Here is a 72,089-nt window from a genome sequence, read left to right on the forward strand (position 1 = left end):
CATCAGTTTAAAGAACAATAGATGGCTATCTATCTATTACTGTAACTGCTGGATATTTTTCTTACTACTTAAATATTGCCCAGCATAATTTTGCATACCTAAAAAGAAATTCAGAAGAAGCTATAGCAATTTAACATGATAAATGGAGATAGTCAAATAACTCTGCAGTGGTATCATATCACTCTGACAGACCTAACTTCATTTTGAGTTTACTCAATCTAATTTCACTTAAATTTTAAAATGTTTGATTTATACATCAGGATGTTTTGATTACATGCATACATAAATTTCATAAAGGATTCATAATGTTTCCAAAAGATTTCAGAAGTTCAATAAGTTTTGAAATTCCCATCATCTTCTGACAAAGGTGCATAAGCCCTTGTCTGTTTTTTTAAAACATTTTTATTGAGATATAAGTTACACATTATAAATTCACCAAATTAAATGGTTTTAATGTATGCAAAGAGTTGTGTAAACATCACCACAATCTAAGGTTAAAACATTTTCATCACCCATCAAAAATCCTTTGTCAATTAGCGTTCACTCTGCATTTCCCTCGGGCTCTGCCAGCTCTAGGCATCCTGGTCTACATTCTGATATCATAGAGTTTCATATTCTGGACTTTAATAAAAAGGAACCATACAACATGTGATCTCTGGTGATTGTCTCCTTTCATTTAGCATAAAGTTTTCAAGGTTTACCCCTGTTATACCGTGTGTAAGTACTTCACTCCTTTCAATTGCTGGATAATATTCTATTGTGTGGACACAAAATAGATGCCCTTTTGGGTTATTTCTACCTTTTGACTAATATGAATAACTCTGCTATGGACATTCATGTACAAGTTTTTGTGTGAATGTATGCTTTCATTTTTCTTGGATATATATCAAGAAAAATTGCTGGGTCATGATAAAGTTAAGCATGGTATCTCTATATTTTTCTTTTTTCAGAATTTTCAAACTATTTTCCAAAGTGGCAACACCATTTTACATTTCTTTTTTTTTAATTTATATATGTTTTATTGATTTTTTACAGAGAGGAAGAGAGAGGAGATAGAGAGTTAGAAACATCGATGAGAGAAACATTGATCAGCTGCCTCTTGCACACCTCCTACTGGGGATGTGCCCACAACCAAGGTACATGCCCCTGGCCGGAATCGAACCTGGGACCTTTCAGTCTGCAGGCCGACGCTCTATCCACTGAGCCAAACCAGTTAGGGCCCATTTTACATTTCTACTAGCAATGTGTGAGGGCTCCAGTTTTCCCACATTCTTCTCAACACTCATTATTTTTCTTCTTCTCCTTGGCTATAGCCATCCTAGTGGGTATGGAGTGGTGTCTCATCCTGGTTTTCATTTGCATCTCCCAAATGGATAATGATGTTGAGCATGTTTCATGTGCTTACTGGCCACATGAATAGCATCTTTGGAGAAACGTCTTTTTAAATTATTTTAAAATAGGATTAAAATAACTACTTTAAATTGGATTATTTTTCTTTTTCTAATTGAGTTGTAGGAATCCTAAACAGAAACTTGGGATGAGAGGAGGCCAACCAGAGACTATTCTGAGCTTGATGCTTCCTGAAGACTCCCAGATGAATCTCAGCCATTACAAAATATTTGTCTCTTGGGACCTCCACATTTAGGTACTTTCCTCAGAAAACACCAATATGTCCTTGTTTTCCTGCTTTATCTGTTTCTTGATGTGGTCCTTTTAACAAATATTACTCATACTTAGGCATCAAATGAGTTTTGAACACAGATTTCTAGCACCTTGTCTTTCTTCATAGCACCTCCTCCCCTCAAGTCTCCCTCCCCCAGCACAGTGCAAATGCCCATTATTGGTAGGTGGAGAGAAGTTGATCTGCCATGATAAAGGCCAACTAAAACCTTGGCCATCTGGAAGTAAGCTTTTAAGGGGAGATTATCTGTCAGTGTCCCCTCATGTGACCCAAGTGACTGAGTCTTTATATTTCCACACAAACTCCTTTGTTCATCACTGGATACAGGTAACCTAGGGTGGATGGGTCCTTGTGTAAAGAGGCCACACTCCGCAGCTGAAGCTGACCCTGAAGGAGCTGCAGGCTAGAGGCTCTACCCAGCCGTGGTCAAACTACGGCCCGCGGGCCGTATCCGGCCCGTTTGAAATGAATAAAACTAAAAAAAAGACCGTACCCTTTTATGTAATGATGTTTACTTTGAATTTATATTAGTTCACACAAACACTCCATCCATGCTTTTGTTCCGGCTCTCCAGTCCAGTTTAAGAACCCATTGTGGCCCTCGAGTCAAAAAGTTTGCCCACCCCTGCTCTACACTCACCACCTGCCCCAGCTGGGCAACATATTCATTCCTGAAAGAGAATCAGGTGGCACATCTGGGTGACTGCCACACCTCCCATACTAACCCACAAAATGTATTCTTTCTTACCATGAACAAATTGATGCATACTGAAATTTTACAATTCAGACATTAACTTATATGCAAATGTTCCTGAGAAGTAGCCCTTTAAGCTGGTACCATCTACTGACTTCTTGGTAAAACAACTTCTTTACAGGTTTAAAAGGGATCAGGAATGCATTAAACACAGGAGCCAAACAGCATGGTGCAATGAGGGGCTGAAGGGCACAAACCAATGCCACAATTTTGTGTTGACTGTATTGTCGTTTTACAGATGAGAAGAGCAAGGTCCTGAGAAGTGAAATGCCTAGGCAGGACTCTCCAACTGCTGAAGTCACAACTGAGCCTCCGCCTCTGAATTATCCTTCTTGCCTCTCCTCACCAAACGTTAAGAATTGTAGGGTGACTGCCAAGAGAGACAGAGTATTTCTCTTTAATATGCATGACAGTACTGCACCTGAAAAAAATCCTTTCTTTGGGTTTCACTTATACACAGAACAGAGCTGCAGTGCCAGGGGAGTGAACTCATTGCTATGCCTGCATGGACTGTGAGGAATAATGGTTTACTAGTGTGGGAAAACACAAAACAACCTCTCCAAATCTTAATTCTTAATCGCTCAGGTGGGGATAATGAATCCTGCTTGCTTATTTCCCAGTGTGGCTGTGAAATTTTAAGAAGATCTAGTGAGTGTGCAATATATTTCCATGTAACAATAAGCAGGCACTTATTTTAGAAATTCTTTTAGACCTGGTAATAAATCAAAATATTAAAGAACCAGGACTGCCTGGGCCCTGACCAGCTGCAAGTTTTCTTCTAGCTGCACCATCGGTGTATACTAGGTGAAAACCAGGCTTACCTTTAGGGTTAAGATCACTTCCCACATCCCCACATGTATACCTTCATTGATATATTTGCTGGATGTGCCTTATTGAAGTCCACTGGGTTTAGAAATTACTTTGGACTATTGCATAGCAATGCATTGTGTTTGCCTATTGGATTTATTTTATTATGGGCAATTCCTATCTATTGGGCTCTTAATAAATAATGTTCCTTCTAGCAGTGGTTCTCAACCTTCCTAATGCCGCGACCCTTTAATACAGTTCCTCATGTTGTGGTGACCCCCAACCATAAAATTATTTTCGTTGCTACTCCATAACTGTAATTTTGCTACTGTTATGAATCGTAATGGAAATATCTGATATGCAGGATGTATTTTCATTGTTCGCAACCCACAGGTTGAGAACCGCTGTTAGGATTACCAATCTTATTTTCTTTATTTTATTAAAAATATGTTTTTATTGATTTTTTAGAGAGAGAGGAAAGGAGAGGGATAGAGAGATAGAAACATCATCCATTGGCTGCCTCCTGCACACCCCCTAGGGCAGCGGTTCTCAACCTGTGGGTCGCGACCCCTTTGGGGGTCGAATGACCCTTTCACAGGGGTCGCCTAAGACCATCAGAAAACACATATATAATTACATATTGTTTTTGTGATTCATCACTATGCTTTAATTATGTTCAATTTGTACAATGAAAATACATCCTGCTTATCAGATATTTACATTATAATTCATAACAGTAGCAAAATTACAGTTATGAAGTAGCAACGAAAATAATTTTATAGTTGGGGGTCACCACAACATGAGGAACTGTATTAGAGGGTCGCGGCATTAGGAAGGTTGAGAACCACTGCCCTAGGGGATTGAGTGCCCAACTTGGGCATGTGCCTTAAACCTTAACCTTTTGGTTCCTGGGTCAAAGCTCAAACATTGAGGCACACCAGCCAGGTGCCAATCCTATTTTCCACTAAGCATCTTATATATTTCAGATACCTAAGGTTCTCAAATGATATCTAGCCAATAAACATCTAGAACAACAATAAAAATGTGCTCTAATAAAGGCAACACCATAACAAAAGAACAGCAACAATAGAAACAAAAACAGTAGGTTATATGTGAAGCAGGTGGCAAAGAGAACTGGCACTCGGAAAGCACATGGCCCAGCGATCTCAAGAGAGGGCCTGACTTTTGGCACGGGGTGTTGATCCTTCATTAATTACTGGGGTTAGTGACCTGAGAAAGAATGCACAGTGAGAAAGCTTACTTCAGTTCTGCTTCCTATTCCTGTGCTCAAGCCAGCTGGGGTCCCCCAGGCTAGTTTAAATTCTAGCAAAAATCTCATACCAATGCAAACATTTACATAATACAGGGCATTTATCTTGGCTCCAAAGAAACGTAAGCATCTTTTAAAGTTCACATGACATTAAAAACATGTTTAAACTTGGGATATTGGTCTGTTGGAATTATTCCATACTGATGTATTTGTGGTGATTTAGGATTTATTTATTTATTTCTTATAATAATGGTTCCTCACTCTTAACATCTCATTCATTCTTCCACATTTATTCACTAGGAAGTAAGGTGGGGAGGAGAGGTAACTCAAAGTACAAGTGACTTTATGCATCCCTTAATCATAGTACTGTAGTGCCAAGGGCTAACTTGCTAGAAATGATTATCATGCTGTCCTTCCTGTAAAACAGCGACTCTAATGACCTGCTGAGAGCAGGACCTATGCAATGACTTGCTTTCAAGGGAGAGCTGAATTCTTCCACTCTTTCCTGACCTCTCAATGAGAGCAATGAAGAAACTAACAAGCCTGGGTGTGGCTACAGAGAGAAAGTGCTTTTCTCTGGCCTAATTAACTCAGTGTCCAAACCAAGTGAGTCAAACAGTTTAGAGAAACAATTTCTCTTTCAACTCCCAAGTAGGGTTGATCTGTGTAAAAGACCTATGGGCTTTGTGCCAAATTAGGTAAATTATATGAATAGAGGGCTAGTTACTCACTACTGAAAGATGAAAGGTCTCAAATTGGGGAAGAGACTCAAGTTTAAAAAATGTAATATCCAAACTTTCTGAAATTAATAAAAATTGAGTGAATGTGGTATTGAATGTGTAGATATAATCACTTTAACACTCAGCAAAATCTTATAACTAAAATTTTATTATTCTAAAACACATTCTATGTAATATCTTTCCTCAGAAAGATATATTTTCTTTCTAATGCCTATAGTGCTCTTGTTTTGATAAAAAAAGATGTTTTATTCCTTTTAGACACATGCATTCATCCATTCATTGGACATTTATTAAGCAGGAAATAGCTGGTATGTGAAAATAAATAAGCTATAGCTATTTCCTGTCCTCAAGGAACTTACAATGTAGGCAAGGATGGGTCATTAATTAATTTATCAATATGTCTTAATGGAAGTCTAACAAATGGAGAGTACATTCTCTAGTTTTATGAGGTGTCACAAAGAGCTATGAAGAAGCAGGTTCAATCTTCATTCCCAGCACAGACTAAACACATTTCTTTTCAGAGTGATGACATATTTCCATGATGCATATGTTTTTATGAATGTAACTGATTACTACATAAGGTTCCTTGATGCCTATAAATGTTTAAAAATAGGTATCAGCACCACAATAAAAAGTATAATGTTCCTTTTTAGCTGAGTATATACTATAATTAGTAGAGCATAGAATGGCATGCCATTTAAAAAATATGAAAGTCATGTTTATAGGGATTTAAAACAAAATGTCTTGGTCATTTTAAAGTAATAGAAGTGCTAAAGTACATGCTGAGTAATTTCAGGAGTGCTTTTTTTTTCCAGTAGTTGTCTAATTCAAATGGTTCTTAATTTAAAAATGTGTTTTTGGCCAAGGCATTTGATGTTGAAAAGTGGCTATTCAGCATGCTAGCGACCATAATCACTTTTCATAAGAATTTTTTTATAACTGCATGCATTTAAAAATTTTTATTTACACAAAAACCTAATGGATCTGATACTTCATCAGATCAATAATCAATGTTCTTAAAAGTCACTTAATTCAAATTTATGTAATCTGCATTATGAAAAGATTTCAAATATGTATTTTTACCTTATAAATCCTAGTGATTCCTTCATAACTATTTCCCTCCCCAATGTCATCTTATGCAACATTATGATAAAAATATTTTTAAGAACAGCACTGCTAGAATATCAAAAGATATTATTGCATAAACAAGTACATTGCAAATCACCTACGGCTGTGACAATGCCACTAAAATAAAAATATTTAGTTGATTCTCATTACTTGTAATTTTCCTAATTACCAGGTCTAATGAATCAACCATTGTGTGAAGACAACAAGAAAATTCAAAGAAAATTGTAAAAGAGTTTATAATCAAATATTTTTAGTATCTTAGGTGGTTTTCAAAACAACTTATATGACCCGTTAGTCATCATGCAGATAAAAGGAAATAAAAGACACTATAACAACCTGAAATTTTCTTGGAATCTGTGAGCATATGATTTTACTGTATGCTTCAATATTTAGAGTCAATAGCTACCTATCACAATTTTCTAAAATTGGTACCATTTTAATACTGCTCACACATCAAGAACCTTTGGGGAAAACAAAAAACTCATTAAACCTGTCCCTAAATTTCATGTTTATATTTCCCTAAAGATTATGTAGTGTTTTTTGAGTTTTGAAAGAAGCAAATAAAACTTATTTTCCAGTTGCATCTTTGAGATACATTTTTACTTCTCTGAGCTGTTCACTTAAATATTATTCTTTTTCCTAAAATAAGCTCCAGGGAAACTTTATATAGCCAGCTTCTTTGAGTTTCCCATTTTGGGGAAGGATAAAATTTCCTCTATTCTTCTAGGTTTATTCAGCTAGTCTAGTAATCAAATAGATATAAGTTTATCCTATCACAGAGGTTTCCCCCGCTTCGCTTAATCCCACCTCCTTAAATCTGTCACCAATGAATTTCATGTATAAATACGGATGTAACCCTGCCATTCTCCGGAGCACTATCTCAATTCGTTGAGGTTCTGCTTCCCGGCATATGTCGACAGTTTGGCTCAAATAAACTCACAAAAATTCTTTAAAAAAAAAATAGATATAAGATTGATTAACAAGGGAGAAATGAGCAAGTTTAATCACATACTAGTATGTACATTTGGAACCCCACATATAAGAGAATCAGAGACCACACATACATGAGAGATTCAGAGACAGAAAGGGAAAATGAGGCATATGTGACATTCTGAGCTAAGCATAAGAGGTATCTTGGGACTTCAGAGAGGAGAAAGGTCATTTGCAGGATCATAAGAAAGGCAGATGTTCAGTAACTAGAAGTATGGTCTGCCTTATAGGCAGGTTATGAAAAGTTATTTCTGTGATTACTCTTATTATGAGCAAGGCCCTTAATTTAAATTCTATAAGGGAGAGATAAAAGTTTTTTGTGAGCCGACAAGGTCTCCATTGCCTTCAGCTCAAAATAATTCACATGCCAAAGTGGCACATCTTGGGGAGGCCTCTTCTGAACCCCTTCACCACACACAAAGCATATATATTGGTATTTATCATGGGCTGTAATAAATGCATCCTCTACTATGCCTCCCATCCCCACCTACAGAAAACCCCTAACAGGCAACTGTAAACTTTAAGAAATTTCTGGTTTCTGGCTAGTCTTCTTAAGCATTACATAAACTTGAAGTCTTGATCTGGTTTTTCCTATTTTTTCAAAACCAATCTCCAGTGAATGAATTCTATCACACATATATATATATATATATATATATATATATATATATATATATATGTAATATGCAAATTGACCCTAACAGCACAACAACTGGGAATGACTGGTCACTATGACACACACTGACCACCAGGGGGCAGATGCTCAATGGAGGAGCTGCCCCCTGGTGGTCAGTGCACTCCCACAGGGGGAGCTCTGCTCAGCCACAAGCCAGGCTGATGGCTGCCAGCACAGCTGTGGTGGCAGGAGCCTCTACCGCCTCCTCAGCAGCGCTAAGGATGTCCAATTGCAGCTTAGGTCTGCTCCCTGCTGGCAAGTGGTCATCCCCCGAGGGCTGCCAGGCTGCCAGAGGGATGTCTGACTGCCAGATTGGGCCCGATGCCCGAAGGAGCGGGCCTAAGCCAGGAGGTGGACATCCTCTGAGGGGTCCCAGACTGCAAGAGGGCATAGGCCGGGCTGAGGGACCCCCCACACCCGAGTGCACAAATTTTTGTGCACCGGGCCTCTAGTATATATATAATTGTGATTTTTAATGACTTACTCTCCATCCCAAGACCAAATTTTGTAATTGTTGGTATTTTTGGAAATGTAGTATTATCAGTTCCTTTTCCCTCTCATTTGCTTTCCCCTTTTTTATTCCTTCTAAAGCCCTCTAAATCATGAATGGGTCATGTGGGTGAAAGAAGTCTATTTGGAATACAATCACCCCACAACTGCTTTTAACGTTTTCTGTGTGTTTGCATCTAAATGTGATATGGATTTCAGATATGGTTTTCTATCTGACATTTATTTTCCTTCAGTATAAATGTGCTAAATCTTTATCTAAATTAGGTTATCTTTTTCTGCCCTTTTCAACTTAACACTACAAATTAACTATTATCTTGCTGAGATAAATTCTTTTGCAGATTTTATGTATATAGAGAATATTTCAACTTCATTCAAGAATAAATATTGAGTTATTATGTCCTATAGAGTAATTTATTGATCTTTAAAAATAAAACATCTAATACAGCATCCAAAGGATTTTTATTGTTAATTTTAGAAAGAATGTTTCAAAGTATTTTCTTCATATAAGGGAATATATTATCACTTATGTCAGTAAATAAGGACTCAGTTGGTTCTGAGAGGATAAAAATCTGCTACTTAAGTTATTATTAACTTGAAAATAAAAGTAGGAATACTCTGGCAAAGTACATTGAATTTTGGTAGTTCCTATGACTCTTGTTTTGACTAAACATGGTTTAGGAATTTGTTTCTCTCTTATTTCCATTATAAAATCACTTCTTCTCTAACCCCAAAGTTAAATAATCATCTATTTTGAAATTAATGGAGTCAAAATTAAGGAATTATTATTATTGATTAAATATTTTTATTTTAAAATTATTAATTCTTATTCAAAGGAATAAAAGAGCTATGTACCTTTAAGTTAATAACAATGCAGAAGTATCTATATCTCAACTGCTCCTCAAGAAACAGTAAGGAATTCATGTGAAATTAGCAAGAGTTATAATATATCTCACCTGCAAGGTAAAAGAGAGACAAAGTTGTAATTACATAATGAACCATAGAGAAAATTGTTTTATCATATATAATCAGAAAACTCATAGAACATTAGATTTTTAAAAAGAAACTAAATAAAACTGAAATTTTGCTACTTTTTGCTATTAGAGTCTCTATTCCCTATGTAGAGTGTTTCTTTTGGACTTTATATTAATTCCAATGATCTAAAAATCTTGGCCAAGTTTGAAACCTTAGGTAACAAAAGATCTGAAAGTCTGGTTACAGTTACCCTGACAAGAGTAATTCTTCTACTCCATGTGTGCACATTTTTGGTACTTAACCAAACAAGCTAAAAAAACCACTTGGCCAAGGAGTAGATTTATGGCTTCTTAGGAATCGACCACAGGGGAGCACAGGCCCTCTGTGGTTAGAGGCATCTAAATAACAATAAGGTCCTATAGTCACAAAGCAGGAAACAGACCTGGGCTCTCTTCAATGTTGGGCTACTGGGGTTTGGAAAGGGAAACTTATGTCTCCTGCCAGACACATTATTTAAACATTTATAACCTGGTCACCGTTATCACTTTAAACCACTTTGTGCATGAAGGTTAACATTTGTGTGGCATGTCATATTTTATTATTAGGTGAAAACGTTTTGACCAAGTAAAATATGTATCTTTAGTGGTAATTAAATGCCTGACTAGTTAGAATCTTTACAGAGAACAAAATGAGCTAAGTGCAAAAATAGGTTTCTAATATTGTTTCCAAAATTAAAATTAAATAAATAAATAAAGAAAATTAATGTATCAAGTATTTCCAAATCAGGGAACTCACACCATCTTTAAGGTAAATGTAATGATTTCTTTATAAAACACTGCAAAACAACAGAGATATCCCTCCTGGGTAATGCATCTAATTATCAACATATGGCTCACGTCTTTGCTGTCATTTTTTTCTGTTGTAGCTTACTTCCAGTGAGTAATTTACCCCGGCAGCACATCTACCCTGTATACACCTCTGTTTATTAATCAGTGCAATCTCATTCCCTTCAATTCAGTGAAGGACCCATGAATATGTTTAACTTGGTATTTTATTGGATTAAATCTATTTGAATGGAAACAAAGTAGCAATTAAACCTCTACAAGATCATAATTATACTGTGAATATTCACAAGGTACATTCTTAAGAGTAGTTTTTGAAGTTTTCTTCTAAGTCTATGAAACGTCTCATTGGTTTAAGAAAGATGAGAGATGGTTTAAGGTGTCAGTCTTAGGCAAAAGAAATGAAAATCATGAAGCAAATGCTCATGTTGAAATGTGGACAGAGTAAACTTGTAGCCATTTTGGAGGTACCCTACATTTCTTTCCTTTTGCCATTCTTGGTCATATTAAGTGAGCTTAATCTCCTACTTTAATTGCTATCTCTCTAGTTTGCTGTGCAGCCAGAAAACCCTAGCCTAGGAATTTAAATGTGCTGTTGAAGTAGGATTCAGGCTTTGGCACTAGTTCCAACTTTCACCCAAAGGACATAATGGACATAAATCTAGTTATTTGTAAAGCTTGCCTAGATGATTAATGGATGATAAAGCAATATATACTAATTATGGCATGAGATGTGAATCTTAAAGATAAGCCAAAAAATTATCTGTGAATATAATTTTAGAATTTTTTGAATAGGGCTATTAAAATTGGGAAAATACATTGATATAAGTTGAAGTTCTTTATTTTTTTTTTGGAACCCTTATAGAACATTATTCTTTATAACATTTAGAAATTTCTGTGTGCCATAATGATTATTTTTCTTTTACTAGATTACATCTTCCTTAAAGGCCAAATGCATGTCTAATTTATATTTAATCTCTATGTATCTAGAGTTCTTTATTCAAGGTAGCGATTCAAATATTTGCTTATTGCAGAGCTCATATGGCTTTTGCAAACTAGAAAAAAAAGCTTGCTTTCTCTAGGAAGCTGCCACCCTGCATCAGGGCAGTTGATGGTCAAGTATTGTTTAGTCTAAAAACAGACATGCTCCTTGAAGCATCTACCGCTCTTGTATCCTATTTGAAATTATTCCATTAATTAAGGAACAAGACACTGGTTTTACCATAGGTCCTTGAAAGAAAGTAATATCCTGTGTCAATGCTTCTTAAATTCAGATTCAAGCAATGGACTAAGTCATAAGTGGAAAAAAGTATCATGGGAAGAAAGTTTTAATTTTTAGTATACCCAAAAGTAAATAAATAATGTTGTAATTATTTTTTTTTTCCTTCAAGTGTTTAAAGATGCAATTAGGAGGGTATGCTAAGCCTTTCCTTGTCTGAATGTACAGAAGGCCCTATGCTCTTACTAAACATTGTGTAATTGTCACTGCACTCACACTAACCCTCAAGTCACTCATCATCAGCATCTCAAAGTTATGAAATCTCAGAGCTAATGATCGTGCTAAGTTTTGCCAAGAAATCCAAACTCTGGTCCTCAAGTGTGCACAGGCTAGACCTACTCTAGAGGTCATTATGTGAGGTGAGGCTTCACTCAGAACAAATACAACAAATGCACGTTGTAGAAAGGAGATGATGATTCCTAACTTTGTCATTCTGCTTAAACTGGAAACATACTTTGTCTTGTTGAACAACCGGATGTAGGATATTTAAAATAAATAGTAAGTCAGTATATCTAAATTCTTATAGATAAATGTCTACTCAGAAATTCCAAATAGAATTTAAGCGAAGCGATTTATAACTATTTTGTCAGTGCTCAAATTTAATTTCTTTCTTTATACTCAGTAAACATTATTTACATCCATATATTAATAAATATACATATTTAAATTAATAATCAAGATTTATTGAAACATGATAAATTATATAAAACTGTTATTTAGAAAGGGAACCCTTTCAAAGATCCAACAGGATCATTTGTATGTAAAGTAGAATTTACAATTTTTTTAATTACTCATTTTATCACATATTACTATATGTGTATTCATTTTCTAAATATAAAATCAATGAAATTATTAAATGGAAAACTATCTTCAAAATGCAGGAATGCCATAAGTAGGAAGATGATAGAAACAAACAAGTAGTTTCACTCACTCTACAACATTTCTTAAATTTCAAAAAGGCTTGATCAAAGGCCCAAATTATCTCTAAATCAATAAACAGAAAATACTGTCATAAACCATACAGTGCTTTGGCCAGCAAGAAAGGGATTAGAAATGCAATATAAAGAGACACTGACCACTTTATCCTAGCCCAATCTTTACTCACCCCCCTTCACTTAGGCTTGTACATGCCAGAAAAGCACCAAAAACAACCAATAAATGAAAGGAAACTCAAAGGTCACTTGGGGTCATTATTTTCACATACCTTTGAATAATGAGAGCATCACATGTCAGCCAGAGGAGAACAAAATGTCACATTCTCCAGCTAAAGGTCGGCCTCAGTCAAAGGTCACAGAAGGGAGGTCAGGAAATAACCTAAGAGGTTAGGCTGGGAGCACAAAGAAAGGTCACCAAATGTCAATGAAAGCATGCAGCTGTTTGGAGATGAAACAACTGAGGCACCCTTTTGTGCTGACATGAGCTAGAAAAAATGTCTCTGCTGACATTTTCTTTTCGCTGGCAGTTTTATGGGACATTGACATTAATGTACCCGACCCCAAATTTGCCTTTTTAAAAGCAATAGTTTGGAAGTGAAGCGCAGCAGTTCCCAAAGAGTCACAACTGTGGCATTTTTATTTCAAATGATTAATACAGCCGTGGGCTTCTCACTCCAAGTTCAGGTTTCCTCAGAGCTCTTCCATCGTGACAATGGCAGGGAGCAGGCCTGAGGACAGCTAGCACTCAGTAACCAGAATTCTCATATTTTTAAGAACTGTTATTGTTCTCTTAACTAAAAGGTACTCAGAAGTCCCAGCCTGCTATAGGGCAGGAAGATATAAATGATTTTACATGTTTCTGAGCTTGGCAGTTGGCAGTTTTTGATCTAGTAACAAAATTTATTCAAAGAAAGAAAAAAGGACTGACATTTGCAATTTCAATTTCAAGGAATTTGTGCAAAACACTTGCAGGATACATTTTTATCTATCTGAGTATTAATCCTTTCTTCAAAGTACTAAATTCCACTTTAAATACCAGCTCTCAGACTAACAATGCCCAGAGGTAGGGGGAGCGCTGCCCAGTACGCTCAGACATCAGACTCCACTGGAAAGAGTTCGGGAAAAACAGGCACCTTGAATTAATCAGCTGCTTATCTTATGGTTGAACCTTGCTAGCAGCTTCAGTTTCTGTGGGTGTGTGGGTCTATGGTACACACACCCCACACCTGATAGTGATCCAACATTAGCAGCTGTTTCCAGACAAGGATGGAGCAACAGCCTCGACTGATTCATAAGCACAAGACCATGCTTTAAATGCAAGATGTGCTTTTCCACCCGCAGGGCTTCAACCAGTGGCCCCAATTTATGACTTGGTCAGCTTCACTTTTCCCCCCAAATCTTTTTGAAACAGTTGTGCCACCTTCTTAAAGTCACCTTTGTTCCAATGCTACATGTTCTTAAAAGAAAGATTGCTGTGCATTTATATACTAAAAATAGTAATAATGAAAGTTTGTATGGAAGAAAACACAAAGCTTTTTTCAAAAGAAAAAACTCTTCCTAAAATCTCTATTCTAGAGTATTCTTTTTTTTGCTTGTTCCTCCATAAACCCCCAGGGAAATTGCCAAACAATAATGCTCACCCCAGGATTATTTCAGGACTCACCCAGAGGTAAAACCACCTTCCTACCTAATGGACCCTAGACATATGAAGCCTGTCAGGAGGACATCATAAATCCTGGAGATGGGAAGGGAGGGTGCAGGGAGAGGGGCACGAAGCCTTCGCACTTAGGAGAGTTATTTAACACACCAGGGAAGAGCTTTTAATAAATGAAGTCAGTGACTTGAACATGTCATAGTTGATCTATACAGAGGTTGCTGAACTTTCTTTAAAAAGTCATTTTTATGCTGGGTGCTTTTCTTACGAAATTTTCTACACCTCTAGTGTATGAAATGGATGTGTAAGCAGCTGATTGAGAAATGGCTAAGGTCACAGTTAATAAGGAAAGCAGAAGCTCTAAAAGCAGGCTGTCGTTTTTTTGCCTTACAGTTCAAGAGATGCCATATGATTTGGTCATAACATATTCATGTTTTTGACACAAGGCTTTTTAAAAATCTGCCTTCAAATAACTGATACTTGGGCAGTAATAAATGTGAAAAGTTCCCATTGCTGGAATTACAAAAATGAACTTTCCCCTTCTTATTTTACTCTTGGGCCAGCCTTTTATCTTTAAAGATAGAATGATGGAAGAGCTAGTTTGGAGACAAATAAAACGATAATTACAGCCTCAGAGGAATCAAAGTCTTAGAAATTACAAGCTATAGAAGCTGATGGGAAGTAGAGAAAAGGGTGGAAATGTAGAATTAGGTGCTTCTTTGAGGGGAAAAAAAAGCAACATATTCAGCAAGCATATCAACAAATACCAAATGGCACAGCTGTTTTTCTGGATTCCTAACATTTTAAGTTGTGAGTGTCTCTGGGTTATTTTGTCTCACAAAACAATATTACACTCCCATTAAATAGACAAATGGGTTTGCTGCCCCATAAGGTATTTAATTGAAATTTGGAACACAGTGAGGTTCATCAGATAAACATTTGCCAAGTTTAAGATTAATATCTACTCTAAAGGCTGTTATAGCTTCTCTGAAAAACTAGCCCCTTCATCTTCAGACGTGATCAAGTTTTTCTTTATAGGATACTCTTGTAATTTGAAACAGAACCACATTTGGCAAAGAAACAGTAAAACAAACAGTAAAAACAAAACAAAAACCTGAATGTGGCAAAGAAAAACAGAACTCCCACTTGATTTTAGAAGATTAGAAAAATCTACAGTTATCTAACTTAATGTACATGGTACTCTTTGACAGAAAATAAATTGAAATTCCAGTGCCTGGAACTCATGTACTTGCATACTTACATGAAATTATTCTTTAAATGTCATCATTCCTTGGTGAGAGCTAGGCAAGTGCTTGCTTTCAGGTAGATCTGGCTGGCAGCCTTACATACCACAGAGAGCTGCTGTGCATTTCACTTTATGAAAAGCTTCAGTTTGACTTGAATGCTCTTAAAACATTGCAGGGACAAGATTTGAAATCTTTCTTTGGGCCAAGTTCACCCCATCCTCCTCTTGAAACAACTCTTATCTAAACTTTAGCAACCACACACTGCATCAGAGTGGTGGTGTGGCACAGAGGAGGTGGGAGGTGCAGGCAGGGCCCAGTCTCCTCATGCCCATCATTTCCAAGAGCAGGGGATGAAAAGATAGAAGGAGCCAGGCATGGGGATGTATTTACACTCAGTGGATAAACCTTCACTGTTCACCTATTCAAAGGCAAATTCAGTCCGAGGCACTGAGAATACAAAGTCATGAAGTCATGCTTCCAATTGTCAAGGTGTTTGATAGAGAATAAACCTGCCGGAACGTTCACACCTTTCCTGGCGGTCTCAGTGAACCTCCTGCTATTAGACTTGGCTTTCCTCTTGAGTTGCCATCACCCTGGGGACCAAGGGGACAAGGCATGTATCTCAGTGCAAGCAATTTCCTCTCTCCCTGACTCATTGTTGTCTCCTACATTGAACCTACAGTGTCACACACTGATGGCTTAGGAGATGCATCTAAGATTGCACTGGGGAATTTAAGGATATAATCTCTATGTATTATATGAATAGCATAAGTTTATTTTCAGATTTTCAGTGAACTTAGCAGACTTTTCAGTGCCATTCTCCCTTAGGCACAGTCCTTTAATCTTACAGAATTCTTTTAGTATTGAAAAGGAATTTCTCTCAGCCTGTTCTCACTCTTAGCAACAAGACCTGGCACCACAGAGAACTGCCTGCCCTGTTTTTGCTCCCCTCTTTAGATCTCCTTTCTTGACCTTTATATCACAGCATCTGAACCTACCTGCACCTACCCATTGTCTACTTGTCTGGCTTTTCTGCTGGAGGCTATTTCCAGTCCTCTCTCTAACCTACTGCCTTGACTTTCATGACCTACCTCTGTATTTATAAGGCAATCCTAATAGATTTCCACCATGTTTCCAACAATGAGAATGACATTGATTTTGAAACTCAGCTACACTCTTAGAGAAACTCCATGAATATACTCAATCGCCCAATTTAGGGAAATAAGACTCCTTTGACAGACAGAAAAGGAAATGACCTATTTTAAACCAAAGTACTGAAAATTTTCTACTTATCCTTATTCCAAAGGTGAAAAAGTGAAGAAGAAAAATCAGTCATAAAGAAAAGGAACACTCTCCTTTTGTAACCCTTCCATTAGAGGAATGAACAATACATAGCTAATAATGTTCAATTTATTCATAAGAAGACAAAAGGGTATTTTTTTCTTTGTGACTCCCTTGTGGGAGGCCCTTTGACAAGAGAGAATTTTCTGAAGGTATAAGACACAATTTCTTTACACGAGGTCTGCAAGGGTTCTTTCACCCCATCTAGCATTTTCTCCTGTCCTTTTTATCATTCCCTTCTAAATGAGATGGATGTCTGTGTACATTTTTTTTTTCAAATACAAATATAGAATGGCATATAAGATCCATATTACCTAAGACAAATTGAAAACAATCTTTAAGCAAGGCTGGTCTGCTCCTGGGTCTTAGCTGAGTACAGAATTCACCCTTCATAGGGTTTAAATGAAGGCATTCATGACAGGAGTCTTTACAGAAGTATAGACAAGGTTTTAGGAGCAAATAAGGGCTAGTAACTTGACCAGGGACTAGCAATATTATCACCTCTTAGCCTGAAGGGCAAGGAGAAGAAATATTACCAGAACCTAAAGAGAGCTACCATTTTGGAGGAATACCACAGCTGCCCAGAATGTGATACTAAAGCAGGGGAGGAGCAAGGAAGAAATACCCTGGCTTTTCGCCTTTCCAACATATGAATCTCTTGCTAGTGCATCCTATGGGCCAAAATAAATCAGTAATTTGCAAAAAGAGCTACTGCAGGGGTTAGTATCCTGAGCCACAGAGCAGAGAACAGATGGGTAGAGAATGAATTTGGGGTGAAAATACAGAATAATTAGCACTAAACTTCCTCTTTAAATAGTTAGGGAATAAAGTGAATTCATCATAGGGTCTATAACTAACTTTTATGAAATTAGAGAAAGCTCCTATTTGGAAAGCCAATACTGTCAATTATATTGTGTCCCCTCCAATTCATATATTGAAGTCTGAACTCTCTCTTCCCGCAGTGTGACTGTATCTGGAGATAGGATCTTCAGGAGGTAATTAAGATTAAATGAGGTCATAAAGATGGGCCACCCATACAATAGGACTATAGCTATACAACAGAAGGGTAAGAGGAATGTCTCTCTCTCTCTCCTCCATGTGGGAACACTGTGAGAAGGCATCCATCTGAAAGCAAGGAAGAGAGCCATCACCAGAAATGGAATGAGCCAGCACCTTGACTTTGGACTTCTCGGTCTCCAGAACTGGGAGAAAATAAATGTCTGCTCAGCCTATGGTATTTTATGGCAGCCTGAGCAGACCAATACAGCTGGGCCATGGATAAGGCATATAGTAGAAGAGAACGCAGGCTTTGAGTCATACAGACCGGGACATTAAAAGTGATTCTCACTTACCAATTGTAGATCTTGGGAAATATTCTGAACCTCGGAGTTTTCTGGTTTGAATAATGTGTACACTAATTTCTACATCATTGGGATTTTAATAAAATCACATCTCTTCTTGTATATTTTCCTTCTAATATACTTTTCTTTTTCCTGAAATATACCCATTAGAATATCCTTTAGTGAGGGATTGTTGCTAAAAACTCAGGTTCTTTAAAATATCTCATAATGACTTCATTTCAATTAGTTTCACTGAGTATATAATTATTTGATAGCTATTTTCTTGGCTTTCTGAAGATATTTTTCATCACTTTCTGGTTCCCATTGTAGCTTCTTTCATTCCTTTGTAGGTCTTTTGTTTGTGCTCCTTTGTTTTTGGTGAGCTATAATTTTACTATGTGATTGTCAACCAATGATCTATGGTAGTTAGTGCCAATTCAAGGTCAAGAGAAATGTCCAAATCAGGGTGTGGTGAAGGACACTTTATTCTATGCAAACAGCTCAATGGTGACGCAGCATGCTGTGAAAACAGCACAGCTCTGAGGCGGCCCTGGGCTAAACCCCTCTCCAGCTAGCCAGCCCTGCTCTGCTCCTCACTGGTCTGCTCTGTGCCCGTCTGCTCAGTGCACTGGTCTGGTCTCTGGCCTGTACTGGTTGGCTCCTCTCTGTTCCTGCTGGTGTTTCAGCTCAGCCAGGGAAATACAGTCTTCAGTCTTCGGTGGAAAGGGAACGTGTACTGTCTAAGCCAGAGGGGAACTGCCTTGCAGGGACAGAAGAATTTGCCCCTGGTCCCTGATTGGACTGTCCTCATGCAAATGAGGACTCAAAATTCTCACAGTTTTGTTTTTTTAAAGAGATTTTTAAATTGATTTTTAGAGAGAGAGGAGGGGAGTGGAAGAGAGAGAAACATCAATGTGAAAGCAAAATGTTGATTGGCTGCCTCCTGCACACCCTAAACCTGCAACCAGGGCATGTGACCTGACCAGGAATCAAACCAACAACCATTCCATGCATGGAACGGTGCCCAACCAACTGAACCACACCAGCCAAGGCCAAATCCTTACAATTTGATTGGTCCAAAAGACACTGTCCTGATTGTTCAAAATAGAGCACTCTGGTTGGTCAGAGTTGCTGACCTCCGATTGGATAGGGAAAGCCTCAGTCCTATTGGTTGGAATAGGATTCCAGGAACTCCTCTATAAGGGCTGGTTCAGAGGGCAGAAACAGTGCAGGCAGGCAGTTCTGTGCAGGTTTCTCTGTGAAGTGCAGTTGTGGGAGTGGTCCCTGTGTAGAAATGGCTGCTATGTTCTGTTTTTTAAAAAATATATATATTTTATTGATTTTTTACAGAGAGGAAGGGAGAGGGATAGAGAGTTAGAGACATCCATGAGAGAGAAACATTGATCAGCTGCCTCCTGCACACCCCCTACTGGGGATGTGCCAGCAACCAAGGTACATGCCCTTGACAGGAATAAAACCTGGGACCCTTCAGTCCGCAGGCCAATGCTCTATCCACTGAGCCAAACCGGTTAGGGCTGTTCTGGGTTTTTTAAAAAACAATTTGAGGCCCATTCGTCACCAGGATCCCCTTTGAGTAGGTGTCTTCTTTTTTAGGGTTCACAGTGTCCAGGTGCATGGTTTGATGTTCGTTGCTGTTATGTTCTACATAGGTTTCAACAAGTTTTCCTGAAAATGTGTTCAAGTGTGTCATCAATATTGGAAAAATGAAAACCATTATTACTTTCTACACTGACTTATCTCCATTCTATATATTCTCTTATAAAATTCTGGCCAGACATAAGATAGATGTTCTAACTGTACTCAAATGTTCCTTAGCCTCCATTTTATGTTTTCCAAGTCTTACCTGTGTTGTATTCTGAATCGTTTCTTCTGCTCTATTTTCCAATTGTAAATTCCCCTTTCAGCTGTGTCTAGTATGTTGTTTAAATTTTCCACTAATTTTTAATTTTCATAATTATAGTTTCCACAGTAGAAATTCTTTTTTTTCCCCAAAGAAAATCTGCTTGATCAATTTAATAGCCTCTTATATATGGTGCCTTCCTTATTTAAACATATTAAACATTGTGGATTTTATATTGTAAATTCAATAATTCCGATATCTGAAGTCTTTATGTATCTGATTCTGTTTTTTGTTGTTTATGCTATTTCTTGGTTTTGGCACGTTATTTCCTGCTGTGTCTTGTTATTTTTTGTTGCAAGTTCAGGCTTGATGGAATTTTTTTCTGTGAGGGTATTCTGAGTTTCAGACTGAGAGTTTATTCTTCTACAAAAATATTTGCATTTTTTATGCCATTCTTCAGCTCACTCTACTAATAAGGGGTGATGTAAAGTCAGAGCACAAGTCCATTATGAATTTCCAGGAGAAATATTTTGTTATTGTTGTTGTTGTTGAAATTTTTTGTGATATAATGTAAAATTAATTATTTAATTTTATAGGTATGTTAAGTGGCATTTAATACAAACACACTATTTTGCAACCATCACTTCTATCGAAGCTCAAAACATTTTCATCACCTCCCAAAAGGAAACCCCATACCCACTAAGCAGTAATAACTCCTAATTATTTCCTTTCCCCATCCTGTGCAAACTGGATTTGCTTTCTGTATCTATAGATTTACCTGTTCTAGATATGTTGTATAAACAGAATCATACAATATGTGATGTTTGGTATCTGGCTTCTTTCATTTAGCATAATATTTTCCAGGTTCATCGTTGTTGTAGCATGTGTCAATACTTCATGCTTTTTTTATAACTGAATTTTATTGTATGTAGATATCATAGTTTATATATTCATATGTTGAGGAACATTTGGATTGTTTTTACCTTTTGACTATTGTGCTATAAACATTCATCTACAAGTTTTTTTTTTGTTTTTTGTATTGTTGTTTTTGTGTGTGTGTGTATGTGTATGTGTTTTTGTTCATCCTCACCATTGATTTTCTGAGAGACTGGAAAGGAGGAAGAGAGAAAGAGAGAGAGACAGAAACATTGATGTGAGAGAGACACATTGATTGGTTGCCTCTGGCATGCACCCTGACTGGGGTCAAATATGCAACCCAGGTATGTGCCCTTGGTCAGGGATCAAATCCGAGACCCTTCGATCCAAGGCCAACGCTCTAACCACTGAGGCACTGGCCAGGGCCATGCACAAGTTTTTTTTGTTTGAATATCTGTTATCAGTTCTTTTGGGTATGTAACTAGGAGAAGAATTATGGTTTATATAGTAACTTTTTTGGAAACCACAAAACTGATTTTCTAATATATTTTATTGATTTTTTACAGAGAGGAAGGGAGAGGGATAGAGAGAGTTAGAAACATTGATGAGAGAGAAACATTGATCAGCTGCCTCCTGCACACCTCCCACAGGGGATGTGCCTGCAACCAAGGTACATGCCCTTGACCAGAATCGAACCTGGGACCTTTCAGTCTACAGGCCGACGCTCTATCCACTGAGCCAAACCAGTTAGGGCCACAAAACTGATTTTCACAGTGACTGCCATTTTCTATTCCCATCTGCCATATATGAGGATTCCAATTTCTCCATATCCTAGTTAACATTTATTACTTTCCCTTCTGTTTTATTTATAACCATTCTAGTGGGTGTGAAGTGGTATCTCATTGTGGTTTTGATTTGAAGTTCCCTAATGACTAATGATGTTGAGCATATTTTCATATCCTTTTTGGCCCTTGTATACCTTTTTTGGAGAAATATCCATTCAAATTATTTGCCCATTTTAAAAGTTGATTTTTGTCATCTTGTCACTAAGTTGTAAGAGTTCTTTATTTATTCTAGATACTATACCCTTATCAGATATATGGTTTACAAATATTTTCTTTCATTCTGTAGCTTATATTTTCACTTTCTTTTAGTTATTTTTTGTTATTTTAATGGCCTTTTATTTATTATTTAGTTAGTTAATCCTCACGTGAAGATATTTTCCATTAATTTTAGAGAGAGTGGAAGGGGAGAGACGGAGAGAAACAGAGAGAGAGAGAAGCATTGATGTGAGAGCAATACATCAGTTGGTTGCCTCCTGCACAGAGATCAAGACTGCAACTGAGGTGCGTGCCCTCAACAGGAATTGAACCCAAGATGCTTCAGTCCGTGGGCTGATGCTTTATTCACTGAGCCAAACTGGTTGGGGCTGTATTTTTACTTTCATGGTAATGGGCTCCCATACACAAAATTTTATTTTTATTTTGATGAAGTCCAATTTAACTACTTTTTATTTTGTTGTTTGTACTTTTGGTTTCATATCTATGAGTTCATTGCTAAATCTAAGATCATGAATTATAATTTTTGTTCTTATACTAAGGTCATTGATCCACTATGAGTTAATTTTTATATGTGGTACGAAGTAGAGGTCCAACATCATTCTTTTGTATATGGATATCTGTGTATTACAACACTATTTGTTGCAGAGACAATTTTTCCCCAACCTTGATGAAAATTAATAGTGTACAGATGTATAGGTTTATTTCTGACTCAATTCCAGCCTTTGGATTGTATGTCTATTCTTGTGCTACTACCACTATTTTGATTACAGTAGCTTTGTAGCAAGTTTTGAAATCAATGATTTCCTCTTTGTTCTTCTTTTTCAATATGATTTTTGGTTATTTAGATCCCCTTGAAATTCCATTTGCATTTAAGTGTCAGTTTTCCCATTTCTGCAAAGTCTTAGAATCCATAAACACTAGACGTTTTTCCATTTATTTACATTTAATTTCTTTAATTTCTTTCAGCAATATTTTATAGTTTTTAGTATACAAGTCAAGTATCTCTTGATTAAATTTATTCATAAATAGTTTTGTTCTTTTTTGTACTATTGAAAAAAGAATTTCTTTTAATTTTGCTATCACATTGTTTATTGTTTTTGCACATTAGTCTTTGTATCATGCAACTTTGTTGAATTTGTTTATTAACATAGATTTGCTTTTATTTATTTATTTTTTCTTTTTTAGCTCTTCACCAAGACAAAGTAAGGACTCAATTTCCCTGGCTGAAAAGTTTTACAAGAGAGTTATTTTGTGTTGTTTTATTTAACTGTGGATATTGTTGGAGTTCTAGTTTTACGTGAAGTTCTAACCCAATTCTCTATCTTTAGGAATCCCAGGTTTTGTTTCTTATAATCACATGTGGCTACTAATATCAAGACTTCTGTTTAGATGGTTTTGGAAATCACCAATGCTCTTTGCTCTGGATTTATACTTTGGCTCAATTTGACTTTTCTTTCCAGCTCGGCAATATGAGTGAATGTGGATGCATTTGTATGTACATATTTTCTTTACCATTTTACGAGTTTCTCAATAGATTAGTTTGACAGAATATTTTTCTACTATATGACTAGAAATAGAAAGCCCCCTTAGAGGATTTTTTGGGGAATTAAAAGGGATTATGTTTACCAAAAAAACAGAAGATGAGACCTGTCACATAGCTCCTAGTCAATAGATGTTGTTACAGATCGAAAGTTTGTGTCCCCCCAAAATTCATGTGTTGAAATCCTAATCACCAATGCAATGGTATTTGGAGGTTGAGTTTGCCATGTAAGGACACTGATTGAAGACAACTGTCTATAAACTAGGAAGCTAGTCCTCACCAGACACCAAATCTGCCAGCACCTTTACTTGGGACTTCTCAGCCTCCCGAGCTGTGAGAAAAAGTTGATTTATTAAGCCATCCAATCTGTGGTATTTTTGTTATAGCAGCCTGAGTTGACTAAGACAGACATAATTTCACTGCTAATTTTTTTCAAGAAATGCATAATGATGTATCACTGGTTACCTTACCTTTGAAATAGAGAGTTATTTGAAACTACTATTGTGGAAAATTCAATACAAACCTGAATCTTGCTTGAGATGTATGATTTTACTTGAAGTAGTTTTTTTAAAGCTCACTGCAACATTGCTCCTCTGACATTTCACTGACATGGATGACAACAACAGTGATAATAACATGGGGATTATTTCTGGTATACTTTATAGAAGTGAACATTCTGGGGGACCACTTTTTAATTTACATATTTTACTGGTGTACATTAATTAGTGTGAAACAAAAACCAACCAGAAGTAACCTGAAGTTTTGATCAAATATTTTACTCTGCTGGATTCCCATGTATGAAAGCATGGATACTCTTCAAAGAAGAGCAGAATTAAATTCCAAGGAAACACCTATGGAGTATCTATATAGGCAAGCTTAACCTTTAAGCCAACTCAGTGAAAGTCTAGGAGAGATATAATTTCATCATGAAGAAGACTAAAATAGGATTGAAGTGTACTGAACCTCTATTCTGCAAAATAAGGTTCTGTCAGAACTGCAGACGCCAGTTACACATTGATTCAACCTAAGCATTGATTATCTTGTGTCTGTGCAACCCACCTGGTTTCTACCTTCTGAAAATTTGAGAATGATTTTTCTATAGTTAAAATGCTTTTCATTCAAAATAGCAAGTTCTTCAACTGTTTATCTGTAGGCTTCATATATGTCATAATTTTTAAAATGTATTGAGATATACTTATCAAACACATCAATTAGATCTTAATGCTGATAAAATTATTTTTTGTTTGATGTCTGATAAAATGCTTATATACAAAATCACACCATCTTTTACCACCTTAAAGCATGAACTTACTCTGTCTACTTACTACATTTTTGTCCCATTAGCAGCAAATGTCATTGTGTGCCTTGGGGTTTCAAACATTTGGGACTTTCTTTTGCTTTCAAACTTTTTGCTATTACTACAGTTTGAGTCAGTGTTACTATACATGAATGTAATAGTTCTGCTGTTGTATTATAAGAGGCTAATTATATTGCTTTTGCTAATGAATTATTCATCGTATAATCACAGAAATTCACTCCACACAATGCTTTATTTTACATGCTAATTGGAACATGGTACATATTTCACATTTTCATCTAGAATAGTCTCACACAATAACCTGTTTGTGGATATAAGCGTTTACATTGACTTCAATATCCCTCTTTCCTCTAAATATTACTTGATAATGTGTATATTTCACCAGGGCAGTATAGGTCACTCAGAGTCAGAGCCCTGCTAATAATTTTAAGTCTCTCCAGTTATAGCTTATTAATAGAATTTCCAAAAAAATTTTCTCAATATAAAACATTGTGTTACCCAGGACCTTCCAAATAGCAGACGTTTCTTCTTTCCTTCTTCTAACTCACATTTCATATACTCATCCCTTTCTCTAGTCTTCCTCAAAACCTAGATTTTTTTCATTTAATTACTGTATTCTAACTTGTACTTATTCATTCACTCTTCCAAGTGAACTTATCTTTCATTCTATTTGGCCCAGTCTGCTTATTTGTTCAGAAGCATAGCAGGCTCATACCACTACCTACAACTTTGTTTATGCCACCTACAATTCCCCAAATTTACTTGTACCTGTGAAATACTTGTCATTCTCTCAAGGCCAAGTACACATGAAATCTAGGCTATGAATCATTCTCAAGTTATCACTACCTTATGTGGCTTTTACCAGATGCCCCTTAGCGTATGCCATACTTAAGCATTTTATTATCTTTTATCTTTGCCTTTTACTCTTGTTCATCCTCATTACATGTGTTTAATTTTACCTTCCTAACAAGATTATAAATTTTTGAGAGTCTAAATCAGGGGTGGGCAAACTTTTTGACTTGAGGGCCACAATGGGTTCTTAAACTGGACCGGAGGGCCGGAACAAAAGCATGGATGGAGTGTTTGTGTGAACTAATATAAATTCAAAGTAAACATCATTACATAAAAGGGTACGGTCTTTTTTTTTTTTTTTTTTTTTTAGTTTTATTCATTTCAAACGGGCCGGATCCGGCCCACGGGCCGTAGTTTGCCCACAGCTGGTCTAAATAATACCATAAATTCTATTTCTCCTTTTGAAAGAATGAATAAATTCTTGCTGCCCAGTAGAATCTAACACATCATAAGTGCTAATAGCCATTTATTTTATTTGACTCATTATTAATGCTTATATAACAAGAGTTTACATTTACATAATAGCACTAAAGAGGATCCTAATGAACAAGCTATATTTCAGTTTGGGGGTAGTACTCTAGGCAAGCATATTTACCATATAATTAAATAGTGAGTATTATGTATGAGAGCCCAGAGTTGAAAAATTATTTGACCTATCTTTTCTGCACTTAAAATATCCTACATCAACCTTTCAGATGTGAGGATGATTTTGCTGCACTATCTGCTATCCAGCTGATAGTTGGGGTGAATTTAGTTCATCTGGATGATTCACCAGGTGTTGCTTTCATTCCTGTATGCTGAAATTATGGGATAGAATTCAGAGGTTGAACATCTCACTTGGAGGAGAAGGACCATTCTATATCAAGTGTATGAAGAAGGTTGTACCTCCTCACTACCATATTTTAGAAGACAAAAACAATCATCAGTATTTCTACACATGAAAAAAGTATCTATGCCTAGCTATTACACATATTTGCAAGATATGATTTTAATGAAAAGAATATTTTAAAATAGTTTCCTTGGAAACATGCAAGAGCTACACTGCAAATTTTAGCAAGGGAAACTAGAAACCATGTCTATCTTATTTATACTGTGTCCCCAGAGCACAGCACAGTGTGTAGCACCTTGCAGATGCTCAATAAATATTTCTTGGAGGATACCTTCATGCACAGATTGTCAGGCTCCTCCTGGACTAAAATAGAGGTTTAAATTGAGGCCACTTTTACTCCCTGCTTAATAGTGACAAGCTATTGATAGCTGGGCATTGCCAAATTCTCATTAGTTTCTAAAAGTCAGGAACTGCATTTAGAAAAAAGCTGCTCACTTACAGAGAGGTCATCTATCCAACAACCTCAAGTACCAGGAACACAGGTAAAACCCAGGAAGCAAGTTTTAAAAAAAAAGGCATCTGAGGATCCAAAATAGAAACCATGTGCTAAAGCTTATGCTCTTTTCTCTAAGAAAAAGCCCTCAGACCAGCACTCAGTGTAATTTACTCTTCTTCTAGACATCATCTGAACAAGTTTGATTGTCTGCTTTTCCAACCAATAGAGATGAAAAGCAGGAAATTAGAAGGTGGGCAGGGCAGCTAGGTAGACTTGGAGTTAGCTGCATAGAAGACAAACTAGAAGAAGAAACCCATACCACTCTGTACACAATCCCCATCAAAATTCAGAAGAAAATATATAAGAAAATATGTCAAGATGTCATTAGAGGTTATTACTGAACAATTAGCTGACACTTTTTTCACATTTTATAAACATTTAGATGTATGTTTACTAGTATAATCAGAAAAATCATTACCTATATTTTCAATAAAATAAAATTTAAAGAATTCTTCCTTGACTCTCCCAGGAAAGCTCTATTCTTGTATCTATTAGGAGTATTTAATAAATGGTACTTATAAGCCAAATGCTTATTTATCACCTCTTCCATTGGACTGTAAGTTTTTTAAGGGCAGGATTAGTGTTTTAGCAGCCTTGTAGCTCTGATAATTAGCATGATGTCCAGCATAATAAATGCTCACTAAGTATTTGTTGAGTAAATGTCTAAAGTCAAAATGCATAGTGCTTCTGTGGATAGCTAGCCACACCATTCTCCACATCTTGGTCTCCTGGGGGCAGGGCTATACTACAACATATTTCAATCACTGACTATTATAATGTCTATTCTGAGCCCATGATGCCAGTTAGAATTAGGGTTGTAGTCTATTTCAGAAAGAAAAAATGAGTACAATTAATTCCTGCAAAGTTTCTATTGAAATAGTTTACATCTTTTAAAGTTTTGGCTTAAATGGATAAACATTAGTAGTTTAAAAATTCTCTAAGGGGTTAAAAACGGTGGCAGAGTAAGTGGATGCTACACAGACACATTCTCAGGACCAAACGGGAATTAAAACTAAAATACAAACAAACTAACAAACAAACAAACAAACAAAAAGAATAATCAACTGAAGACTAGCTGGAGAGAACCCTGATAACCAAGGATGGAAAGTGGAGACCAAATAGAGACCAGTAGGAAGGGTAGAGGTGTAAAAGGGTTAAATAGGCTCCCACAGATAACAGTTGAAATTTTGGAGAGATATCTCAGCTATAGGTGGTTGCCACTGAAACTCTGAGGTCTAATCCAAAGTTGGATCCCCCATCATATCCCCCTGGATAGCACCAGAACTGAGAAAGGTGCCCACATAGCATCTGGCTGTGAAAAGCAGCAGGGTTGCTGTCTGCCAGGGAAAGATGTCTAGAAATGCAGGTACTCTCTTAATGGACCAACAGACAGTCTTTGCCTGATCTAATTAGGCAGAAACAGCATTTTACATTGTCTTGTACTAGAGACTGAAAGGCATAGCAGACCTACCTAAAACATAGACACAAACCCAAACAGGCAGCCAAAATGAGAAGACAAAAAAACAAACCCCAAATGAAAGAACAAGAGAATTCTCCAGAAGAGATAAATGAAATTGAGATAAGACATTTATCTGATATAGAGTTCAGAATGATGATAATAAAAATGCTCAAAGCATGAGAAAAGATATAGCAACTGTGAAAACGGATATAAACAATGACATGGCACAAATAAAGAACACATTGGCAGAAATACACAACAGATTAGGAGAAGCTCAGGATCTGATTAGTGAATTAGAAGACAGGGGGGGAAAAAAACACCCAATCAGGAAACCAAAAGGAAAAACAATTAAAAACCAGGAAGACAGCTTAAGGAAACTGTGCGACAACATGAAATATAACACTATTTGCATAGTAGGTGTGCCAGAAGAGGCAGAAAGAAAGACAGGAATACAGAGTGTGGTTGAAGAAATAATGGCAGAAAACTTCCCTAACCTGATGATGGAAAAAGTCACACAATTCCAGGCAGTACAGAGAGTTCCAAGTGAGAAGAACCCAAAGAGGCCCATGCCCAGAGACATCATAATTAAAATGCCAAAAATTGAAGACTAAGAGAAAATCTTAAAGGCAGCAAGAGAAAAGCAAACTGTCACCTACCAAGGAGCTCTCATAAGGCTGACACCTGATTTCCCATCAGAAGTTCTACAGACAGAAGGGAATGGCATGAAGTACTCAAGGTAATGGAAAGCAAGGATTTCAAACCAAGATTGCTATATTTAGAAGAGGATCAATCAAAACAGGCTGTGAAATAAAGAGCTTCCCAGACAAAAAAAAAGGCTAAAAGAGTTCATCACCACCAAGCCAACATTACAAGAAATGCTAATGGAATGCTATAATAAGAAGAAAAGAGAAAGAGAAACGTAGGCATACCGAATTAAAACAAAAAATATTTACTTATCAATAATAGCCCTAAATGTAAATGGATTAAATGATCCAATCACAAGACATAGAGTAGCTGAATGGATACAAAAACATGACCCAATTATACACTGTCCACAAAAGACCCACCTCAGAACAAAAGACTCACACAGGATGAGAGTGAAAGGTTGTAAAATTTTCCATGCAAATGGAACAGAAAAATAAGCTGTGATTCAATGCTCATACACAACAAAATAGACTTCAGCATGAAGGCCATCACAAGAGACAACAAAGGACACTACATAATAATAAAGGGATAATACCAACAAGGGAACATAATCCTGGTAAACATATGGTCACCCAATATAGGAGTATGTAAATATATGAAAAATCTTCTAGAGGGCTTTAAAAGAGAGATCAACAAAATACAATCATAGCAGGAGACTTTAACACCTGCTGGCTTCACTGGTTAGATCTTCTAGACAAAAAATTAACAAGGAAAGAGTGACTCTAAAGGACACATTAGATCAGATGGATTTAATTAATATTTATAGAATATTTCACCCCAAAGCTGCAGAATATATATTCTTCTCAAGTACACATGGATCATTCACAAAAATAGACCACATGTTAACACACAAAACAGGCTGCTACAAGTTCAAGAAAATTGAAATCATATCAAGCATTTTCTCAGATCACAGTAGGATAAAATTTGAAATCAACTGCAGTAAAAATACCCCAAAACATTCAAACACATGGATGCTAAATTGCATGTTATTAAACAACGAATGGGTTGCCAATGAGATCAAGAACGAAATAAAAAACTTCCTGGAAACAAATGAAAGTGAACACACAGCAACCCAAAATCTCTGGGACACAGCAAAAGTAGTCCTGTGAGGGATTACAGGCTTACCTCAAAAAAAAAAAAGAAAGAAAGAAAGAAAGAAAGGAAGAAAGGAAGGAAGGAAGGAAGGAAGGAAGGAAGGAAGGAAGGAAGGAAGAAAGAAAGAAAGAAAGAAAGAAAGAAAGAAAGATTAATAATAAACTGTTTAACTCTACAACATAAAGAATTAGAAAGAGAAAAACAAGAAAAGTCCAGAGTAAGTAGAAGGAAGGAAATAATAAAGATTAGAGCAGAAATAAATGACATAGAGACTAAAAAAACAATACAAACTATCAAGGAAATAAAAAACTGTTTCTTTGAAAGGATACACAAGATTAATGAACCCCTAGCCAGACTCATCAAGAAACAATGAGAGAGGACTTAAATAAATAAAATCAGAAATGAAAGCAGAAAAGTAACCAAAGACAGCACAGAAATATGGAAAATTTTTAATGAAAATACTATGAACAACTATATGCCAACAAAGCTGGTCAATGTGAATGAAATGGGACAAATTTCTAGAAAAATACAATCTCCCAAAACTGAATCAGGAGAATCAGAAAACCAGAATAGGCCAATAACAGGTGATGAAATAGAAGTAGTAATAAAAACTCCCAGCAAACAAAAGACAGTGGTAGGACGGCTTCACAAGGGAATTTTTCCAAAGATTCAAAGAGAACACTTATTCTCCTGAAATTATTCCAAAAAATCCAAGAGGAAGGAATACTTCCAAGCTCTTTTTATGAGGCCAGCATTATCCTAATTCCAAGACCAGATAAAGACACTATGAAGAAATTACAGGCTAACATCCCTGATGAACACAAATGCTAAAATCCTCAACAAACTGCTACAAATCAGATCCAGCAATATATAAAAACGATCATACACCATAACCAAGTGGGAGTTAATCCAGGGATGCAAGGCTGGTACAATATTTGCATATCAATAAATGTGATACATCACATAAACAAATTGAAAGACAAAAACCACATGATCATATCAATAGATGCAAAAAGTATTCAACAAAATCCAACACCCATTGTTTATAAATACTCTCAGCAAAATGAGAACACCTCAATATGATAAACACCATAAGACAAACCTACAGCCAGCATCATACTCAATAGGCAAAAACTAAAAACATTTCTCCTAAGAACAGGAACAAGAGAGGGAGGTCCACTTTCATCACTCTTATTCAACATAGTACTGGAAGTCCCAGCCACAGTGATCAAATAATAAGAAATAAATGGCATCCAAATTGGAAAGGAGGAAGTAAAACTCTCATTATTTGCAGATGGCATGATATTGTACATAGAAAACCCTAAAGACTCCACCAAAAAACTATTAGGTTTAATAAATGAATTTGGTAGCAGGATACAAAATCAACACCGAAAAATAAAAGGCTTTTTTATATACCAATAATGAATTCTCAGAAAGAGAAACTAAACAAACAATCCCATTTACCATTACAACAAAAAGATTAAGATACTTAGGAATAAACTTAACTAAGGAGGTAAAAGCTCATACTCTGAAAATTACAGGACGTTGAAAAAAGAGGTAGAAGAAGATATATTTCATGTTCATGGATTGGTAGAATTAACATCATCAAAATGTCCATACCATCCAAAGCAACCTGCACATTCAATGCAATCGCTATTAAAATATCAATGGCATATTTCACAACTCTAGATCAAATACTCCAAAAATTTATATGGAACCAAAAAAGACCTTGAATAGCTGCAGCAATCTTGAGAAAGAAGAATAAAGTTGGAGGAATCACAATACCAGATATCAAGTTATATTACAAAGCCATGATATTCAAAACAGCCTGATACTGGCACAAGAACAGGCATATAGATCAATGGAACAGAACAGAGTCCCCAGAAATCGACCAAGCCAATATGCTCAACTAATATTTGACAAAGGAGGCAAGAGCACACAATGGAGTCATGAGAGTCTCTTCAATAAGTGGTGCTGGGAAAATTGGACAGATAAATGAAAAGAAAGGAAGGAAGGAAGAAACTAGATTTCCAACTTACACCATATACAAGAATAAGCTCAAAATGGATAAAAGATTTAAATTTAAGTCATAAAACCATACAAATTCTAGAAGAAACCAGAGGCAGCAAAATCTCAGACATTTTTGTTGCAATATGTTTATGGATAGATCCTAGGGCAAAGGAAACTAAGGAGAAAATAAACAAATGGGACTACATTAAAATAAAAAGCTTCTGCACAGTAAAACAAACCATCAACAAAATGAAAAAGGAGCCCATTGTATGGGAGAACATATTTGGCCATGATAAATCTGATAAAGTGTTAATATCCAAAATATATAAGGAACTAATACAACTTAATAAAAGGAAGACAAACAATTAAATTAAAAAATGGGCAAAGGACCTTTGCCTTCATGTTGCCTGTGGCCACCCCACCTAACGCCATCGTGTTTGCCAACGGATCTCAAGTTTTCTGACATGGTGAAAACAGGAATAATGGTGAAGATAATTGGAGTCTTATGTGTGTTTCTGGCGATCAACACCTGGGGACAGGTCATGTTTGACCTGGACAATTTTCCTGACTGGGCTAATGTGACTCATAATGAGACTTAGGAAGAGCCTCAAGAGCATAACACAGTCCTGTCTTCCTGAGGACTCCCGAAGCTTCCGGCAAGACATATACATATGTGTGGAAATAAAGGGGGACTAAAACTGAGCCACATTTGTTTAATTGTATTTCAGATAAATACTATAACCAATCTTAAGTGAAACAGAAAGAGAACAAGAAGGGAGGAAATAAAGAAGGGAGGGAGGAAGGGAAGGAGGGAGGGAGGGTGGGAGGGAGGGAGAGAAGGAAAGATAAGAGAAAGAAACTAATCCAAGTAATTGATGATATACATTCAGTTTGGGGCAGAATGGGGTAGGGTGAGGCAAGGGCAAGAATTTCAAACAAATTCTCAACTGTTTTTCAGAAGGCTTGCTTTTTGTAATGAATGAGCAAAGCAGTTGTGAGCAGTTTTAGATGTATTGTAAGACCGGGGCAAGTGAATGCATTTGGGAGCCAGGTGTCTCAATCAGGAAGAAGGTACATAAAAGCATGAAGTGCCCCGGTGAGGTCAGGACGGTTCCAGTGATGTTGGGACGGCCCTAGTGAGGTTGGGATGGCCCTGGTGAGGCCGAAATGGCCCCAGTGAGGTTGGGGCAGCCCAGTAAGGTCGAAACGGCCCCGGTGAGGTTGGGATGGCCCTGGTGAGGTCGGGATGGCCCCAGTGAGCTTGAAACGGATAATAAAGACCAATATAAACTGATGAACCAAAATAGATGCAGAGGCAGAGCAGCATTGAACAGACTGTCAAACTACAGCGGGAAGCCTGGGGAGGGTTTGGGGGGGCGCTTAAGAGATCAACCAAAGGACTTATATGCATGCATATAAGAATAACCAATGGACATGAGACACTGGGGGGTAGGGGAGGCCGGGGGAATGTCAAGGGGGGGAAACAAGGAGACATATGTAAGTAATACTCTTTGTAATATTTTAAGAAATAAAAAGTATTTAAATAGATATAAATAAATAAATAAATAAATAAATAAATAAATAAATAAAAAAGCATGAAGTGGGGAAAGACAAGAAAGAACCCTGTAGGGATGGTTTGGAAATTGGAGATATTGGTGTGAATTCATAATTTCAAAGATATTATGTGTGTGCCTGTTTTAGCTTATATGCATATAAGTGCATACTAAAGACAATGTATATTATATATAATGTATAAGAAATATAATGTATACTATAGAATAAATCTGTGTGCATGCATATACTTCCTAGCTCTGTGCACTGAAAGGGCCAAATGCCACACTCTCCAGCAATGAGCACTCCTCGTGCCTAGAGCGAGGACCTAATGCCATTGCCCACTAGAGGGAGCCAGGCTCCTCAGAGCAATGGCTGATTCCAGGGCTTGGCTGAATGGGCACAAGATGAGCCTAGGACATCTTGCCATGCTCTAAATTGAGTGCTCAAACAACTGATGGGGGCATGTGTAAGGACATAGAAGGCAGCTTAAAGATACTCCAATTAGCCAGCCTGGGACAATTTCAGCACCAAAATAATTAACTATAGCAACTATAGCAATTAGAAGCTATTTGGGCGGGGGCAACGGGGTGGAATTCTTTATTCCATATTGATAATAAATAGACAAATAAATATATTGGGGGAAATAGAATGTTCTTGCTTACAGCAGAATGCCATGTGCTACTGAATAGATATGGAAGGAGTACTGGGTCAAAAAAATCAGCACGTTGCAATTATTGTAATAATATTCTGTCAGGCAAGATTTGTGAATGAATGCTGGATTATGGGGGTCAACTTGATGAGCAGCAGAATTGTGCATGCTCTTCAAGTGTCTCCCACAGGTTGGGTAATGCTGCAAGTGAAAAAATATTGATTACACAGTGGAGAAATCAGACAACACTCCCAATAGGGGGCAGACAGGTGTTCTGCCCCCAAACATGACACCTGAGGTGCCATCACCTGTTCAGTGTCTGGCCAAGAATGTGAGCCTGAATGTAATCATGAGGAAATAGTCTTTCAAAGTCCAAATGAAGAACAATCTATCGAAACGAGTGGCCTGGAGGAGGAATGTAATTTTTTAAATTGTCAACATTGTAAGAAACAAAGAAAGTCTGTGGAAGTGCTTCATGTTAAAGGAGGCAAAGAGGAGAGACCACTAAATGCCCTGCCTCTAGTCTGGGTCTAGTGACGGAGGAAGACAGACTACAAGACACCACTGGGTCAGCTGAAATACTGGACGTAGAATAAAATTATAGCAATATAAATTATGAAAGTGAAAAGAAAAAATTGGTTAAGGACCTAAATAGAAACTTCTCCAAAGGGGATATACAAATGGCTAAGGTACATATGAAAAAAAGCTCAAAGTCACTGACTTTGAGAGATGCAAATTAAAACAACAATGAGGTATCACCTCACACCTGTCAGAATGGCTACCATCAACAAATCAACAAATGACAAGTGCTGGCAAGGATGTCGAGAAAAGGGAACCCTAGTACACTGCTGGTGGGAATGCAGACTTGTGCAGCCATTCTGGAAAACAGTGTAGAGTTTCCTCAAAAAATTAAATATGGAACAACCATTTGACCCAGTAATCCTACTTCTAGGAATATATCCTAAGAGACCTGAAACACCAATCAGAAAAAATGCATGCACCCCTATGTTCATAGCAGCACAATTTACATTAGCTAAGACCTGGAAACAGCCCAAGTGCCCATCAGTAGACAAGTAGATAAAAAAAAAAAAAAAAAAAAAAAAAGCCATGGTACATTTATACCATGGAATACTATGCAGCAGTTAAAAAAAACCAAACAAACAAAAAAAACTCTTATCCTTTGAGACAGCATGGAGGGACCTGGAAAATATCATGCTAAATGAGGTGAGTCAGTCAGAGAAAGACAAGTATCACATGATCTCACTCATATGTGGAATGTATGTAACAAAATAAACTGAGGAATGGAGTGAATCCAGAGAAATGGAAGCTTGGAACAGAGTGCAGAATCTCTGAGGTATGACGGGGAAGGGTGGGTGGGTGGGAGGTAATCAACCAATAACCTTGTACGCATATATTCATAACCCATTGACACAGACAATAGGAGGGGGGTGATGGTGGGCTGGAGGGGTCAATGAAGGGGGTGAGGGAGACATATGTAATACTTTCAAGAATAAATGTTTAAAAATCCTATGTAATAAAAGCCTAATATGCAAAGTGTCCCACCGTTCAACCATTTGACGGGTCACTATGATGCACATTGCCCACCAGGGGGCAGACGCTTCAACAGGTAAGTTAGCTTGCTGCTGGAGTCCAGCCAATCAGGACTGGGAAAGATGGGCTGGACACACCCTGGAGCCCTCCTGTGGTCCCTCCCTGGCCCCAATCGTGCACCGGTGGAGCCTCTTGGCCAAGCCTGCACCCTCTCGCAATCCAGGACCACTCGGGGGATGTCGAAGAGCCAGTTTCAGCCCACCCCCTGCAGGCCAAGCCAAGGGACTCCACTGGTACATGAATCTGTGCACCAGGCCTCTAGTAAGTAAATAAATATAGCAATTCTCTGATATGGAGCCTCCTAATTATTCTCCCATTTTTTCAGAGTCCTGGCTGTATCTGTTAATTAAGCATATGCTCCAGGGGTGGGACACTGCTTCTCAGAGTTGCACAATACAGTAGAGCACCATCTGCTGTCTACTTGCTGCAGAAGAAGAATGTGTACCTGTGTTCAAGAGGAGCACAGGTAGACTCTATGTGTGACTATATGACAGTATTAAAGCAGGTATGACTTTGCAAATTAATAAAAAAGTCACAAATGCCAAAGTTTAGTGTTCTTTGTATCCTATTCAGCACAGACAAGTTAAAAAGGGTCTCAAAACTCAACTCTTTTCTAACTAGTATTTGTAAGTGAAATCCAATCATTTCTCTCTTCTCCTAATGAGCTGGATTAATCTTTGTGTTAAAACTATGACTATTTAACTGGAAGAAAATTTATGAGTCACTCCACAGTGGCTTTTGTGACAGAGATAGCTGACAAGAATAGTATAATTCAGCCCGGCTGGCATGGCTCAGTGGTTGAGCATCAACCTATGAACCAGCAGGTTGCGGTTTGATTCCTAGTGTGGTGTGTGCAGGAGGCAGCTGATCCATGATTCTCTCCCATCATTGATGTTTCTCTCTCTCTCCCTCTTCCTTCCACTCTGAAACTAGTAAAAATATATTTTTAAAAAAGAATAGTATAATTCAGCATGTATTATTTTTGTTTTGCAAATGATTTTAAAGCACATTTTCGTTACTTGGAGGGGACTCTCAAAGCAGGGCAACAGAGTTTTGTTGAAGCAGTTTTCCCCAGCTTGCAGCAAATGCACCCAGGGCTCACTAGCAGAATCCCTTAACTCTGAGAGGCAGCTCTTAAAAATTAAAATGCACATTATGACATTTTTCACTACAATCAACTTGAGTGTCGGTGCTAATGAGCAACAGGGCTAGAGCATAGAGAAATCAATCCAGAGATAACTTTCTATTTGTTTATTAAATTTGACTCCATTTCCACATCTCTCTTTAAAGTTAAATTCAGTAGTAAGTTACCTGATTTATCTTTCAGTTTTTTTCTCTTTCCACTCCTTGAAGGCAATGCTAAACAAACAACCAGCAACTACAAAAACAGAAAAGTGAGTCCAAAGCAGGCAAGAGAATGAGGAGGGAAAAGGTGATATATAAATGATCAATTTCTGGATAATTCAGGTTTAATGATGAGTAGGGACTACTCTCAGCAAATAAAAGGAAAACATTCCATAGCCAGCCAATCTGAGACTCAACTATAACATCTGGGAAGGCTGTAAGCATAAATAACTTTAAGAAAGGCTTAGAATACTGTTTGATTTTTAAAAATAGGTAGACATGATAATACTATGTATAAAGTAATTGTTGAAAATTGTTGGCTACAAAATGACTGAACTGGACTGCTCCTGCCCAAATCATCACTGAACCCTGAAGGCTGATGAGCTGATATCAGGGGACAATTATGGTTACACAGGAAGCACCATGACACCCAACTTTTTGATCAGGAAATAGCTTTTCCCAACCAAAGGAGATTTGGAGAACCCCTCTCCACCACTCCAGAGATAAGGGTGCTGATCCTACAGACATCAAATGAAATGTGTAAGTATATCACAGCCTCACCCAGAGCTTTCTAAGAAATTGTGAAGACAGACAAATCCTTTACAAACATCAAGTAAATCTATAAATACTTAAAAACTACATTTGGAATAAGGGCATATAAAGAGTAAGGTAGATTAGTAAAAGTGTCTTTGAAGAAAGAAGTATAGACCCCAAGGCTGACTTTGTAAGACACAGTATAAGAGAAAAGCACACTATTCTTTCAGTCATGCTGGTTAAAGATGAACTTCTTACCCCAGAGAAATGGAGAGCCAAACTGTAATGCCCTTATTTGTATTGAGTTTATCATGTTCAAGAAATTATGGTAGAGTGTCTATGGTTCTCATTATTGGTCTTTAGGTCAGTCACTACTAAAAAATCCATTTGACCACTTCATGAAGAAACCACTGCAATAGTTCTATTAATGTATTTTTGCTATTACTTTCCTTGCCCTTGAGGTCAAATTCATAACATTCTCTCTATTACCAAGGTCCATAAACTTAACACCTATGTTTTCTTCTATGTAATACATTGTTTCAGATATTAGATCCATTTTGAGTTAATTTTTGTGTATAGTGACAAATAATAATCTAGTTTCATTCTTTTGCAAAACAAACGATCCATTTTAGAAGTGGGCCAAGGACCTGAACAGATATTTCTTTCAAGAAGACATACACATAGCCATATGCAAAGATGCTCAATTTCTCTACCTATTAGGAAAATGCCAATCAAAAACTACAATGAGATACTACCTTACTACCTCACACCTGTTAGAATGGCTACTATTAACAAGACAAGTAATAACAAGTATTGGAGAAGTTGTAGAGAAAAGGGAACCCTCATTCACTGATGGTGAGAATGTAAACTGGTACAGCCACTATGGAAAACAGTATTGAGATTCCTCAAAAAATTAAACATAGAGTTCCCATATGACTCAGCACTTCCTTATCTGAGTATTTACTTGAATAATTTGAAATCACTTATTCATAAAGATTTATGTACCCCTATGTTGATTGCAGCATTATTCATGGTTGCCAATTCATGGAAACAACCAAATGATTGAATAAAGAATATGTGGTACATATATAATGGAATACTACTCAACCATAAGAAAAGATGAAAGACGGCCATTTGTGACAATGGATGGATCTTGATAATACCATGTCAAGTGAAGTAAGTCAGATGGAAAAAGTCAAGAACCATATATTATCTCACTCATGTGAAATATAAAACTAAAAGCAACAAGTGAACAAACAAGACAAACAAACCAACAAAGACTAATACACAGAAATAACAGTATGGTGGTTACCAGAGGGAAACTGGGGTGCGGAAGAGATGATAATGGTAAAGGGGGTCAAATATATGGTGACAAAAGGAGATTTGACTTTGGGTGGTGTATACACAATGCAATATATAGATGATATATCATAAAATTATACACTTGAAACCTGTATAATTTTATTAACCAAGTTTACCCAAGTAAATTTAATTTTAAAAAAGCATCATAGAACCAAAAACAAACAAAAAAGAATCCATTAGCTGAGTTACACAAACAGATGTCTAGAATGATAGAGTCAATGAATATTTGCTAAATGAATGAATCTTGGATTTAGTAGGCTCTCCATACCAGACTCATGATTTTTGTGTTCTGAATGGAGGAAAACAAGTCAAACGTAATTCTTATGCTCTTGCAACAAGGCTTATTTTTATCTGGGAAGGCTGCATACTATACTATGTTCTTCACATTCAAGATAAAATGAAGGCAGTGGGATAAATGTCCTAAAAAATTTCACCTCTCTGGCCTTGACCTTCTAAGTGTATTTTGGTTCTAGTCTTGGCTTTTGGACAAGTGTCTATATAGAGCTCATCTTTCATGGCCTGTTCGGTCTGGCTGGACATTATGTCCAGCAGAGGGCTCCCAGAGAGACTGATTTGGCTCAGAAGTTCTTTTGGCCCATTCTATTGGCAGTATTAAAGAGTTCGGATAGGTCCACTCTGATCTTTTCAACTATCCCAGACCTCCTGTGCCCATGAAGAGCTTGTTTTATTTTTTTAAGTGCTATTTTGATCATGGAAAATTAGCAGGTGTATTAATTTCCTGGCTTTTAATAACAAATTACTGCAAACTGGTGGCTTAAAACAAGAAAATGTTTTTCTTTCACAGCTCTGGAGGCCAGTCTGACATCAAGGTGTCATCAGAGCCATGCTCCTTTAAAGGACTTTAGGGGAGAATTCTTTCTTTCTTCTTCCAGCTTCTGGTGGCCCCAAGCAATCCTTGGCTGCATATCTCCAATTTCACAGGGTCTCCTCCCTATGTTTTCACCTCTTCTGTGTGTTATTAGGACATTTGTCATTGAATTTAGGACCAACAAAGATAATTCAGGATGATCTCATCTCAAGATCCTTTGATTTAATTACATCTTTAAAGAACCTTTTTCCAAATAAGGTCACATCTACAGAATCCAGTGGACATATCTGTCAGGGGCCCACCATTAACTCACTAAAGCAGTTGATTTAGAACTACTTGTTCTCATGGCATTCTAAAAGAATCTTAAAAGCTGAAGAGGTAAGCAATCTGTGACATTACATTTGGTAATTTAAAACTTATTTTAGCCCTAGCCAGTGTGGCTCAGTTGGTTGAGCATTGTCCCATGCTCCAATAGGTCACTGGTTCAATTCCCAGTCAGAGCACATGCCTGGTTTGTGGGCTTAATCCCCAGTAGGGGGCATGAGGGAACTGCTTATTGATGGTTCTCTCTCATCAATGTTTCTCTCTCCCACTCCCTTACTGTCTCTCTCTAAAATAAATAAAATGATATTTTTAAAAATTATTTGTTTACCTTAACTTTATGTCTCTATCCTCAAATAATCCCTCTAACTTAGTAGTATTATTGTCTTCATTAGTTCTTCTCCAAGAGTTCTTGGCCTTGGAACAATTGACATTTTGGGTTGGGTAGTTCTTTCTTGTGACAGGCTACCCTGTTCATTGCAGGATATATAGCAGCATCTCTCGCTTCTGCCCCTAGATGCCAGTGACATTCATCTAAGTTCTGACAATAAAACAGATCTCTAAACATTGCCAAGGAATCGTTCTTGGTTAAGAACCCCTGGTCTACATCAAATTGCTAGATGGCACTGTATTGAAACACTAAAACTTGTCCAAATTACAACTTTGATTTCTTTGGCTAACACTGGTACCCTGAAAACATTATAAAAATGTTTTATTTTACTTCAGCCCAAAGAAATGTATAAATAGATAAATATTTTCATAGCGTATGTACAGTTTTAGATGGCCCAGTTTACACTACTTTACCAAGTGGCAGGAAAGAGCATAGCTCAGAGTGTGCTTTCCAACTTATCTGTTATTCATGAATAGGCAGACATCTGTACCTTCCAACCAGAAAGGAGGAATTAAATTCCTTTATAGCAGAGTTTGACAGGTAAATATACATGATATAAATAAATGAAGCTAAATACAGAAAAAAATCTGTTTTATACTGAAGAATATAAACAACTGTGATTAATCCTTCCTACTCTTAGGTTTGATATGGCACATTCAAGGGGTGGTTCTATTATTACTAATAATTCAGAAACATCCAAGTTTGCTCATGAATTAAAAGAAACATTGGGTATAGACCTATAACCTGTTATTATTTTCTGTTTTAATAAAACATATCAGAATGTACATTACCAAAGTTGCCTCTCCAACGTTGTAGCCACCTTAGTAAGCTAGTTTACTTAGTAAACTACAAACTGTCATTGTCCTTTTCTCTAAACATTTTATTTATTTATTTATTTGTTTATTTATTTATTTATTTATTTATTTATTTATTATTTTTAGTTAACCCTCACCCCAGGATATATTTTTCCCATTGATTTTTAGACAGAGTGGAAGGGAGGGGGAGAGACAGAGAAACATCTATGTGAAAGAGATGCATCAATTGGTTGCCTCCCGCACGTGTCCTGACCAGCACTAGGGACTGAGTCTACAATCAAAATAGATGTCCTACCCTTCAGTGCAGGGGCTGGCGCTCCAACCACTGTGCAAAACTAGGCCACTGTGCAAAACTAGGCTAGGGCCTCTTCTCTAAACATTTTAGACCTGGAGTAAGTACCAGCTTAAGTCACAATAAGAAATCATTTTTGTTTGAAATTATATCTTATTTTGATTAAGTGGGTTTTAATTTCCTTGTTTCTAGCTTTCAAACCACATTTAAAAGATTTCATTTTTTTACTATATGGATGTGCAAAAAATGCTCAGTTTTATCATTCAAAAGAGAATGCAAAAATATTTTGAGCAATGAAAGCATCTTTGCAATAAATATAAGGTCTGCTAAGGACCACTCTGAGGAGAACTATATATTTAGATTTATAAATATTGGGATTTGTTTGTTTGTTTGTTTGTTTGTTTACTGAGCCTACTCATGAAATGGCAAGTTTCATTTTATTATTGTGACTTGATTTTTTCTTTTCAATGTAATTTAATGAACATTGTTTTGAGAGAGTACTAACAGTTTACCTGAATCTTTTCCAAATGTTCTGTGAGGTCACATGTACTGTGGTGAGGTCAAGCAAAATGGCAACTATTAAAGCAGAGTCCCAGCAGCCTCACTGCCTGAGCCACCCTTCACCGAGGTGTTCCTCCCATGGGCCTTTTCTAACACCCATGCTGCTCTTATCTAGATCTAATCAATGTGGGCCTTTCCTCCCATAATTATCTCCAATCCCACTCATAGGCCCTGCTCTCAGCCTATCATGTGATGAAATAATTCTCACAATTAGAGAATTAATAAGCAAGTCTTGAAGCTCTAACCTCGTGAGCACATCCTTTCCTGTGTCCCTGGAGCTCCTAGTCTAAATATAACCCATTCTTCTTGTGGTGTGTCCAGTGATCAACCACTAAATAAAATATTTCTATTTGAATTCATTTCTCAGCATCTGCTTGAGAGGACCCAAACTAAGGCAGTACTGTTACATCACTATTAGGAACGAAATGTGGAGCTTTTAACATGCTCAAAGGTGATCTGTGTCCAAGCTTTAGGGAATATTCTACTCATTTCTGAGACCCCTTCTTAAGAGGTGCTTTTTGTGGCAATCTGCTCACCATTTCTCTTCTTATCCAATGTATGTTTTGTTGTTGTTGCTGTTGTTATTTTTAGAGTTTTAAAGTTTTTTTTAATTTAAATTCTTTATTATTGATTAGAGGCCCAGTACAGGAAATTCATTCACTCGGTTTGGAGGGGAGGGGGTCCCTCAGCCCAGCCTGCACCCTCTCACAGTCTGAGAGCCCTCAGGGGGTGTCTGACTGATGGCTTCTAAGCCGTCAGTCAGACATCCGTAGTGCTGTTGCAGAGGTGGAAGAGGCTCCCACCTATACCGCTGGGCTGGCCAGCAGTGAGCCCAGCTTCTGGCTGAGCGGCGCTCCCCCTGTGGGAGCGCACTGACCACCAGGGGGAAGCTCCTGCATTGAGCTGGACTGGGCCATAACGAGCGCTCCGACATCCCCTGAAAGGTCCCAGATTGTGAGAGGTTGCAGGCCTGGCCAAGGGACCCCACCAGTGCATGATTGCCAGGCCAGGGAGGGATGTGGGAGGTTGGCCAGCGGGGGAGGGACCACGGGAGGGCTCCAGGGCCTGTCCGGTCCCTCCCGCTCAGTCTTGATCCGCCGGACCCCAGCAGAAAGCTAACCAACCAGTTGGAGTGTCTGCCCCCTGGTGATCAGTGCACGTCATAGCGACTGGTTGGCCCACTGAGTGTCTGCCCCCTGGTAGTTGGTGCATGGCATAGCAAGTGGTTGAGCAGCCTTAGCATATCATTAGCATATTACGGGGGTGCTATCTGAGGCCTGTCTGGATGTTGGTGTGGCAGCACTCCTGACTTCTGTTGCTCCCCTCTACAAGGTGGCATGTGTTCTGTGCCAAAGCTGAGCCAGCCTGGGGGTGCCCACAGCAGTAGCAAGGGCTCCCCATGTAGGCGAGCCCAATCTGCTAGTCCCTGGGACACCTGAGATATCTATCTGTCCCTTGCTCACCACACACACACTACACACATCCACACATGCCTCTCTCACTTTTTTACTCTGCACACTCTCTCCCTCCTTGCCATCCTGTCGACCACCATGTTGTCTTTCCTAAATTCTTTATTGTTGAAAGTATTATATATGTCTCTTTTTCCCCCCCATTGACCTCTCCCTGGCCACTCCCACCCTCCAGCACATGCCCTCACCTGTCTACTGTCTGTGTACATTGGTTATGCTTATATGCATGCATACAAGTACTTTGGTTGATCTCTCTCACACACACATCCCTTCCCCCACCTTCCCTCTGAGATTTGATGGTCTTTTTGATGTTTCTATGTCTTTGGAACTATTTTTGTTCATCAGTTTATATTGTTCATTATATTCCACAAATGAGTGAGATTATGTAATATTTATCCTTCTCTGACTGGCTTATTTTGCTTAGCATAATATTCTCTAGGTCCATCCATGCTGTTGTGAATGGGAAGGGTTTTTTCTTTTTTATAGCTCTGTAACATTCCATTGTGTAGATGTACCATAGTTGTTGTTGTTTTTTTAATCTACTCATCTGCTAATAGGCACTTAGGCTGTTTCCAAGTCTTAGCTATTGTAAATTGTGCTGCTATGAACATAGGGGTGCATATATTCTTTCTGATTGGTGTTTCTGAGTTCTTGGGATATATTTATAGAAGTGGGATCACTGGGTCAAATGGGAGTTCCATTTTTAATTTTTTGAGGAAACTCCATACAGTTTCCCACAGGGTGTTTTGTTTTTATAAAAAGTTATTTAAATTATTTTATAGGTCCAACCTGTAGACCACCCATTAGCTAAAAATTCTAATACTAGAAATCTAATTTCCTTATAAAGTTTTAGCTAAAAATACTAAATACAAATAATAATAAAAATAATAAAGAAATTATGAAAGAATAATTTTGAGCTACTTAATTGAGAGGTAGAATAGCATGCTGGATAAAATGATGGACTCCTCACCTCACTCCCAGGGTGCAATTCTGACTCTGCCACTAACTAGCTGTGTGACTTTGGTTGTCCACTTTATAAAATGGATCTAATAATACTATGAATTGCACTGAGTTAAGCATTAATTTAGTAAATATGTGTAAAGCATCAAGAATAAGGCCTGGCAGCCTTAGCTGGTTTTGCTCAATGATTAGAGCACCAACCTGCAGACTAACGGGTCATGGGTTTAATTCCAGTCAAGGGCACGTATCTAGGTTGCAGGCTTAATCCCTGGCCCCAGTCAAGGTGTGTGTGGGAGGCAACCAATCGATGAGTCTCTCTCACATAGATGTTTTTCTCTCTGTGTTCCCCCTCCCTTCCACACTGTCTAAAAATCAATGAAAAATATATCCTCAGGTGATGATTAACAAATACAAACAAAAAAGAATAGGCCTGGCATGTAGTAAAAGCTCAACAAATGATGATTATTACTGCTGCAAATCAGTGAACCTGTAAAGCTGGTTTGGCTTTTCCTTGACCATGTCTCATTGTATTAGATTTGAATGAGTTCCCTGAAGAGTTTAACGTCCTAAACCAAAAAGGCTGCTCATAAATTTCTTCTACTGTGTTAAGAAATAAAACACTTAAACTTAAGAGATTCTCGGCGAACCTTACTTTTCATCCCTTGGTTCGTTTTTGTTGGTTTTGCGTATCACATTTTCTGCATTTTACAAGTTCTATTTCAACCACTATTTACTTTCATTTTATATTAAATCATATTAATATGGAAATAAATTTTATTGGAACAGAATAAAGAACTTAAAATTATTGTATGAATAATATAAAGGAAAGGGGGATTATTTTGTGTGATATGAATCAAGTGTGGTAAAGAGAATATAGTGATATCCTTCATAGAAGTAGGGTTTCATTGAAGAGTTGATGATATTTAAATTCTATCAAATGAATACTTTTCCTTTGATACTCTTAACCACACAATATTTTTTTAATTCATAGTATTCATTTGAATGCATCTTTAAGGTGGAGTTTCAATAATTAATCTCTCAATCTTAACATATTTATCAATCCCAATGAGAGGAAATGTTTTTTATCTCTCAATATTAGTAAATAATAACTGTAATGTAATGGTATTATTGTAAATACTATCAATGACATATCGAAATGAACTTCTTGAGTACAGCTCTTTCTAACCCAAGATATACTGACCAAAAATGTGCCATAGAAAATTACAATCTGGGTATTAGTTAGAACTCTGTTTTTAGTCTGTAATAATCTTCAAACCTAGAAAGAAAAAATTTTTAATTAATGTATGAAATAAGGCTACCAAAACTTTCAAAATAAGTTTCCAAGGTGTCCTTGAGAAAGAAAAACAATCCTGAATGAACCTGCTTTCTCATTACTGTAAGTCATTTTAATGATGAATCCCTTTGATTCTAAGAAAATAAAAAATTTAAATTAATATTGCAAGCAAAAGTTCCAAAAGATAAATAATTTTCCTATTTATTAAGGTGTTTTTTTTTAAAGATCCACCATGATCAAATACTATTTTAAGGTTTTTTTTTAATCTGAGAAAAACAAGATATCGTAGTGAAAGAAAATGCTGAAATATTTTAATCATAAGTTTGTACAAACAAGTATCTATCAAAGCAGTCTTCATACTCTTAAATTGTTTTTCAGATCTGCACTCTATCCTTCTTTTTAATATTCTCGCCCCTCAGAAAGTCCTTTCAATTGGAGTTTATCTGATTTTAAAAATTATGCAGTAATTATGTCTAGAATATATCATCTAGGAGATTTAAAATAGTATAACAATAAAAAGACAGAAATCCAAATTGAAAAACGCGCAAAGGATTTCAGTGAATAACTCACCAAGGAAGAGATTCAAATTGTAAGTATATGAAAAAGATATTCAAAACCATTAGTCATTAAGGAAATGCCAATTAAAAATTAAGGTAAGATACTGCCACACACATTCTAGAGAGGATAAGGTTTTTAAAATTGGTAATGCAAAGTGCTGGTGAGGATGTGGAGCATCAGGGAATTGCAGGTTTACTAATGGCAATGCAAATGCTATAACCACTTCAAAATATCATTTTGAACAATAAACATACACTTATCATGTGAACATGAAATGGCTCTTCTAAGTATTTTACCTAAGAGTAATGAAAACATATATCCATGCAAAGATCTGTATAGGAATGTTTTAGGTTATTTTTACTCATAACTGTCCCAACCAAAAATAGTCCAAATGTCCATCAGCTGGGGAATTAGGAAACAAATTGTGATAATTCCATACAATTAAGTAATATTCAGCAGCAAAAAGGAATGAACTATTGATGCAACAATGTGGACGAATATCAAAAGCATTCTGCTAACTGCAAGTAGCCAGATACAAAAGGTGTGATTCCATTATATGAATATCTAGAAAGAGCAAAATTCAAGGGACATAAATCAGAGTAGTAATTGACAGGGGGTTGAGGATTGGGAAAGAGGAGTGATTACAATAAAGGAGTACAGGAAGAATTTTTGAAAAAATAGAAATAGTCTATATCTTGATGGAAGTGATAGTTACAGGATCATATACATTCTTCAAAATTACAAAACTACATGTTTTAAAAGGGTAAATGTTTACATATATGAATTATACCTAAATAACCTTGAATTTTTTTAAAAAATGATGGAGTGTATTTGAAATTACCCCCACGTGAGGGGCTGTTCATTCCGAACCCAGAGTCACCTAGGCAGAACCAAGCCGTGACCAAGGGGCTAAATATAAATTATGGTAATTTATTTTGGCTTCTTTATAACAATTAGCATTTTTCCTAAGGTTGCTGCATTAATGAGGATATACCAGGTTATTCAATGAAAGGAAACCTTGAGTCGCAGTGGTTTAACATAACAGACACGTATTTCTTGCTCATGAGAGTTTCTGATGACTCTCTAGTCCAGTGGTTCCCAACGTGGGGCACATGCCCCACAGGGGGGCAATTTGATTTTTAAGGGGGCAATTCAAGAATGAGTTATTAACAGTGAATTTTTTGCACTTCTTACAGTTCTAGGAGCCTCATGTGCAGTATATAAATATACACTGTGACATATTTATGCATTTCAGTTCTCTATTATATGTTTTGAAACTTTATTTGCTATTTTTTCATATAACTTCATATTATTATTATTATTTTAACAATTTCTTAGTGATTTCTTCCTCAGTACTTCAACTGTCCTTTCATTCTTTTATTTTTCTCTTTCATGGATGCCATGTTCTTTGGTAGCTTGTTTAAATCACGTTAATGGCCTTTTAAAGGCTTCCTCCATGTGAATAGGAGTCCATTTTTTTAATAATAAGAATTATATGCATCCGGATTTTAGAGATGCTTAGGTGAGGCATGGCCAAAAACAGGTTGGGAACCACTGCTCTAGTCCATGCAATCACTCGGTGGTCTCTGTTGGGCTAGTACCCACCATACCACAGCTGTTTAATCCAGAGCCCATACTCTCCTGGTCAATGTAGCAGGGAAAGTGAGTTTTCACAGCAGCAGTTAATGCTTTGGCCTAGAGATGACAACACATATCATATGTTCTCACAATATTTTTCCAGAAACTTGTCACATGGTTCAGCCTAATTGTGAGGGCAGGGAAGGGCAGTATGACATCCTCCTTTGTGCCAGGAAGAAGACCACCAGATAAGGTTAAGCACCAGACACTTCTAACAGAGTTCATTTAATTTCATTCCACTTTATATATTCTGCTATTTCTTTTTATTCTATTACTAGAGGCCCAATGCACAAAATTCGTGCATGGGTAGGATCCTTATGCCTGGCCAGCGATCAGGGTCAATCTGTGGGGTGACCTAGGGCAACCAGGAAGGGGCCTCCCGCTGGCACCCACCTTGGCTGGCCTGGGGCCTGCAAACTGGGGGCAGCTCCTGCATTGAGCGTCTGCCCCCTGGTGGTCAGTGCACATCATAGAAACTCGTCATTCCACTGTTTGGTCGACTTGCATATTAGGCTTTTATTATATAAGATTTTTTTTTCTGCTATTTCTTATTCAGATAAATATTGATTCATTCTATTTTTCTTTTTTTTCCTTTTTTTTTTTTTTTGACTATCAGGTAGCAATTTATTCTCAGGTAGAAGCTGTATGGCAGCATATTCTTGCCCTGAATTTTATCATTTGACTCTCAACACTGTTGGGCTGGGGTATATGAAGGCTACCAAAGTCCTTAGTGTTTTCTCCGGGGATTTTTCTATTGAGTTTAGGTATGTATGGGCTGATGGGGGTTAGTTTGCATGCTTCTGCATAATACTGTATTCTCATGTTGTCACAAATGGCAATATTTCATCTTTTCTTATGGCTGAGTAGTATTTCATTGTATGTATGTACCACATCTTCTTTATCCAATCCTCTATTGAAGTACACTTTGGTTGACTAGCCATCGTTAAAAAGATAAGAGAATTGTATCTCTTGTCTTTTTGATGATAGCTATTCTAACAGTCATGAGGTGATATCTTACTGTCCTTTTAATTTACATTTCTCTAATGACTAGGGATGTGATGTTGAGTGTGTCTTCATGTATCTGTTGGTGTTTTGTATATCTTCTTTGGAGAAATGTCTATGTAGGTACTATGTCCGAGGTTCAGGTAACCAGGGCTGGCCGAGGCTTGAGCTGCCAGCAGTGGCAGCAGCAGAGGTGTGATGGGGGTGGCACCTTCCCTTGATCAATGGGTCACCTCCCGCCCTTGAGGGCTCCTGGACTGTGAGAGGGGGCAGGCCAGGCTGAGGGAACCCTCACTCCAGTGCATAAATTTTCATCACCTGGCCTCTAGTATATATACCCCTATGTTTATAGCAGCATTATATAAAATAGCATAGATCTGGAAATAACCCAAGTGCCAATCAGTAGATGAGTGGATATGGTACATTTATAAACTGGGATATTATGCAGCCATAAAAAAAGAAGAAACTCTTGCCCTTCACAACAGCATGGATTGACCTGGAGAGTATTATGCTTAGTAAAATAAGCCAGTCAGAGAAAAACAAATACCATATAACCTCACCAATATGTGGAATATGATGAACAAAATAAGCTGAAAAACAAAATGGAACTGGAAACATGGATATATTGAACAGACTGGTCGGTGCTAGAGGAGAGAGGGTTGGGGATTACTGGATAAAGATGGTGAAGGGATTAACTAAAGAACATATGCATACCCCATGGACACAGACAATAGTGGGGTAAAGGCCAAGGGAGAGGGAGGCCCTGGTTACCTGAGCCTCAGGCGGCCCTGGGCGGCTGAGCAGCCGCCATCCAAGGCTTGTCTGTCACTTGGGCTGGCCCTGGGTGGCTGGGGGACTGCGGAGACTGAGGGTTTCCAGAGGCAGGTGCTTGAAGTACCCGGCAGGGCTGAGGGGACTGGGCATTGCCATCCTATGGCTATGGGTACTGCCATCTTTGAGGGCATGGCAGTCAATTAGCATATTCCCTCCTTATTGGCTGTGGGCATGGCCATCTTTACAGCCTGCTGCTCAGTCGTTTGGTCGTCCCTGACTGACCCCCCTGCCGGCCTGGTTGCCCCACGCAGCCTGTTCAGTCGTCTATTCGGTTGCGACGGTTGCTTAGGCTTTTATATATATAGATATTTTAACTAGTGCTTCAGGAATCTTTTGAATATATTCCCAGATGTGGGATTGCTGGGTCAAAAGGCAGTTCCATTTTTAATTTCTTGAGGAAAATCCATATTGTTTTCCATAGTGGCTGCACCAGTCTACATTCCCAGAAAGCACACACAAGGGTTCCCTTTTCTCCACATCCTTGCCAGTACTTGTCATTTGTTGATTTATTGATAGCAGCCATTCTCACAGGTGTGAGGTGGTACCTCATTATAGTTTTAATTTGCCTCTCTCTGAGGATTAGTGACCTGGAGCATTTTTTCATGTCGATTGGTCATCTGTATGTCCTCTTTGGAGAAGTGTCTACCATCTCTTTCCTGGGTTGCTGCAGGGGCTACCTTAGTAATTCTCTATATTCACTCTGATCCCATCCAATTCATTTTTCACTCTGGAGGCAGAGCAATTTCACACCAGATCATGTAGTTCCCTGTTTAAAACTCTCCACTGTCTTTGTCTTGGCCTTAAGACAGAAGCTAATACCTCTGAAATGGCTTGTAAGGTCCTGCACAATTCATTCCTTACCTGTTTGTCCAGATTCATCTACTTCCCCTCTCCTTTCATGCTCCAGCCACAATGCTCTTCTTTCATTTCTCAAACTTACCCTATTCCTGTCTGCCTTGCGACTTTGAGTATGTTGCTTTGTAGCCTGGAATGCTCTTTTTCCATTTGACCATCTAATTAACTGTCAGAAGTTACTTTCTCAGAATTTTTTTCTGACTACCTGCTCCACCCACAGACTAGATTTAATTAACTTCATGGTATTATACAACTTTTCTTCTTTCATCACATTTAATGAATATGTATTTTACCTCTTTGATTATTTGATTGTCTGCATGCCCCATCAGACTGTAAGCTCAATTACTACATAATGAGTGCAAGAGAAATGTCTGCTTTGATTCCAAATGTGTGTGTCTGTAACATATCTAACACATAGTAGATGCTCAACAAATTGTTGATGCATAAAACCATGAATAAACAATTAACTCACTGGTTGCATGAATGAACAAATAAAGAAAGCTTACAATCTAGTGGAGAATAGAAATAAGTAGACAATCAGCCTACAGTTTGATAAGCGCTGTGAGTGGAAAAGTACATAGTACTAAACATAAGTACTAAAATTGGTGCCTAATTCTAATTTTGAGGGGCTAATATAGTAGAGAGGAGAAGGAATTGTATGATCAAGAGTTGCAACAGGAAGTATGCCATTTCTAGCCCTTAAATGTCTATGTTTGGTAGTAAATAAGGACAGGAATATAAGCTGTGGAAATTCAGTTAAAAATGGGGGCTATATTTTAAAGTCTAAAACAGTGGTTTCCAACCTTTTTTGGCCATACCCTACCTAAGCATCTCTAAAATCCTGATGCCCCCTGTGACATATAATTCTTATTATTCAAAAAGTGAACTCCTACTCATGTGGAGGAAGCCTGAAAGGCCATTAAACAAGCTCCCAACGAAAATGGAATCCATGAAAGAGAAAAAAGAATAAAAGTACATTGCCCTGATTGGTTTGGCTCAGTGGATGGAGCATCAGCCTGTGGACTGAGGGGTCCCAGGTTCGATTCCGGCCAGGGGCATGTGCCTTGGTTGAGGGCACATCCGCAGTGGGAGGTGTGCAGGAGGCAGCTGGTCGATGTTTCTCTCTCATCGATGTTTCTAGCTCTGTATCCCTGTCCCTTCCTTTCTGTAAAAAATCAAGAAAAAAAAATAAAAAATAAAAAAAAGAATGAAAGTACAGTTGAAGTACTGAGGAAGAAATTGTTTAAAAAAATAATATGAAGTGATATGAAAAAATAGTAAATAAAGTTTCAAAACATATAATAGAGAACTGAAATGCATAAATATGTCACAATATATATTTATATACTGTGTATGAGGCCCCTAGGATCATAACAAATGCAAAAAATTCACTGTTAACAACTAATTCTTGAATTGCTCCCCTTAAAAATTCCCCCTCTGGAACCACTGGTCTAAACTGATTGCAAACATAAATACTCAGAATTCTTCCATATTAGCACATCTGTCTTTGTTCAAGGAAGTGACTACACTGAGGCCAATCAATAAAATAAAATTAAAAATATCACAAAGCAAGTCAACGAATTATGAAAATCAAAACAGTGACAGAATGAGAGAATCAGGACCAAAATTTGGCTATAGCTTTTCCTTTTATAGTTCATAGCTAAAAAGCAATGTTAGGAAACCCAAGGATCAAAGTTTAGTTACAGCTGAGCACTGGTTCTAGGCATTCATAGATGTGTGCATAGATAGGGTTTATATGTACAGTAGTTGGATACAGTTCAGTCTACATTTTGTATCCTAGTCCTTCTCAAATGATATTTTCTGTTGTTGTTAGGAAGTCTCAATTTAAGAAAGAAAATCAGTTACTGTTAAACATATATTTGGACACAGACAAATCCAAACTACATATGCAGTGGAGTCCTGATAACCCCATCAGCCAAGCAGCCCACCCATTAGATGATTACTCTGGTCAAGATCTGTTTGACCCAGATCTGTTCCTCATGGAAAGTGGGCACAGGGTATCCACAAGTAAATATACACTCAAATAGCTTGGCTGTGGAGCCGCCATGTAGTTTCCAGGGCTGGGGACAGAGGTCCCATGAGTGTCTGTTTTTGACAATGGATCCCATTAGCATTAGGGCAGAATGTACGTGCTAAGTCACAGAATCCATCTTTCTCTCATTGTGATCAACCAGATTTTGCTCTAGAGGAGCAAACAGTTGTGGGGTCCAGTGGGAGAAGTCAAACAGCTGTCACTTGCCTGGGAGGGGAAAAAAGGGAAGTCAGAAAAAGCACTCAGCAGTGTCACACAACATGGGCATGTCAGACGCTGAGCCAGAGACAGCTCCTATTCTCATCTTCCTCTTCATCCTCAGCAAAGGAAAGTAATGTCACTGGTGAGCAGAGGACCTCTCTGATTTCGACATTAGTTTCTTATTTTCAAAGATGCTTTGTCTTTTCTTAAAGAACACAAAATGCTCATCTATATTGAAAACAGTGTTTCTTTCTTGCACAAATAATTTTTCCTACTCCTTGGAAAACTTTACTCATTTTTCAACAAATTAACATTTGCAGGGAAATATAACATTTTAAGACAATTCAAAGTATACATTAAGTTTAGTCTTGGTGAAATTATCTTAATACTTGTAAGAAATAGATCTTTGTTTTAAAAAATGATAATAATTAGTAATAAATAAAATGTGTTACTTAATATTTGGTATGTAAATGGAGAGCACCATAGGTTAGTGCTGATGATGAACAGAAATAGACTTATATTCAGAATAACTATGTATCCTTAAGTAAATCCCTTAATTGTTCTGTGCCATAACTGTTCTGTGTTTACTAGCAAAACAGAAATAGTAGTCAGAGTCTTTACCTTAACAGATTACTGATACATTTAAAATAATGTGACTAGAGAAGCATTGATTAGATGCTCTAACCTAAGTGGGAAAGTAGGGGTAAGGGGGAGAGATCAACCAAAGGACTTGTATGCATGCATATAAGCATAACCAATGGATGCAGACACCAGGGGGGTGAAGGCATGAATGTGAGTGGGGTGCGGGGGCACTGGGGGGATAAGGACACATATGTAATACCTTAATCAATAAAGAAAAAAATAAAAATAAATGTGAGTATACATTTTGGAAACTTTATGGCACTAAACATGTTAGATATAATTATTACTTTATTATCATCATAAAAGTTAGAAAAATAATTAAGATTCTTTAGGCATAAGCTTAAACTTTATACATTCTTTTTCTTGGTTTGGAGTACTTCATAGGTTTTTTTCCTAAAATGAGCTTTGTAGTGCATTGTCTCTCAGGAAAGATAGATTGCTAGAGTGTTGTTTTAGTTTTATTTTATGTTGAAATAAAATTCTGAGATTTCATTCATTTAGAGTGTTCACTGGGTAACCACACTTTGTGCAAAATGGCGTTGTATTTGTCCCAGGTGCTTTCTTGTGCGAATTAGTTTCCCATTGTCAGTTTTCAGCTCTTCCAGAGACAGACCCTCAGCATCATGCTGTCCATCACCGCTCATCCCAGGGTGAACCTGGTCTTTCATAGGTACACCAGCGCCCTCTGCTGGACAACCCACCGGCAGGCAGCCGCAGAGCCCCTTCTAAGTATGAGTTTCCTGCAAGTCCTCTTCTGTCATTAGATCTGAGTGGTCTTGTAAAATCCTCACTAAGGGTTTGGTGGGAGTGGTAGTTACAGAGGTTGCAGTATGTCAGAAGTATGCTCTCAGAAACACGATAAACAAACTTTTTAACTTGGGGATAAATTTCAACAGTAATTATTACAAACTGATTCACATTCACATTTTGGAACACCCGTGCCTTGTGATTGATTGAGCACACTTTGCTGGGGTATCCTCAAGTCAGAGAACTATTTTATCTCACATGAATTAGGAGACATCGTCCCTGACAGTTTAGGATGATCTTCCAGAAAGATGCAGCTTTTCCCTCGGAGTTAATCAGATACTGGCTGGTAGGACAAATCCTCAGTTATTCTGTTATCAAATATTTATTGAAAACCTATTATGAATCCAGAAATGTTTTAGGTGCTAAAGATACAGAAATTAATAGCATATTTGTATGAAGTTATATACCGGTAACCTTGCATCTGTGTCTGACCTTTTGATATAGAAGTTCTAATAGGAATACAACTCACACAGACCATACTGGTTGGCCAGAACGCAAGTGTTTCAGGGGATGCAGGACTTTCAGTGCTTAAACAAGTCCCAGGCAAACTGGAATGAGTTGGTCACTCCAAACCAAAGATTTCCCACCATCCAAGATTGTAACTTGCAGTAGCATTTATTAAAAAATAACATTTCAGTAGCATTAGCTTCATCACTAATACTATTATTCTGAACAGTTTTTCTTTCTCATTAAAAACTTGTTGGAGCTTATTTACATGCTACTTTTGTATCAGTCTAGTGACTTGTCATTTACAAAGTATTTTCTTATATACAAAAGATGCTGAGCAAGTCTAAAAATTACAAATACAAATTTTCACCGTCAACGCCAAGAAAAATATACACTGGAAAAGCCAAGTTCAATCTTATAAAAAGCAGAAAGCTGAAATTATGTAGGATGGAAGACCTTAAAACAGAAAGGAAAATTAAATTCTGAAAAGTATATTTATCAATAAAATCTATGATAAAGACAAACAATATCCACTAGTCAGGGGATTTTAAAAAATCACATAAGCTTAAAACTGAAAGGAAGGATCTAAAACTCATCCAGCTCTCTCTACCCAAATAAAAATGTTTCTCCTGGATTTGGGAGTCATTTATTTTCTGACATGTTATTCCCAAAACTTAGTTTATATCTCTCACTGAGAAAAGTTACCCATTTTTTATTTAAATATGATTCTTTTAACTCTCATCATTTTGCTTTAGGATTTAAAAATAACTTCATGTATCCATGTGCTGCAATGACTGCCTGCCTGCAGTGGAGGCAGGAGAGGCTCTCGCCATCACCGTTGCGTTCACCAGCCGTGAGCCTGGCTTCAGGCTGAGCAGCACTCCCCCCGTGGGAGTGCACTGACCACCAGTGGGCAGCTCCTGCATTAAGCATCTGCCCCCTGGTGGTCAGTGCATGCCATAGCGACTGGTCATTCAGCTGTTTGGTCAATTTACATATTAGGGTTTTATTATATAAGATATTCATATAACCAGATATGTGTGTGTGTGTGTGTGTGTATGTGTGTGTGTGTGCTTGTAAAACTGATCTTCTCTAGGTTGTGAGATGGCAATCAACACCTTTGTGGAAAGTTTGACATAATTAATCCATTCTAATCTCAATTTCAATTGTCTTTAGAAGGAGAAATAGCGATAGCAGTTGCTGAACTAGAATTACTATAAAAAATCAAAAGGTGTGATTATACTCATTTAACTACCAGCCAATTTTATTTAAATCAGAACTATTCAACAAGAATACCCTATAAGCCATTCATTATATGAATTCCTGTCTGTCAGAACAATTGCAATATAGCGCCTGTTAAAAAAAAGTCATGATGCATTTCTACCTTGCAATAAATAAGGTAGTGGCTATTACTTGTGAGTTGTATCTTTGAAATTAGCTATCCTGTCTGCCCTTTCTCCCTTCCTATTAATGCCAGCTGAAAGGCTGGGTCCCCATGACCATCCTCACTCCTAACACCAACTACAAGTTCAGGAATTCCAAGACCACGTTCAGATTTGATAACTTGCTAGAAAGACTTCCAGAACTCAGGAAAGCCATTCTGGATTATTACAACAAAAGGACATAGATTAAAAATGATAGAGGGAAGTTTTACATAAGGCAGGGCTAGGGGTCACCCAGGTGTACCATTTCTAGTTTTTCCTTCCAGGTGGAGTGGAGGGGACAGGGCCTATTTCTCCTAGTAATGATGTGTGACAATATGCATACAATATTGCCAACTAAGGAAGCTCACCAAAGCCTTGGTGTCCTAAATATTACTGGAGCTTGGTCACATAGACATGATTGACCTTTCACATGGCTAGCCTTAGTCTCCAGTCCCTCCACTGCCAAAGTGGTACCTTGGTGCCTAAGGCCCTCCACCGGTAGATTATCACTGTAGTTCAAGGCCTTCAGGCAAGCAAAGGTACTCATATAAGGCAGACACTCCAAAGGCTTGGAGATTACTTCCCAGAAGTGAGGGCATAGGTCAGGCCTCCCTTTGGGCAAAGTTAGTTATTCACTGCACACTGTCTAAGATCATTTTTGTTCCAAGGATGTATTTCGTGGCATTCCCAAAATACTCCATCAGTGTCTCCTATTCCTAGACGATGCCTTTGCTCTTTTTGGCATCTGCGTAAGAGAATCTGGAGCATGACCTGTCTTCTGCTCCAATAGGCCATGCAGACTTGACTCGGTTTTGTGCCTGCCTCTGTTTTCTATGGTGTGGCACCAGGCGCATCTCTGAACGAAAACCTCCTACCCCTTCTCCACATCACCCATTTTGATTTTTCTCTCTTGCTGCATATACTGTAAAGTTACTATTTGGAAGCTGGACATGCTGCTCTCCTGGGCATACTTTCCATCACTACATTATTGAGCTTGAGTTGTCCCAAGAGTAACACTGGAGCCATGAACTTGTGTGTAGTTCATTTTCAAGATGATTCCAGAAAACAGGAGTGAAGTGCAAGAAATGTGAGACAGATAAAGGGGAAAATTTAAATGGGGGTGTGATTTTTCAGATGCTGCTGGGAAGAATGGTGTAATGTGCCACTGGGACCTCCTTAGAAGTACACAGAATGCCTTTCAGAGTGTCCGCTTGAGGATGGATTGGGAACATCAATCTATTGGCTTATATCCCCTTTTGGTTGAGCATTACCCTCCTGAATTTATTCCAGCCAGTCTTTGGCATTGAAGGAGACCTGAGGTGGAAGTCAAAGACACTGCTGTAGACAACTGGAATGCACACTGGAACTCTAATCCAGAAGTGTGTGCTGCAACTCTATTACCTACATCAGTGGTTTACAAATGTTGAAGATCATATGAATCACTCAAGAGCTAAAGAAGACAGAGTCCCAGATCCATAGAAGAGAGATAGGGTCCTTTTCATTCTTATCAAGTTTCCTGGGTGATTCAGGTATTTACACTGATGCTTGAGTAGTGTACCACTTAAGGAACTCTATATGGACCCTATAGGGATTTGAAGTTAATTCGCTACTATTAATCTTCACTGGAAGATCCAGAGTGTGCACCAGGATGCCCATGCCCTCCCTATCCCCAACTGTGTTGGCTCAATTCATGTAATTGTTGCTCCCATGTGTTCAGCTATACCTTGACACTCTATCTAGCTCTTGGCAACTCTCTCCCTCGAAGGAAAGTTGCATTTAATGAACATCTGCTACAACTAGTCAATTTTATAGACATTTTACAGACATTACTTCCTTTCATTCTCATGACAACCCTGAATAATAGGTGGCATTATGCACATTTTTCAAATGAAAAAAATTAAAAGTCCAAGAGATGGGATGTTGTGCGTCTACCACTGACTAGAGTGTAAAACAGGTCTATTAACTTGCAAAGGCGCTCAGATCTATCACACTCTGTCATTGTGGAGAAATAGTAACAACAATCTACATTAGCTCCACACACAACGCATCCATGTCCTCTTTAATTTTGAGGAGGAAAACACAAACCAGCTAGAAAAACATTTTAATTGCAGAGGTCCGACCAATCGCCCTTTGTATCAAGCAGTCCCTGACCACACTTTGGCTCATGGTTTTACTTAATGGGATTTACTGAGCACCAACTCTACACCAGGAGCAATGTTAGGTGCTTTGCATGCAGTATCTCTTCCCTTTACTACTTATCATAACAGGGCACTGTCATCTCCTTCCTCATCTCACAGAACAACATAAGCATCTTCCTGCGACAAATAGTCCCAACAGCTTTATTAATCAAAAAACAGATTCTCACAAAAAATGAAGTTCATAAAGCATAACAAATTTCATTCATATTTCTTGCTGCTTTTACCGGATCTGTTTAAATCTCTTTGGGAAACTATAAGAAGAAAACACTTATTTTTGAAGTTTGAAAATTAGAGCTGAACTTCACTTACTTACTATTCACATACTTTGAATTTTTAATTGTAAGTTTAAATGTATTTTAAAGTACTTAAGAGGGAGTAAAAATTTATCAATATTTAATGAGAATTTGGGCCATATTTTCTAATACTTCTTTTCATTCTGTATATTCTAATTGGGTCTTTCTCATTTTCCATTATATCTTACTAGAGGCCCGTGCACAAAATTTGTGCATGGGTAGGGTCCTTAGGCCTGGCTGTTGATCAGAGCCAATCTGCATGGTGACCGGCAGGGCAACTAGCAGGGTGATCAGGGGGCCCCTGCTGGCACTCACCTTGGCTGGCCTGGGGCCTGCGGGCTGGGGATAGCTCCTGCATTGAGCATCTACCTCCTGGTGGTCAGGGTGTGTCATAGCAACCGGTCATTCCACCAGTTGTTCCCTCGTGTGGTCAATTTGCATATTAGGCTTTTATTATATAGAACTAGAGGCCCGACGCACAAAAATTTGTGCACTCGGGGGGGTGGCGGGGGCGCCTCCTTCAGCCCGGCCTGTGCCCTCTCACAGTCTGGTACCCCTCAGGGGATGTCCACCTGCTGACTTAGGACTGCTCCTTGGGGAATCGGGCCTAAGCTGGCAATCAGACATCCCTCTGGCAGCCCGGGAGCCCTCAGGGGATGTCCACTTGCCAGCCGGGAGCAGGCCTAAGCTGCAGTCGGACATCCTTAGCGCTGCTGAGGAGGCAGGAGAGGCTCCCACCACCACCGCTGCGCTGGCAGCCATCAGCCTGGCTTGTGGCTGAGCAGAGCTCCTCCTGTGGGAGCAAACTGACCACCAGGGGGCATCTCCTGCATTGAGCGTCTGCCCCCTGGTGGTCAGTGTGTGTCATAGTGACCAGTCATTCCCAGTCATTCTGCTGTTAGGGTCAATTTGCATATTACCCTTTTATTATATAGGATAGAGGCCTGGTGCACACGTGGGGGCTGGCTGATTTACCCTGAAGGGTGTCCCGGATCAGGGTGGGGGTCCCGCTGGGGTGCCTGGCCAGTCTGGGTGAGGGGCTGATGGCTGTTTGCAGGGTGGCCACATCCCCTTCAAGGTGGGGGTCCCCACTGGGGTGCCTGGCCAGCCTGGGTGAGGGGCTGAGGGCCGTTTTCAGGCTGGCCATGCCTGCGGGCTAGAAGCAGGTATCTGGGATTTATTTTACTTCTATAATTGAAATTTTGTTGCCTTCGTCTGGCTCAAAGCCTCAGTTGCCCCTGGCAACCCAGTTTCCCAGCCCTCCTTGAGCGGAGGCCACGGCAGCTGGAAGCAGATACCTGGGATTTATTTATCTTCTATAATTGAATCTTTGTAGCCTTGAGCGGAACTCAGGGCCGGCAGGGTAGGTGGGAAGCTTGGCTTCCTTCATCGTCGGACAACTCAAGCCTCCTGCTCGCTCCAGCTCCATGGCCGCCACCATCTTTGTGATGGAGTGATGGTAATTTGCATATTACTCTTTTACTAGATAGGATTAGCAAAGGACAGTCTTCTGAGCATAGTATGTCTACATTTAGTGCTCTCTGTCCCTAAAAGAGCAATTCCATTCACGCCAGCACTCCATGTAAATATCCATGTGAAATTGTTCATCTTTTTCAGAGCCAGACATTCTTTAAAGCAAATGTGTTTGATATATTACTTTGTATCCCATGAATACACAGCAACATCGTGTTTGACAGCTTATTTTCAACAGCTAAGCATGAAGTCATTGTAAAAACAGTCTAAAGGTGTTTCATCTGGTATTAATGTTCTGTTTGGACTCTTTTTTGTCTATAGTGTCTGATATTTCTGTTTTAACTTCCACTGCTGAAGATAAGGTGATATTTGGTAGTTGGGTTCATCCCATAAAAAGTTTAATTGAATTACAGAAAGGCCTGATATGCTAGATTAAAAGGTCAAGTATTATACATTCATTTTGAGAGCAGAGATTTGAGAGGGTTGCACAGTGCAGAATTCATACAGATGAGAACAAGATACTCTAGAAATAATGTGAAGTTAAAAACCAGTGGCTATGCTCATGGGAGGAGGGGAGACTTTCAGATCTATGCAAAGGGTTGAACATAATGCTTATAACCCTTTCCTGTCGGTATCGGTTTTCAACCTTTTGAGAGTTTTGCATCAGGATGATTTGCAAAAAATAAATGGCAGATTTAAGAGCCAGTCTAGAACTGTCTTTGTTTTAAAATAGTACAAGACTGTAGAGAACTATTTAAATCTAAGTGTTCCTAGGTAACGCAGGCAAGAGCTCCACAAGGTCTCCCCTGCCCACCCAGTTGCCTCAGCCACCACACATAAATCCACTGAATTGTTATTGAGATGAAATGTTTTAGGACTTTAACAATGGCGACAAATTCCAAATATCTCCGTTTGCCCACTGAAGAAAACGAGAGACCTGAGCCAAGGCTCTGAGCAACGACGACGGACGAGGCGTGCCTGAGTAAGGAGGCCTGTGCCCCTGGCCCCGGGTAGACTTGACCAGCTGGTTTTAAAACAAATTAAAACAGCCCAGTGACTGCCTTGTACCAAAGAACAAAGAGTCACAGAGGTACAGCCGGTTAGAAATGAGTTCAGGGCCACGGAGCATTAATAACCAAGGGCGTGAAGGGGAGCGCAAGTGAGGGACACTGAGGGACTCTCAAACTGCGCCTTCATTCCATAGATCAAATGTTGATCAAAGGATAAAAGAGGATCAAAACGACTCAAAGATTCCTGGCTGGAGCTGCTGAAAAAGGGGCCGCTTCATTAGACCACATGGTGTGGGAATGTGAGGAGCAGCTGGCATTTCAGGTCCATTAGAAAGATCCTCTGACTTAGGTGGTTTTAAAGCAGCGCCTGCGTCAGTACTCCCACACATGAGTTTTCACCAGCAGGCGAGACAGCGCTGGCAGATCGTGCCAGCGAAACCTGATCCCCCCACCTACCCCACCCCCATGTTTTGAAAACTAATTACAAAATCACTGGATGAGCTGAACTCGTAGCTGCAATATGCCTGGAACTCCGTCATCCATCCAATGCAGTGCCTTGCGAAGCCTGACATGAAAAATTAATAGAAATTGATTTGGAGAGAAGTGCCATCAAATGGATTGAAAACTGGCTCAAAGACAATAAACAAAAGATGATGACACATGGCACTGCAGGCAGGAGCAGAGTCCAGTTTTCCACAGAGAATAGTGTCCAGTGCCTCCATGAGTCAGGATCTGAGTTCATTTCTGGCCAGTGGGGCGTTATCTACAAAGAAGTGAAGAGGATTTAAACAAAATCACAGCAGACTCTCCTTAGGAAGAAAGGTAAATATTAATAAAAGGAGAATCACATTGGGTCAAAGGAGTGCTAGGACTAGAGATGAAAAGCAACTAAAAAATTACTACAAATGCCAGAAAATGTCAAGGAGGCATTCTTCCCAAAGTCAAAGACTTAGAGCACACCTGTAGGTCAATTCAAAGGGTCCAGTTTATCTGACATTTATTGTCTCCCACGTTTTCTGTTGATGCTCCAATAGTTATCTGAATAAAATGATAGAGTTCAGGGCAATAAATATTCTTAGATTTTAAAAGCTTTATAAAAATGATGTTTATTTCTACCCAGCCCTCCTGCTATCAGAACCTGAATCTTTGGGTGTAGCTTAATTTGCACACTGATTTAGCAGTTGAAGAAAACAGAAAGAGTAAAATTTTGGAGCATTTTATAATAAAAAAACAACAAAGTAAGACATGAAGGGGGAGAAAGAATGCAAATGTGGTTTCTATTATCTGTACCTGGAGCTTATAATGATTAACTTTATAATTTTTTTATATTTTTAATGGATTTCAGAGAGGAAGGGAGAGGGAGAGAGAGATAGAAACGTCAATGATGAGAATCACTGATCAGCTGCCTTCTGCATGCCCCCTACTGCGGATTGAGCCTGCAACCCCAGGCATGTGCCCTTGGCTGGAATCGAACCTGGGACCTTCAGTCCGCAGGCCAATGCTCTATCCACTGATCTGAACCAGCTAGGGCTGATTGATTAACTTTAAATGTGAAGAATAAAAACTCCCTGCTAGTATGAAATGAGTCAATTGATTTCATATTGATAGCTCTTCTAATATGTGTTGAGTCCTTCACTAAAAGGTTTTTGTTTTTTATTTTTGTGGGAAGGGAGTTGTTCAAAAGTAAAAATAGAAAAACAGGACAGCACATTTTCTTATCATAAGCAGATCCTTAGAATTTCAGCTTTAAAAAGAACCTTAGAGTTTATTGGTTCTGATCGCCTTTATTTTGGATGTGAACTGGAAAGCACAAGGAAACAGGCTATGGTGATGTAACCTGGCGGAGAACCGAGCGGGTATCTGCCCAGATGCCTCCATGTAGCTGTGCATCCATGAGACTAGTGACATCTTGCACTTCCCACATGCTTCTATAATGCCTCAGAGCTCACTTCACCACTGGCCTCCCAGGCAAGCTGGGACAAGCTCAACAGAGGCATGAAGGACTTTTCCTAGGCATCCATTTTGGAAACCCAATGAAGCCTGCTGACTGGGTCTGGCCACAGACTGGAACACACTCTGTGTTTCTCTTTGGCCAGGCGAACAGCACTCTAAGCCAGAATCTTTCAGAACCTTGGAGCCTCTTAATCCCACAGAGCTTTTCATTCCTGCCGGCCCTGGCCTCCACACAAATGCATGCTGTCATGGTGGCATGTCCCTTCACATTCTTACCCTCACCCACTCTTTTTCCTCTCCTGTGAGTCATCTTCCCATTCCCACTCCACTTTCCTGTCAGCCTCCTGCCTTTGCTGACATTCTCCCTTTGCCTGTCCTGCCTTTCCCTAGTGCTCCACCTGATGGACACTCACTCTGCTTTCAAGACTCAGGCCAATCACCATCCTTTTCTCCATAAATCACTGCTTGCCTCCTCCTAAATTCCTTGCCACATAGAATTGACAAGTCGCTCCACTTTTGCTTCCCTTACTGGGATTATTAGAAGCAAAAGTGGAAGAAATTGTCAATGCTACAGAGCAAGGCAGCTAACATAGCTCCCCAAATAGTTAAAATTTTCTTTATTTGCATCTCTGCCTCCACTGGAATTCAATCTCTCTGAAGACCTAGACCTTGTTTTGTTCTACCTACTGTATCCTCAGTGCCTAAAACAGTGTTTCCTAGCACACAGTAGGTAGGCACTTACTAAATATTTAATTAAACAAGTATCTTTACTGAGCCATTAGCTTCTTAGAGGCAGAAACAACGTCTTCTTTCCCCACCACTCACAATCCCTATCACATATGGCTATGTAACCATATTAAATTATTCCTGTAATGCCATTGGAACCCTTATTCTACTATAAATAAATTCCCCTTTTCATTCACACACTTTACCCAGTACTCCCTCCATCACTCACTTTTCTGGATCTCCTTTACGGTGAGCCTTCTTTATGTGTACATAAGAGGCTTGCAAAGAGGCTGCTCATCCACACAGCCCCTTTTACCTAGGACCTAAGGTTAGTAGATTCCCATTTCAACTCCATAGACAAAATAATTGGAAAAGCAGTCAATACTCCTGTTGCCAATCAGCCTATGGTCCCCATTTCCACTGCGATGTTTTTTTAAAAATATATTTTATTTATTGATTTCAGAAAGAGAAAGGGAGCGGCAGAAAGAGAGAAACATTAGTAATGAGAGAGAATCATTGATCCTATACAACCCCTACTGGAATGGAGCCCACAACCCTGGCATGTGCCCTGATCTGGAATCAAACCCAAACCTCCTGGTTCATGGGTCAATGCTCAACCATTGAGCCACACCTGCCAGGCTGAAATGCTTCTTAATAGAGTCAAATACAATGGAAAATTCTCAAGCCTATTTTGGGCTACTCCCAATTCTCAGTTCATATGTGTCTCAACTTCTCTGTAATATCTGACATTTGCTACAAGAAGCATTTTCCTCCCTCACCTTCTTCTTTTCCTCCTACTTCTCTATTCTAACTTTGCAGTCTTTTAGAAGCTCTTGGTTTCTTATATTATTTGTCACTTGGTTGTGCTATCACATCATTAATTAATCTTTAACCTTCTACTGACTTTCTTGTATTCTATCCAAGATATCCCCTGATAAAAAGCAGGCTGAACTCATCAATAAAAAGAGGAAATTCCATGGCTGGCTAGCTAAACCTGCCAGCAGGGAGCCACCACTAAGAAACCGGTTTGAGCTAGAAAAATCCAAGACGGCTTCTGAAACCCCTTCCAAAGTCACCTTTTGGTTAACCTTTCTTCATTAATATATTAAAAGCCATGCCCCAGGATGGAGATTTAACATTAAAATGGGATATGTTATGTATGGTTGGTCATGTTCCAAGCATGTTTAGGAATTACACATGCTCCTTTGTAAATCAGAGAACTCCCCACTCTTCCTAGGGAATCTCCACCCTTAAACTCATTACCTCCATCTTCCTGCCCCCCTTCATCCTTTAAGACTTTCCTAATGGCCCAGAAATGGGGAGAAGTGGTTTAGAGCATGACATCATGACCTTCTCCAATGCTTGGCCAAAGAATAAAGTTTCTGACTTTCTTTACTGAATACTGTCTCACCCTATTGGTATGAGCAACACGAGGCAGAAGGACCATGATTTGGGGTGTCTGACTTTATCTAGTATTTTGTGGGGGAAGCCACCACATACCGGCATTATCATGAACGTGCACCAAGGAACGCGGGAGGCCAACGGACCTTGAGCATCAGCAGGGCTCACGCTAAGCACTGATTGTTCGTTTTGAGATTGCGGTGGCTTAAAGCAATTTCCCCACCTGATAGCCTCCAAGTAAATGTTTACTAGACCTTACTGATCTTTACTGACCTTTGAGACTGTCTGTCTGCTATGTGCTTGCCATGCTTTACTGAGGGCAAGATGTGTATCTAAAACTCAATAAAAAGCGGACAAGGCCAGGACTCAGTGTGCCTTTTCAAGAAAGAGACTCCACCTGGCCCCCACTCCTTAATAATTCATTTTTCTGTCTAGGATTTTCATTTGTACGTCAGCCCCTCCTGCAGATCCTGAACCCTGCCATGCAGGTTGCAGCATTTTGCCCTCAGGCCTCTGAGCCCTATTCTCTGGTCAAACTATCACCTTTACAGTGGTAAATCTCATGTCCACTCTTCTAAGGCACAGTCTCATTTACCCATCTGTCTTTGGAGAGCTCCTCTTGGATAAACTAAAACACTTCAAAATCAAACTTTACACACACCCAGAAGGGCAAGGAGAAGAGTGGAAAAAAATCCTAACACCCAATTAAGAATGGAAGAAAGTGCCTGACTGGTGTGGCTCAGGTGGTCAGACATCATCCCATGCACCAAAAGGTTGCCGGTTCAATTCCAGTAAGGGCACATGCCTGAGGTTGTGGGTTCAATACCTAATAGAAGGCATGCAGGAGGCAACTCATCAATGTGACCTCTCTCTCTCTCTCTCTCTCTCTCTCTCTCTCTCTCTCTCTCTCCTCTCTCTAAAAATCAATTTAAAAAACAGCTAAAAAAAAGAATGGAAGTAAGTTTTGGGTGTAGTTCTAGGACTTGAGAGAGATAGAGAGATGGGTGAGAAAAGTGGATTTTTTACAACACTGTTCCTGAAATTCCAAGAAATCTTGTATTGCATTATTAAATATTTTTTGCTCCAAATTTTGTGTTATTTGACTGTGACATCACAAAGAGACTGGATTGTAGTATATTTTCTTCATAATTTCCTGATGCTCCCTTCAAACCTCCACCTGGATATCAAAGTGGCGTTTTCAAGATGAAAACTTGATATTGAGAGCTATCTTGTTTATAGAATTTTTCCACCTTGAAATTTTGTGATTTTTTAATTTTTTAATTGTTTTATTCCAATCCTAATTTTTGCCACATTTTTTCACATCTGTCTCTTTATGGATATACAAAACAAATGATTTTCTTTCTTTATATGAAGCATAGTTGTGGAATTTCAGAATTTAGCAGCCCTAATTTTCCATTTGCCCTTTTTATTTAATACTAATTCTGGTTTCTATTATTTTCCTTTAATAACATGTTAAATGCATCAAAATGCCATTTAAATCCTTTATTACTCACTGACTTTTGCTTGGCCAGGAAACAGAACAGGAAGGGCAGCCTGAGATGGGAATCTAGGAATCAAAAGTTGAAAAGTGTTGTTGAAGATTAAGGCTTGAAAATCAAAACCAAAAATGAGAATCTTGGCACTCACAGAGGAGGGCAAAAGTAGCTCACAGAACCATAGAATGCATCCAAACCAGCCAACAGGTTCACCCAACCACAAACTGAAGAGACAAGATCAATCTAGGAAAGCAGGTAAAATCAGGCCATGAGAGAAAAGTCAACATTTCTGATAAACTGAAGACCTCATGTGCCTCAGGCACTTGGAAGATTTAGAAGTAAGAAGGATAATGTGGTAACTTGAGTGTGATTAGCCTAAGCAGCTAATGAGGGCCAATCGTTCTTTCTGTCTTTTCCTGGTCCGTTTATACCAAATACTGACACCCAGAACATTCTGAAATTTCTCAAAGTTCTCCCTCCCATTTAAGTGATAAAATGAACATGAGGGTAACTTCAGTGTAATGATTTATAAGGAAATGTCCCAAGTTTTTCATTTGTTTAGAACAGAGGTCAGCAAATTTCTTTTCTGTAACGGGCCAGATAGTACATATTTTAGATTTGTAGGCCATACAACCGCTGTTACAACTATTAATTCTGCTTTTTTAGCACAGTAGACAATACACAAAAGAATGGGCATGCATATGTTCCAAAAAACTTTAATTTACAAAAAGAGGCAACAAATTTGCTAACTCCTGATCTAGAATTTGGTTGTATTAGATATTGTTACTCACAATTATTACACTACAAACTAGTTTTTGGAAATATTTTTATTGCTTACAAATTTACATTATAAAGATGTTTTAGAAAGAATTTGATCAATGATGTTTTAACAGCTAATATTAAGTGCAAAGAAATTTTATTTTGATAATCTACTTTCTCATTTAAAATTTAGAGACTAATGTGTCTTTTAAAAAGATATTACATGGCTTTATTTTACTTAATATATTATCAAATCTCTGAAGGTCAACCTGTGTCAGTTAGATGCTGAGGATTTTATGTTAGGGGAAATATGATGAAAAAAATATGTACATGAAAAATATTTTAAGATGATTCTTAAGTATAATTTTAATTATAATGTAAAATCTAACTATACTTATAAAAAGTCCAAGATGAAGCATGGAGATTTAAAAAAAATGTATCAGCAGTGGATTTATTGATGGAAGTAATCATTTAATAATATATACATATAAAAATATATATATATATACATATAGCAAATCATTATTTTGTACACTTAAAACTAATACAATGTTAAATGTCAATTATATCTCAATAATTTTTAAAAGATCACTAAGGTGTCTTTTCTACTTCAAATCTGTTATTTGATATTAATTCTGATATGACTAGCAACAGTAAGGGTGAGCGAATAAGCATTTTACATCCCTGAGACAATGAAGATCAGTAAAATATATTTTTAAAAAGTGGTATTGAAAAGTGCTTTTTGCTGGTCATCTGTTTCATTTCACACAGTGGCCAAAATTAAAAGCATTTACTATTATTTTTGTTTGCATGGTTTTCACTAAGAAATCACTCTCTGATTCCATCACCCCACTCAGGATGCTAAGTAAATCTGTGGAGACAGACTCCATGAAGGAGTCCAAGAGGCCAAGTGGTCAATTCTTTCCCAAAGGAGCAGGATATTGCTTATTGCCTACAGTCTTTTAAAGAAAATGAAAAAATAACAAGGGAAGAACAGTGAAGAAATTGCAAAGGTCCCAAAGTGTATAAAGCATTTACAGAACCATTCAATTTTCTCAGTCAAGATGTTGCAAATGTGTAAATCATGCTTCTCTTTGTTAACATGTTCCATCAGGTTCTTGTTTCGAGGGAAAATAAAGACCCTGTTGCTTGAGTGTTTTCCTTTATTCAGTATGATGACTTTTCAGCATTCTACTTACTTATCATTATTACTTTGTTACCACTTTTCCTATTTCAAGAGCTAAAAGGGCAAATTAATTCAAGTCATTCACAATTCAGTGTGATGAATATGTGTTGAGTATCTACTATGTCCCTGAATTGAAATGCAACAGTGAACAAAGCAAAGATCCCTTTCTCGTAGAACTTATAGTGCAGTAGAGACAGATAATAAACTATAAATGCATAAATAATTCAAGTATTTAGTAAATTAAACAGTGATAAGTGATGGTGAATTCCAAAGACTGGGGCAGGGAGTAGGGGATTACAATATTTAGTAGAGGCGAAAGTAGGTTCTCTGGGAAGGTGAAATTGTGAGCAAAGACTTGAAGGAGGCAATAAGTTAGCCAAGAGCATATCTGGCAAAGAATATAGATTTTCCCAAAAATGTATACATATACTTTGAATAATTATAAAGGCAGTGTTTATTAAAATACATTTCATTTTCAAAATTGAGCTATTAGTTGTTAAAGTGTGTATACATATTTTTTTTTGGGGGGGGCACCCTTAATTAGAGCAAAAGCATAGGAGTGTCCCTGGAAAATGAAGGCAAAGATAAATGTGGCTGGAGTGAAGTGAGAAGTTGCTGGTGTAAGGAGTTCATGGATTATGGGATTAGAAGATTGGGTCTAGGGGACACTTTAGTGCCTTTTACTCTGAGTAAGATAAAGAACCATTAAAGGGTTTTGAATTAAAGTCAGACATGACCTGACTGGCTTTAACAGGATCATTCTGGATTCCATGTTGAGAAGAGACTGAAGGAAAGTAAAGATAGAAGGATGAAGACAAATTAGGAGGCTATTGGCATAAGCCTTGTAAGCGCTTTTTTTTTTTTTTTTTTCAAAGTAGTGTAGTCCCATATCTATTAAACTATCCATGGCAAAAGACTTATTTCTAATTTCTTACTCATCAAAGACCAATAATTTTGCGAAAAAATACGTTAAAATGAAATAAAAAAGGCATACATAAAAATATCTCAATATTTTTCTTAAATTCAATAGATAAAAATTATTCTGTAAAGTTGATATAAAAAATTCTAAATGTTTATTCTTAATGTCTGTACTCATTACAAGTCAGTAATATATGGACACCAGGCTGTGAACCACGCTTTGAGTAACACTGGCTTAGTGGTTTTTCAACTAACATATTTCTAGAAGTTCACTCCTAATTCCTGTAGAATCCTTTGTTTTGAAAAAAGAAAAGAAAAGAAAAGGAAAAGCAACTAAGATGCATATCAAAATCAGTGCTTTTCTCATAAATAGAAGTCTTATTTATATCCATCTTGCCTTTATATTGTATTATCTTCCTACATCTGATAATTTTAATGTGTTTCTGTATAAGAAAGTAAGAATAACGACAAAATAAAAAAATAAAGGAGTCGTTCTGTATTATTGATTTATAGTCACATGTAATATTACAATTCATTTTCTATCTATTCAGTCTAAGCAGGCACAGCTCTTCCAGTAGTCAGCATCGTGAAAGTAAAATGGTCAGTAAGATCTTCTTTGAAGTAGAAGTGTTCTTTTCCTCCCATTCCAAATGATAGACTACTGAGTCACTAAGGAATACCAAAAACCAATACAAATTTTAAGACTAAATTGACAGTGTGGGTAAATAAATGTAAGAATATTTTAGTGATCTATTTCAAAATCTGAAATAATCTGATTTTCTGCTGGAAATTATAAGTGGCTAACTTGGCTAAATATTATATCTCAATATAGAGTGAGCTTCGCCACTGAGGACATGGTGAGCCTTTTCATTCTAGTTACTGTGATGTCAGGCAGCATACTTGCTCTCAACCCTGTTCCACAGGCATTCTCTCACTTGGGCCACAGTCCCCCATGTATATAGCTATAGTATTTGAATTTCTTCCCCATCCTCTTACCCACTACATCACTTACTATCTCCCTAATTAAAGCACCTATTTCAGCAGCTTCTGATGAACTGTGGAGAGAAGTATAGGGCACTTAGCATTAAAAGGCCCTTTAAGGTTGAAATATCATATCAGGCATCTTCTCATATCATAGTGGAATGAAATTAGAAATCAACTACAGTAAAAACAAAAAGAAACATTCAAACACACGGAGGCTAAATAGCATGTTATTAAACAACTAGAGGCCCGGTGCACAAAAATTTGTGCACTCGGGGGGGAGGAGGGGTCCCTCAGCCCGGCCTGTGCCCTCTCGCAGTCTGGGACCCCTCGGGAGATAACGACCTGCTGGCTTAGGCCTGCTCCAGGGTGGCAGAGGGCAGGCCCAATCCCTAGGTGCAGCCCCTGGTCGGGCTCAGAGCAGGGCCAATTGGGGAGTTGGGGCGCCGCACCCTGTCATGCACAGAGCAGGGCGGATCAGGAGGTTGCGATGCCACCCTCAGTCACTCTCAGGGTAGGGCCGATCAGGGGGTTGAGGAGCTCCCCCCTGTCACTCACAGAGTAGGGCTGATAGGGGAGTTGGGGCACCACCTCCTGTCACACACAGAGCAAGGCCGATCAGGGGGTTGGGGTGCCGCCACTGTCACACTCAGGGCAGGGCCGATGAGGAGGTTATGGCTCTACCCCATCACACACAGAGCAGGGTCCGTGGGGTGGGGGTTGGGGGGCTGCCTTCTATCACCCACAAAGCAGGGCCGATCAGGGGGTTGGGGCGCCACACCCTGTCACACACAGAGCCACAGGGTGATCATGGGGTTGGGGAGCTCCCCCTATCAGGCACAGAGCAGGGCTGATCAGGGGGTTGGGGCGCCTTCCCCTGTCATGAACAGAGCAGGGCAGATAGGGAGGTTGTGGCCCCGC

This window comes from Myotis nattereri, assembly GCF_964212035.1.
Source record: "Myotis nattereri genome assembly, chromosome: 3".
In the NCBI taxonomy this organism is placed as follows: Eukaryota; Metazoa; Chordata; class Mammalia; order Chiroptera; family Vespertilionidae; genus Myotis; species Myotis nattereri.